Here is a 71,940-nt window from a genome sequence, read left to right as displayed (position 1 = left end):
AATCGAAAAATATTTTTAATTTTCAAAATGGAAAACTATATTACTTCCTCCGTCTCATTGTATATGTCTGATTCGGTTAACGAGACTTGATTGTAGTTATTTTTCATCCAATTTTTCATAATATTAAGTTTATATATATTTAGAAACTTTACAAAAAGTACTATTAAACACAACAAATCGAATTTAAAAATAAGTATAATAATATTAAAGAAAATAAATCATGAAAAAATAGTTGATTTGGCCAATGAATAATGAGTATGACAGATAAAATGAAATAAAGAGAGTAGTAAATATATTTTTTATTTTTTATTATTTAATTCTCTAAAAAAATGAAGAAATTCTCTCGTTAATAAACGTTTCCTAAGCATTTTAAAGAGATAAAAATTCAATAAATAAAATAGGAGAGAGAGGGAGGGGGAATGAAAATGATATGAATGCCATTGGTTAAAGTGGAATTTAATAATCCTGAGGGTGGGGGCCCAGAAGTACGTGGCGCATGTGCACGCGTCAAGTTGGAAGAGCATTATGGTGAGTGCGGCCCCAGGAGAGGAGATTCGTGTCACTGTAAGCGGGACCCGCAACGCACCAATCGGACGAGAGTTGCATTGTATAAGGGCGATAGGCGTGCAATTCCATGAATCCTTGGGCCCCACGTGTCCATTTATTCAATCCAAAATCCAATGACAAGAGATTTATAATTGTCGGTAGCGTACGAGCGTGTCACCTGATTCCCGCACGTCACCCTTTTTTTTTTCTTAATAATCAATTTTTTTTTCCATTTTTACAATCATTCTTTCAAATTCAATTCCATTTTGAGTACAATTCTTTCAAATTCTTCTTTCTTCTCCCAATTCTTTCAAATTCTTCTCCCACCTTATAGATAGACCGTGCTAGGTAAATAGTTGTTAGCTATCAGCTAGTAGCTGATTAGATTAATGAGTTTATTTAGTTGATAGCATTAGCTAATTGTAAAAAGTTGTTTGGTAAATTAGTTGTTAGCTGATAGCTGATTACATGCAAAATATTATGAATTTTTAACATTACACATATTTTTTTAAAGGAATTTTTTAATGCAATAAAAGAAATTGAATTAAAAAAGAAACGCCCACGAATTTACAAAAAATACAGCCTACTAGATAAGAATTGAGTGTCAGAATGCTTCTTTTTATCTTACATAGCTTGTAGACGTGATGGCGACACGTGAGTTAAGGACATCATTTTCATATTTTTATACTTTTCCCCCCATTCTTTGCTCATTCTCCTCATAACAGCCCCCACAGAGTTTCTACTTATCAATACCACACTTCTCTCTCTCTCTCTCGTCTATATATATGTGTGTGTATCCGTCCATAATGTATGAATTCCAGCTATACTTATAAGTTACAATATTCATAGTTTAACATTATAGCGTGCTAATTCATTTTCTTAGTAAAAACGTTTAAATTATTCACTACATTACACGTAAAAGTGTAATTACGTTATTTAACTCAAAAAATAATACAATTAGGCACTTCAATTTTCTAAAATTATATAATTCAACCATATTTGACATATTTCTCATGTCATTGCTGATGTGGCGGTCATCCCATTAAAAATTATTATTTTTATTTAGTTTAATAATTTTAAATAAAATAAATAAAGACCTTACACCCTCATCTCTGACAGGGAGACAGACAGAGAGGGTTTTTTTTTTCTTTTTTTGTGGTTTTTTAATTTTATTTTATTTACAATTATTAAGATAAATTTAAAAGAATAATTTTTTAATAGGATGATTGTTACATCAACGATGACCTAAGAAAGATGTTATATTTGGTTGAATTGCATAATTTTAAACAATTGAGAGACCTAATTACATTTTTTAAAAGTTGGATTACTCAGTTAAACTTTTATGTAGGGATGTAGTTAAATAGTTAATGTCCACCTACTTATTACCAATTGGTTTTAAGTAATATATAACAACCAGGCAACCAAAAATCTCTATAGTTAAGCGAGCTTAACTTACAACAATCATAGGATGAGTGACCCACTAAGACGTAAGCATAGTGCAGCGATGTTAACCAACAATTGGTATTAGAGCCGAGGTCACAGCGCTGAGGATCAACAATGAAGCCATTGATTTCGCCCCTCATAAAATGGGAGAGGAGGGGTGGCCAAGGCACCCTTCGTCCAATCTAAGGCAAGGGGCGACCATCATCAGATATGAGGTAAAGGGTGGCCAAATTGCCCCTCATCATATGAGAGAGGAGGGGTATCTATGGCTACCCCTCATCTCAAATCAATCGAGGGGCATCACCGGCTCTGTCCTGCCAGACGAAAACTAGTAGTCTCTGTTAGGCAGTTTTTTATTTTTAAAAAACTTTTTAAAATTTTATTTCAATTTCTATTTTTTAAAAAAATTACTAATATTTTTTTAAATGTCAAGTTACCGCCACATTAGATGTCAAGTAATCGCCACATTAGAATAATAGCACACATGTAATTCTAGTTAGAAGAAAATTAGCTTTAACATGTTCAACATGTAAAATTAGCGCTCAATTGCATTTTTTTGACCGATTTAGGGGTATCAATGGAGCTTTTTTTTTTCTTTTTTTTTTTTTAGGCCAATGGCTCAATATCATCACCTGGATAAAATAAAAATATATTTGATGTAGGTGTGCGTTGGCTGCACCTGCCGCGCCCAACAAGCATGTGTACTGCACGCACCCGCTAGGCGGGTAAAACCCTTTATTTTTTAAAAAAGAAAATCATATTCTTTGGTTTTTTTTTTCCTTTTTTCTTCCCTTCATCTATGCTACATGGCTTCTTAAATTTGTGAAAAAATCATGACAAATGGAGATGCTCTAACAATGATCATTTAGCATATATGACGATGGGAAGTAGTAGCAAGCCATCCAATAAATTAAACGCACAAAGGGTATGATAACTCTCATTTATAATATTAGAAATAACTTAGATAAAGGTATTTGACTTTAGAATTTTTTTTTAAAAAAAAATATTATTCCTATCACAATAGTGAAATGATCTTAAACAGTCAAGGTAAGTGGACTTTTTTTTTTGTTTGTTTTTAATTTTGTTTTGTTTTTTTGTTTTTTTTTTGAAAACAATGTAAGTGGATCACTTAGTAAACTTTCTTTTTGAAGGGTCCTTGCAAGAAAGAATCATCACCATAATGCTAGAATTATTATCACTTGTGTTGAGTCTTGTGAATATTTAATACTCTATGTAATAATTTGAGTATTAGTCCATGCTATGTAATATTAATTTATATAATTTGCCTTCATAAATCATTATTATATGTGACAGATTTCTGAATAATAAATTTTATCATAAAAGATATAAATCTTGCATGGTGAGCTTTCAAATCTTTGAGTTTTAATGACTATCAAATGTATTCTTTTGTATTTGATGCTGACTAGAAACACAAGCACAAGTGATGACAATTCTAATGATGAAGCCAAAGGCCATCCTTTTTTCCCTAATAATAATAATGATAATAATAATAATAATAATAATAATAATAATAATAATAAGTTTAGTCAAGCCAATATACTATGAACAATTACATAGGTGAAAGGTCACAAAATAATATTTTATTAAATAAATCGAAAGTAACTGTGTATGGTTTGTTGTATTATTTGATTTGCTTAAGTTTTCAGATCTCTAAATATAATTATTTGTAATAAAAATATTATAATATATAATTAGATATGAATAATATTATTTGAGCAGTTTTTAGATAGATTAATATAGAAAATTACATTAAAAAGGTAAATAATATAATTAAGGATAATTAAATTGAAATTAGTAGCAAAAAGTTATAAAATTAATCAAAAATTAGTTTTTTTTCTAAGAAGATTTTCATTATTAGAATTTAGAAAGTATACAATACAAAGCTAGAAAATTGGATCTGTGTATAATATTTGGAAATAGTATTTAAGTGTTATTTCGCAATTTTAAAAGTTTGCATACATAATCATGTGATAGATTAATGATATTAATTAAGATGACACCTTGCTTATTGTGTTGCAACAAGAGCTTAAGTGTAAATGCAATAATCAGCATTCACACATATTAGAAGTATGTACCGGTTTAATGGATTTTTAGATCTTGAGCCGCCTCATTAGACTTGTCAATATTTATTGAATTGAGCTTGTTATGCGCAAATAAATAATAATAATAATAATAATAATTATTATTATTATTATTATTATTATTATTATTATTATTGGGGATGTAAAGCAAAGGTGTTGGTTACGCGCAGATACAAGAGTGTGGGAATTGTATAGTAAACTCATAATATAATGTTTTTAATAATATTTTGCGTGCACCAATAATTAATAATGTGAAAGTGTCAAAATGTGAGAGATACATGTGTGATCTTTCCAACGAGAAAACTGAGGTGAGAGTCGGGTTAGTTTCCACTGAACTACTCATAGTTAATGGAATCTTGCAAAAGTAGTTGAAAGTTGTAGCTAAAGTCATCATTTTGGACCCAATCAATTGCTCATAACATATATGTTTCCTATATTATATTTATGTTTCTCCATGGGGCCTCAAAACACTGTTTCAGTCTCTGCTTGGGTGGTCAGTTGGATTAGAGAAAATATCATATTTAGTCCCTCAACTATATTACATGTATCAATTTTGGTCCTTAACTATTAAAATTTTCAAATTAGGTCCATGACTATTCAATTTGTATCACTTTTGGTCCTTGACTATTAACATTTTCAAATTAGGTGCATGACTATTCATTTTGTATCACATTTGGTGCTGCCGTTAAATTTTCCGACCAAATTTCCGGCGAAGTCATCGGGGGTGACTTGCGTTTTCTATTTTTTTTATTATCATTTTTTATTTTTACGTTTTTTTTATTTAAAAGTTACGGAGTATTAAAATAATTTTTAAAATAAAAATTAAATAAATTAGTCGGTCACCGGTGACTTCGCCGGAAATTTGGCCGAAAAATTTAGCGGCATGACCAAATGTGATACAAATTGAATAGTCATGCACCTAATTTGAAATTTTTAATAGTCAAGGACCAAAATTGATACATATATTATAGTTGAGGGATTAAAAATGATATTTGCTCGTTGGATTATTTCGCAGTAACAATTTATGTTTTTTTTTAAAAAAAATTTTTGTTATTTTTCTTCTATCTTTACGTTAATTACAAAATATATTGCATCTATTATGTTATGAAATGGTATTTAAATTCTCTTTCAATTAATATGTCCCTCTCTAGATTGAAAGCATTGAAAGCTGTTTAGAACGTGTTGAGCTCTCCTATTTGATTTAAGTATTATTATTATTGTTGTTGTTGTTATTATTATTAATTCATGGGAAAATGATAAAATAAACTTATGAAATGCTAATATAATGTTTGGTGGATGAAAAAGGGAGTACATCATTAGATGCAAATCACACCATAAGCAAATGCACATACATATGTACTACAGTGCACATGCGCCAAGTTTACAATGCACACACAGAGCACATAAAAACAAAGTGTGTTGGTCCTAAGGTAATGAAAAAGTCTAGAAATGAGAGGGTTGAATAGAGACTTTTTTCAATTTAAAAAATTTTAGTTCTAAGTGAACTTGAGTTTAGAAAAAAAAATGAATAAAACGTTTGTTAAGAAAGTTTCAATCAAGTGCGCTGCAGAAGACTTTAAAACTGCCTAATGGTAGTGGTTTGCCTTTAAAAAGTAATCACGAATGTGTATGTGCGTGTGTGTGTGTTAAACTCATGAAATAGATAAGAACATTAAAGTAAAAGTAAGGAATGACTAGAGAAATTGGACAAAGAATTTATAGTGGTTTAGGAAATCCCCTACTCTACTCTTCTCCTCAACACAGATAGTATTTCACTAGTATTTCTCCCAAATATAAGTGATCACATCACAAAGGCAATAAGAAAGGCTTCGACACAAAGCTGCTCGTTTTTCATTGCAACACCTCATTCTTCAACGGTATACCAATTACCAAAAAGTCGCATTGATTGAAAATGATGAAGTTTCAACAGAGTGACTAGTCAAGAAGATTAATTTCTTTGGACAAAATTTCAATAATTCTTGTAGTGTTTTTGCACTTGAATGGCTTGAGAATTTGAATTGCTCGTTCACAACTCGTATATTCATAACTTCGTAACTTCTTCATGTTTCAGGAATCAGGAGAGGCTATATTTATAGAGTTGAAGTCTTGAGAGTGAAATATTTGAAAATGCTTCCGTTGGCGCCTTCTATATTGGTAAGTGTCCAAAAACCTATAATTTTCTCATTTTTAGGCGGCACGTTTTTTACCTATGGGTAATACTTTTTCTTTTATGAGCACAACATTACCCACTACTTTTCATAGACCAAAAAGCATGTTTGTCTCTTGTCAGCGATTGTCTTGAAGTGTCCGCATGGACAGCTCAACTGGTCACAATGGCACAGTTTTGAAAAAGAGACTAAGGATCGAGTCTCATCAACGATAGTGTGGGCAACTAAAGGGCTCGACAAAGCATATGCAACAATGGTCTTTCCTCGTACTAGTTCATTGTTGAAGATGTGATCTACCATTTGACTTTTTAAGCATCTAAGGTCAATCTGATAAGGTCTGCCGGAATTGAAATGATCACAACCAGCTTCCCTTTGAGACCTTCAACTACAATTTGAGCTTAAACACAAAACCTAAACATATATTCATATCTAATTATATTTATGGTTCAAATGTATTTATAACAATTTATATTTCAATTTTAAAATGTGCGTAATGTTGCCATATAGGATGACGATTTCTATTTCGAAAGTTATATGGTGGTTGCATTATTATTGAATAATTATTCTCCACCTAGACCTCATTTAATACTAAAGAAAAATGTTGATGGCCAGTCTATTTAATATAATTGAGTCAAATAATTCAAGATTTCAATGTTAGTTAATTAATTTATAAATAATCTCACTCTTCACGCTTGTCAGCTTGCTCGTGACTTGATCTAATACCAATTATATATCACAATGAAAGTGTTAACTACTACACCAAAACTATAGTTAATAATAAATGCACAACTATATTCACTTATATTTATGTAACAGTTAGCACCACATTTTAAATCCACCTTGAGTGGATAGGGTGCTGGATTTAGTCTTCAAGGCCCCCACGCAACATCATATAATTAATAAAATTTTTGTTTTTTTTTATAAATATATTGGAGGGAAACTCCAATCAAATTTGTATAGTTTATTTTCTAACCACAAGGTTCCAAGTTTAACTCCTGGTTAGAGCTAGTTGTGCTACCAAGGTTGGTTTACTTCTTTGAGGATTTTCCCATAAATCAAACAATATAATTTTCTCTTGGGGTGAATAGGATGGCTTTGTAATATATATATATATATAGTCTCACACTACATGTATTGAAAAGACTTGGACCAATTCATATGTATCTAGTACAAATTAAGCCTTTGAATATTAATGATGGATTGTTGAGAAGGTGAGAGCAGTCAAAGATTTTATTCTGCGCCTGTCATGGGTATGATATTAAACTAAGTGTAAAATGCAAATAGATTTTGATTCATCACTACCGTACACCAGGGCAACACCTTTAATTATAGGCAGAAAATGTTGGATAAATTTAAGATTTTGACATCATATCCAGCATCCTTAAGGTTCACCATTGGCATGTGTATGTGAGAATGAAGCATATTGAAAGAATGACTATGAAAAGTCGTTTTCATGTACTCCTCATAATACAAATGCAATTGATGATGAAGAGAAAAGACAAAGTGTGGTTAGTAGTGCCCTTTATTAGATTGTAAATTTTTAAATTGCAAAAATTAGTTCTACCATGATGTCTCATCATCTTGGTTACTAGACATTCTAATTCTGATGACAAGCTTACTTCTTTTTTTTTTTTTATTGAAAGTAATTTCTTATTAATATATATGTTGGGTGGCCGACTCGGAGAGCTGAGTCCAATATCCTACCATTGAAACATGGCGTTGACTAGTACATAAATAAAAGAAAATAAAGTTGCATTTTCGCTACTAGCTATAACTTTTGACATAGTGGTAAGCAATTGATATGGCAATTAATATCAGAGCTGAGAGGGGATTTTATTGTTGGGAGGCGGTTGACGTCAACTGCTACGCAAATTATAACTTTTAGTGTAGTGGTAAGCGTTTGATCTGACAATATATTTTGATTATCGAAACAAATAAGATTTCTTTAAAAAGTTGTCCCCAACTCTTAGGCCAATGGGACATAATTGGAATATCATATATATATATATATATATATATATATCATCCTTATTATCCCCAAAAGCAAAGTAATAAGTGTGTACAACAACAACACAACACAACACAAATACGGAGTAATAAATAAAACTCAACTCTCAACTTTGTTTCGCAAAATAGTACATACTATAACCCTAACACATATTTTTATTGTATTCAAAATATAAAATAATGTATTGTGTACCTCTTGTCATTGCTTAACACGATGCTTTCCACAAATTTTTAAAGTTTTGTGTTTTCCTTTTATGATTTAAATGGTGTGTATACAAGTCAAGAAAGTAGTGAATTAAAAGAACCTTAATCACCTATTGATAGATGAGAACCATGAGGTAATCGCGAGATGTACTCTAACTGTTTATTGATTTTTCAAAATACTTGTATATTATTAGTGTCCCACAACATAGTCAATTTCATACATCTCCCATGGTAAAAATTAACAAACCCCACATCCAGCAACTATCATAAAACAAAGAGTGTGTAATTAACTCTTTTTAAATTGATCAATCAATCGAGCTACACTTTACTAAAACGGATAAGAATGGAGTTGATGATGGGATGTAAAACATGTCATATGTTTTACCCATCCAAGGATAAAATCCTTGAAAAAGTTTAATGTGTTGTAGCAATAGAATGGTCCCCTCTAACAAAACGTGCGTACACGTAACTTCAAGAACACTATAACGTTGTCAACACTACCCTGCTCCCCATGGACCCCGACCCTTCCCTAGCTCTTCTTTTGCTTTTCTAAACTCCTTCAATCATTGACATTGTTTTTTTATGAACATGTGATGAGACCATTAATCGATTGGATTGTTTCCCAGCCACATTGGGTGAACCCGTACACTCTATCTTTCTGCATATATATCTCATTTCTTTCAGATCAGATCCTCACAACATTATTGTACATTGTACGCTGTGCTTCTTACCTTACCTTAGCTTCATCATCATCACAATTTCATGCAATAATACTATTTTTCTTGCATGTATATCTAAGCTAGCTAGGTTGCCTGTACTTTTAGACTTCTGTTAGCCAGACGCCAAGGTTTTGTTGGATTGTCACTTGTTTTTGTTCTCAGCTCATATAGATTTTACATGGATACGCCATGGGATAAATGCAATATTGCTTTTGGATATGATGATGACCATATTTTACATGGATACCCCATGAGATGAATGCAATATTGCTTTTGGATATGATGACCAATAATTGATGGATAAGATCATGATGGTAATATTGACCATAGCTTGAAATTATTGGTCTTTAGAACTCATGACCTGTCTAAAGATGTGTTTCATCTCAACTGTTGTGGATTTGGAGGGTAATTGCTCATCAACATGCTTCTAGTTGGGGAATTGTCTAGATGTGTAATGTGTAATGTAGCCCCTATTGCTAACCGTAACTACACTGGGTTCGAACTTGTGACCTATGTTCTAGTGCTAGGCCCTTACTGCTAAGCCCAATGTTCTGGTGCTAGACCCTACTACTAACCCCATTGGGTTCGAACATGTGGCCTTCCATTTGGGATATGGGAAATCAAGTAAAAAATGAGCGAGGTCATTTTAATGTTCGAACCTGTGACCTTTGTTCTAATGCTAGCCCCTACTTCTAACCCCAGCCCCTACTGCTAACCCCAGTGTTTGAACATGTGACCTTCCATTTGGGAGAGTCATAGCTATGTCGCTTAACCACAATGTCTTTGGCACCGGAATCTGAGATTGTGTGCATGCATTTATATACAATCTACAATTCTCATGGGGGGAGGGGTTCTCATTAGAACATCACCCTATATGTGTGTGTATTTATTGAGGAATTCAAAGAATCATTAGTCATTTATACAGAAGAAAATAAAGTTATGCACAAATTGCCTACTTGTTATATCTATTGTTGTAATAGTAAATGTTTGAATTACAATTGGTATCAAAAGCAAAATATATGATAGTTGAGGGTAATTAAAGATTAATTGTCTATACATAATAATGTAGCATGGCCATATATATATAAATGGACGGAACATACTATAATGTTGTCTGTTAGGGTCATAAATGTCTGAGAAAGTAGAGGAAAACCATATTTAGGGGGTGTATTCAATCATGACTTTTGTAGATTTTTAAAAACTTTTAAAATGATAGATTTTAATAAACTTTTATTGACTTTCATAGAGTCGTTCAAAACTTTTTAAAACTTTGTAAGAGTATATAAAAGTCTGTTTAAAAAACTTGCATAAACTTTTATCAACTTTTTTATTTTAAAAAGTCTACAAAAATCATTAAAATTCTAAATTGAATACATCCTTACAAACTTTCATAAGCAATTCATAACAATTTAAACACTAAAATTTATAGTTATAGAATTGTTCAAATAAAATATTTGAAAATATAATTACTTTTTCTTGAGAAATTAATATTTAAAAAAATATAATTACTAGTTACATAAAATAAAATAAAAAAATTAATAATATATATAAAAATTATATTTGATATACTGCTAGGTATCAAGCAAAGAGCTATTATTTGCAATAACAATATGGGACTGCTAACAACAACAAGGTGCTTCTCTTTGTAGCCTCAAATTGCTATTGCGAACAATAGTTCACTATTTGTAATAGCATGTTGTTAAAAAGAAAAAAAGAAAAAATATATTACGAATAAACATATCAATATTATGAAACATATAGTAAAAGTTGATGGTGATAGATAAAAAAATTTACTCTGTTCATGTATTTAGGAGAAAAATTTTATTAGTTAGGGATAAAAAATTCATAGAAAAAAAAATCAAAATATACAAGCAACAATGAAATAAAAATAATATTATTTTGAATTTTTAGAGGAAGATTGTAAAGTTTAGGAGAGAGAAAAAAATTGGTAGAGTTTAGGTATGTAGAAAATATAGGATAATGAAGAAAAAATAATTTATTGAATTTATGTATAAGGTTTATAAAGTTTAAAATTTTAAATAAGGAGAAAAGAATAGAGTTTAAATAGAGAGAGAGAGAAGGAAAAAAAAATTTCAGTGTTGGTAGAAAGAAAATTTTGAAATCTTGGGGTTGGGGGTTGGATTTCAACTATTTATATTTGAGAAGGAAAAGTATATAAAAGTCTACAGAAGTTCTAAAATTAAAAAGTCGTTACAAATTCATAACTTTTTGAATACCACATGACTTTCGAAGATTCTTTAAAAGTTTTAATTGAATACTACATGACTTTTAAAAACTCTTTAAAAATCTTGATCGAATACCGCATGACTTTTAAATACTCTCTAAAAGTTTGAATTGAATACCTCCAAACTTTTAAAGTTTATAAAAGTCTTTAAAATTTTATGAAAGTCATGATTGAATACACCCCGTAGTCCCAGCAATTCAATCACAGCACTAGTTAGTGATGGAGTACATACATCCTAATCAATCACACTAGCTAGCTTTAATCAGATCAGCTCAGCTGTAAGCTGAACAACAATATAATATAATTAATACACAAAATCTCATCTTTTACGTGTCATCACCAGATTGCCTTTTTTGCATGTAAATTTATGTAACGTCCATTGACAAGCTGACAACCAATTCAAAGTGCCTTTCCTTAATTATATTCATCGCCACTCCACACCTCAACTTTAATCATTCATCATCTCAATGGAACTAGTTTGAGCCATTATTAATGGTAAGCCCCTCCCTAGCTTTTTGTTTGCTTGTTTTTTTGGTGTGCTCATTGTTTTCACCATCATATAGGGATATAATGACTGATCTCCTCAGCTGACCTGAAAATTAAAAATTACTCCATGTCCAAAATTAAAAATCGAACCCTTAAGGATGGATAAGTCTCTTCCACTCAATCATACTCTCAGCAGGTTAAGCCCCTCCCTAGCTATTTTAGTGAAAACTAGCCTCCCCTAGGGTTTCACATGCACTTTTGTTGTGACTCAATATGATTGGATCATACATCTTTCTTTCATTTTAATCTTGGTAGAGTAGGACCTAACTAGCTTTAATTTCTTTAAACATCATTGCTGCCAAAATAACATCATATATTGTATTGAAAATTTTTGGATAGATGTACTGAAACCTATAACTTGTTGGGTGGGGTACCAAATCTAGTATTTTGGTATCCTCGGATACACCTACAAGTATATATAAAATGTAAAAATTGGGTCTTTACTATCAATTATAAGCATTGGCCAAAGAAGTGTCACATCCAATATCTTATTATTGAAACATAACATTGATTGTTATACAAATATAAAGAATTAAAATTACGTATTTATTGCGTGCTAATTATAACTTTTAACTTAATGATAAAGACTTGATCATGACAATAAGTTTCAAAGTAATAGTAAGTTTTTAGTCTTGAAAATTTATATGTTAGGCGGCTAAAGGTTGGCATGTGTGGGGATTATTGGGCAGAGATCTGAGGGCCAAGTTATAACATTTTGCAACATGGAAACATAATGCTAGCTAATAGGTGCCCGCATGGATAGCTCAACTAGTCACAAAAGTAAAATATGTCACAAGAGATCAAGGATCAAGTCTTACCACCCCTCAAATGAAGGGCTCTTTGTGCGCAGTGAGTAAAAGTTTAGCAAATGTAGTCTTTAATTAATTAATAAACAGTATAATGTGTCATTATGTCATAATCCCATCATACTTACAGTTGATGATTAGATTAGGCATGGTAGTTGGTTCTCCCATAATGTAATTTCAATGTTATAAATACTGTTAGCATACAGAAAATAAATCCTGATAGGATGCAGGATTAGATCATAAAGTCGATTCCTCTATTCCCTTTTTGTCAATTAAGTTGGATTCCCTGTGCAACTAGCTAGCAGCCTCCAATTTCATTTTTCATTTTTTTTTAAGTGTTATGATGGCGCCATTGTTACTTTTTTATAAGGAAAAGTTTTAAGTTTGAATTTTATATTAATTAGGATTGACATAATTCTTCAACAAATATTATTAGTAGGTAAGGTTGCAGAAGGCATTAGGTGTTAGTTGGGTGTCTAGAGGCGCTTAGCGACTAGGCGACTGAGTAATGATAATAATAGTAGGCTCCAATCGCTTTACACAATTTACAAGCCCTGAGCGTCATCGAGTGGTTGTTGCCCATCGTCAAACCTTCTAGCCGTCCAGTCATCACAATTATCACACTCCACATCATCGTCGTCTAGCGTGAAGTTTTACGACTTGACCTAGTTGGGCGCCTAGTCGATCGGTCGACTAAAAGGCGCCTAGAGGTGAAATCCTCTTGACCTAGTGGTGCCGAGACTGATTTTTACAATACCGTCCGTTAGTAGGTTAGAGTGTATTAAAAAACAAAAACAAAAACCCTTTAAAAAAAAACTGATTTTTTGACAAGATCAAGACAGAAGTTTTTGTTTGATTAGCCCACTAAGAAATGTATTCTATGGAGCACAGTCCAATGGGCTTATAAAATTGTATGTGAAGCCAAATTTGGAGTTTGATTGCAGACATGGTTTGTTGAAATCTTAATGATGGCCCAAAACATAGAAATAAGGAAGCCCACTGCAATTGATATTTCTTTGAATTTTTTTCTAGACCCAAGAGATTGATATGGTCGAATTTGGGCAAAGGATACAAGCATTCCCTTTTGTATACAAATAACGGTCTTTCTTGTATTTTAAACAAGCAATTTTTCTTGAGAATAGCAAAATATTGACAAAATATTCACTTGGGTTTTGCAAACACTTTGAAGCTTTGTGCCGCACTATGAATAAAAAATGCATGGGAGCTAGGCTTTACATCACAACGGTTATAAACACTACTTTTTACCCTTATTCTTAAGCACATCTTGAACTATTAGCACTCATTTATAGGCATCATGCATGGATCAATACTCCAACAATATCTTAATTTAAATTTTATATTACCTCATCTTATATAACAAATATTATATAGCGTAGACGTTGTGAGGTATTTTTCAGTTAAAAATCATATTACTCTCATTCTTAACTGCAATTTAATCTTAAGATTTTGTAATATAATTGGTTAGGAGAACGTGGATAGTACTAACTTAAATGGTAACGGGTTAATTACTAATTTTAGTTTTTTTTTTTTTGAAAGGACTAATTTTAGTTATTTAATTCTTTTAAAATTCTAATAATATGAGTTTGTGTAGTTGATATTTGTGTCAAAATAGACAAAATAATACTCACCATCAATTTAGTATGTATTTATTAGGTACCTTGGCTTGTGAATATAGTTCAAATTGAGAATGACTTAATGGTCTATACCTTATCCATTGCCATCCCTAAGTACAGTTATGACTACATAATTAATTTATTATTATTTTCGCATAAGCAACCTTTTAGTCCGTCCTCACCTTACTGTGTGCACAAGGTCCACAACAAGTCCAACCCAACTCCAGAATCTGGGAAGTCCAACTCCAATGATATTTGAGGTGGTTCGTCCAACTCTAATGATATTTGAGGTGGGATTCAAACCTCCACGTACCCTGCCGCCTCCGACGGTAACTTATGGCCAGGTGATCAATCACTGTGCTAGTCCAGGACAAGTTAAAATTATATTAGTTAGGGAGCTTATGGTCAGGTGATCAATCACTGTGCTAGTCCAAGATAAGTTAAAATTATATTAATTAGGGAGTAGTATAGATGAAAGGGACAATGACAACAGAAGTTGAGAAGAGATAGAAGATGAGCCATTGGCTGACAGTACAGTCTGGGAATGAATCGAATGATCTTATCAGCCTGAAATCTAGTTGGGATTTGGGATAATAAACTCCAAAACGGCCGTTGGCCCACTAAGGTTTCCATCACCAAGGGGACAATTCCAAATAATTAGAGCACCAATAATCTTCATGCACCACATTAAACACAACAACCCTAAGTTGTATAGCTATAAACCACAAGAATGCAGATCAGCAAGGACCCAATACTGTACTGTTCTGCAGTTTGGATATGATATATATGCTCTCAAAGGCCTTAATAAAACCCCAGGCCAACAAATTTTGGATGGATAAACACACACACATAATAATACTATACACTGCATGAATTATTATTATTAATTATTATATATAGCATCAGCTGTATGTGTGAAATTAAGTTTGCAAAAGTCAAATTTGTCTTGTCCCCTTGTGTTGTGTGGCCAAATCATTTCACTTTCTTTTTTGGTGCATTCACTCTTTAGCTTTCATTTAGTCTTTTGCCTTATCCCACCAACTTATATATTGGCCTCATCATCCCATCTTTCACATTTTTCTCATGTTCTCATCTTAATTGCCCCAACAACCAATGAATGCCCTCATCCAACTTGAATCATTATTAAATTTCCTCTGATCTGTTTTTTCTTCGTTACCTATAAATTAAATAATTCTGAAATCATATACATATACACGTATAAAAATGTATATGTTTTATCAAAGCTAAGTTTAGACGGCTAATTTAAATAACATGTATAGGAGTAGAGTCTAATTATGGCATGACATATATATAGTGAAAGGGGAGGGGAGAGACATATTGTATGATTGTGGATTTGTGGTGAGCTCTCCATATGTATGTTATATATATATATATCCTCTTACATATATACTCATGTAGTATGATGAATGATGATGTGAATAAGCGGCAGTGGATTGTAACTGGACTGATTTGGTCCGATCGAGGCGTGCCATTGGCATGCCCTACCACAATTGCTGCTGACAAATCTTCATCATGTGTATCCTTGATTTTGTTCCCCTTTCTTTGTTTGGGATAATCCAATTTAAGGAATACAACCTTAATTATCATTAAACCATCAATAATTACCTATAAATAAACTTCAATTTAAAAAAAAAAATAATAAACTTCAATGTTTAACCGTTAGGAGATTGTAAATATTATTATATATACTTATAAGTTTGAATCTCTCCCTCACTACTTCTGCCCTAGAGATGGATGAAGGAGATAAGATAAATTGGGATATATGTTTTGATTGCCCTAAAATAAGTGTATACTAATGCCACAATAAAATCAAATTCGTACCTTTTCTTATTCTCGGTAGGATTCGAACCATACACGCCCTGCAACTACTAGCAAAATAACATTTTTTAACTTATGAAAAATGGCTAAATAAGCTCCTAAATTTTATATACTATTATATTATATACCTACGTGATGTATACAATACACTCGTATTAAATTTAGTTTAGTTATTTCTCCTAATAATAATGATTTTAGAATATTGTACTTAATGGCTAAAGGTTACGTTGAGGTAAATCGAAATTAGCATGCCGTAACAAATAAAGCAAGAAGTTAGTACAATCAAATCATATAGAAATGACAATGGAGTGAGGTGAAGCATGACAAGAATAATTAATACATTTGTACTGTACTTGATTCCATACCACATACTCGGACAATTAGACTATATATAAAAATATAGGAAAAAATTATATTTTTCGTCCCAACGTTATATGATAATTGCAAAATTCGTTCCTGAGTTATTGGTCAGACTCACTTTTCGTCCCTAAATTATTATTGGCGTTGCATTTTTCGGTCTTTCGTGCTCACTTTTCATCCCTGAATTATATTAAAATTGCAAATTTCGTCACTAATGTTTTATTAATAAAGAGGCGGAGAGTGTAATGTCAAATTGTCAATGATAGCTTAGGGACGAAAGATAAGTATGACCAACACTTATCCTAAATAGCATACTTGTCTGTTTAACATAAATATATTTTAATATCATATTTATAAAAATCAAAAATCAAAAATAAAAAATCAATACACTATATACAAGCTAAGATTCATGAAAAAGATTTATAAATATGAATATATATATATATATATATATATATATATATATATATATATATATATATATATATATATATATATTTTGATAAGATTATCAGAAGCCCAATGCATATTAATTAATTAATATTATCATTTTTGTAAGTCAAATGTTTTCATAAGATGTGTTTGGAACTATAATTACTTGCTGAATTCTATGTTAAGCTAATTAATGGTGATTAGCAGCAAGAGATAATGAATTATTATTTTGCATGTATCCATACATACATAAGAATGTCTTAAGAACAAAGATATCCTGGGCATCTTTATTAACAGATCAATTATTATTGACACATGTAATCCCAACAGCAAACATCTTTGTAGAAAAAGTGAAATAATTTGATTAAAAAAAGAAAAGAAAAGAAGAAAGAAACCCTCTTTCTGATCCAAAAGTTGATGGCTATTGTCAACGCTGCAGATCTCAGTGTCTGGGCTCATAATAATCATGGAGATTATTATGAGTTTTCTCAAAGACTTAACACTTCATTAAAGGACCCGAACTTGAATTCCTAGTACTGATGCCCCGTCAACTCATCCAAACCTATCCTCTCTGTCATCAATTAATTAATTAATTAACAACCTAAGATTCACGTAAGTTTACTGTTGTTTTGTACGTGTCACACATGTTTATGTTCATACATGCATATGTAATCCTGGTTTTTCACGTTTTAAGTGATATGCATGTTATTAGAGCAGTATTACAAGATAGGCATTGATGACTTAAATAGGTTCAGGTATACTCTACAAATTAATATGTATGTTGCTTGTAACTTTGTAAGTAGCGTATTTTGAGGGTAATAAATCAAGAATTTTGATATTATTAATTATAATCAGTGTTACACAATCACTCAATCAATCAAAGTTAGATCCCTCAAGCAAGTTAAGAAAGACAGACTTGAGATAGAATAGGACACAAGTCAGAGACCATCTCACAATAAGACTGTATATGTCATGGCCAACATGCAGACCTAATTTTAGGGCATGCAAGATAGGTACAGCACAGGGCCCCTAGTCCAGCCAGCCCTGGCCTAATAGTTAGTATATGTATTTGTGATTATATTGGCCCAAAATTAGGTTTTTTGCATCTTTCTCTTTACAATTTTTCTTCAATTCGCAGTTTATTTATACTTTGATGGAGTCTCACTTATTTACCAGCACAGGGCCACGCAAATCAAAAAATTGGCCCTGCCGGCAACATGCACAGGGATTCAGGCCAAGTCGATCTTAACACGTGTAAGATAGTGATGTAACTTCTAAAACATGATGACGAAGATGACTTCTGCATAGGAGGGAACCAATCCCGGAAGTCGAACAAGTCCAAAAAGAGATCAATCAGCTCGTTCATATCGTATACAACCCGCTTTCCTTGGGAAATGCGCGGGGAAGCGCATGTGCAAACATTTTGAAAGGCGAGTTGAGGGATGACATGAAATATATAACTATGGTGGCAGGAATTAAAGGGCAAGAGGGAGGGGAGAGACAAGAAATTGAAGGAAGATTGGAAATATGGATGGGATTGGAATAGTGGATAGTAATGTAATAGAAATGAGATCTGTGGTGCCAAAACAGTCAAGATTCTCAGGCTTCTTTGTCCCTCTCACTCCAAAATTTCAGGTTTAAGCTTATCACCACAGTAGACTACTGGCCGCCCTTTATTTTCGTACTTGCCTTTCCGTCATATCTTTAATTTGCTTATATGAACAGATATCTTAATGGTGGCGCACTTCATTTTCCCCCACTACCTGTCCCATTCTCATCTTCAATCCTCTAATAGATTCAGTTTTTGGATTCATCGCCAAAACTATTACACACCATCACCATCTATTCAAATCAAAGTTACTTTGTTGCTACTTTTGATTTTACGAGTTTAGTGATCGATTGATATTCTTACAATTAATGTATAGCTGTGAATATTGTCATTATACGTGAACAACTTCAGTTCTTTTTCACTTTCAGTCCCTCCGGTGACATATTTAATGAAATTTTCACAAGATTTTGTCACATAATGAGTCAATAACCAAGTTTATGAGTAAAAATATCATCAAGTGATGAATGGACATTTTTCTCATAAATAAACTTTGATCAATTACAAGTTAAATGAAAAATTCTGGTGAGATCAGATTTCACTAGATTTCTCATTGAAATGGCTAAAAATGGGGCAAACAAAAACAACAATTATGCGCTAAGAATAGTAATTTCCATAGTCATGCACTAATAGTTAAAATGTTATCAAATTTGTGGAATTAAAAGTGACAATAACTCGTTCAAATTGAATAGTATAACTAAGATAGTCTTAATCAAGTTTGGAGTTTGAATATTCATAATGCATCTTAATTACCAATCAGAAGATGTTGTGATAGGTTAATGTCTCATCCCATCCAGCCTATAGGTCTAGTGGTATTCTTTATCACATAGGCTTTCAAGAATGACCATATTCATATAGAAACTTCTCTCTTTTAATATGTATCACTATGAAAAAGGGTGTCCATATGTTGTTAATGTAAAGTTTGTCTAAATAGATTTTAAAAAAAATGTTTGAAATTTTCTTTCTTAAAGTTTAGCATGTTCATAGAGACATATAAATAAGTCAATTTTTATAAATACTGTGTGGAAAATTTATATATACAATTTAATTAGTGGGAAATTATCAAATATTTAAAAGTTTCTTCCTTGCTCATTAGATTTGATGAGATTATATTAGTCAATATGTAAAATTGATTCATAATTTTTAAAATTAAGTGGACAACATTATTCATCACCCCTATATATACCTTTCAACCTAGGTTGGGCTAAGTAGCACTGTGTAGTCATACCTTGTGGTTAGAAATTCTGTTGGAATTCATGTTAATTATTACGATTGTTGTTTTGTTTTCTTTTGCTGTTTTAAGGAAAATTTATAATCGATTGACTAATACACAATAACAGATCATTTAATAGTGGTCCTTACAAACAATTCCACTCCAATCTATTACCCTCACAGTGATAGATGGTGATAACCCCTTTGACTCGTAGTATCATTATTTACAACCATTTCCGATCCACTATTGATTGGTGGATAATAATTTTATGTTTTTTAGTTGAGCCTGTTGGCGTCATTATCTAAGCTCGCTGATGTTTTTTTAAGTGTTCCCTAATTTTTTTATCATAATATTTTTACCAAATGCACACCATTAAATAGTTATAGTAAAAATGTGACTTCATTTCTAAAATAGTTCTCCGACTATGGTCTTTTCTTAAATTGGTCAATTGATTTTTAATTACACCCAAAGTGGCCCTCCAACTTTTGAATTTTAAGCCAAAATGGTTCTTCGTTAGCTTTGGCGTTAAATAGGTGTTAAAATGAATGGTAAAACTGGAAATTTAGGTTTTGCACTTCAATTTAAAGTAATATGTGACTCCTTTTAGTAGCCTATGCACACATTTCTTCAAATTAGATTTTTGCTCTGCTAAATATGCAATCAAAATGTGAGATATATAATCAACTAGAAGGATAGAAATCTAGAAATCCTAGCATTGAAAAGTTTTTGGATGAAGTTGAAGATGAACTTTTTTGGCCTTCTAGTTTGACATAAGTTAGATTATCTATTTGACCATAATCTCTTATTATAAATCTATCACCATAAATAATGAAAATACCACAGTATTTTTTAGATTTTAAAAACATGTCTAAAATTGTAATTATATAATAATAATAATAATAATAATAATAATAATAATAATAATTTTAAAAGGTTATTTATTGAAAATAAAATAAGAACTTCTTGTGTTACTATTTTTATAAACTAAGTCTAATTACGTACAACACATATATAACTTAATGATAATAAAATACTTATAAAGGAATTTTCTATGGTATTGATCGTAGTAAAATTAGATATTTTTGATTACGAATCAATAAACTCTTGATAGCTCCAATGAGATGATAATGAAGTTAACAAGGTCATATTCTCTAAAACTTTGCTTTCCAAATGGAGACAAAAAATACATATATATTATACTAAAGGGTTCTCTTTTATAAAAGTAAGGCACAATAATGCTATCAAGTAACTTAGAATTCTCCCATATATGCACAGTACACACCCCCATATAATAAAAGTAGTAAAAAAAATGAAAAGTAAATTTAGAACCCCAAATTGACACAGTGGTGTACGTATTCATCCAAACATTTGTGTAGGAATCTTTTGCCCATTTCCCCACAAAAATGACTATACAACACTTTGGGGTTAAAGTAAAAAATAAAAATAAAAATTACAAAAGGTAACACTAACCTCATGTGCCTCCAACTAGCATTCCATCTTTTGATGCCTCTACGCCCCCCAAAGAATATATCCAAATTGTTTATTTTCTTTTGTCCCCTCTGTAATTTTCACAAACAAGTGGGGTCAAAATTCGAATTTCAAGAAATCAATAAAGCTTTTCGTGCACCCATGCTTTCTTCACCATTGATCCCACCCTTACATTTCTAGATCCGACGGCCACCTACACCCCTCACCCTTCAACCATGTGGGGTTGGAATATTTTTTAATCCCAGGTAATAATTTTTAATTATTGAAGATTGGGAATAACAGAATAGAAGCATCAGAGCCTCACAACCACCCAAAACAACAATTTTTATTTTATTTTTACTTATAAATATTATATTGTATATATAATTAAAAAAAATATTATTTTTAACTGAAATAATGTTATTTTAATGTATTAAATTCAAACATTTTTTTAGTACAAGTTCAAACATTTGATGTCGAGACTTATATAGTTATCAACTTTCTATAAGTCGATGAGAACTAATCTGATGCATTAAAAGATAGATCTGTATATATAATTGTAAATTAAATGTAGAAAAGGTGATATTGTAAGCTAAGACAGACAATAACTGCGTTGTCAGCAAACCTTAGTCATACATTAATAATTTAAAAAAAGGTTGGGGAAGTTAGCAACAAAAGAATAAAAACTGAAGGACGGTATTAATTAACATTATCATTAGAGGAATAGTCATCAAGAAAAAAAGGATTACATATTGTTTATTTGTTTTGAACCAAAACGACAATCATAAGACCCAACAGTGAATTTTAAAATTATTAATTATAGCAACCTCAGATCTACCATCAACTCTTCCTAGTTATAAAGGAATTTGGATAATTAAGAAAATGAGGGAAAATAATTTATTAAATTTTCTATGACATTTTAAAAGTATTTTGAGAGGTTGGTTTTTAATAAAACTAGTGCTTTTGTGCTTTTATAGGTAATTTGTTTAATATAGTATAAATATATTCTTTTGGGGAGGAATTACAATTTCATTCTTGCAAGCAAATTTCATCGTTTGGTTGGAGGTCAGGGAATTGCAATTCCGGGAAAATTTAAATTTCCTCATTTTCATGGAATTGGAATCTCATGCATCTCCGGTATACATGGGATTTGAAAGGGAATAACTAAATATGTAGTAAAAAGTCCAAAATGTCCATATTGACTGACGTTCTATGTCAAGAAAAAGAACATTTGTGGAAGATACCTAACATGCATGGAGAAGTATTATTCCAATTTTACCAATTTAGTATGAGTTTTGGGTTAAGTTTCTTGTGTGCATAAAGGTACAATTTAGTGTAAGGCTCAAAATTAGACATACTCGATTTATTTCTTCATAAATTTAAGATGTCTGGTTCATAAAGTTCAGAATATAATCTGGTAAAGTTGAGAAACATTGGTTATAAAAAAAATATTATTTAATGATGAGGAGAACTATAGTCCAGTAATGTACAATATAATGTGCAGTCCTACATACAATAAAGTTTAGGGCATAGCTAGGGTATAAAAAAAATAAAAACTATGAAAATAGCAGAATGTTACCCAAAAGGCATAATGAAAGAGCCTAGAAATGGGAAATCATAATGCCTCAAAAGAGAATTGGGACAATGGACCACAGAACCAATGGGAATAAAGGTGCTCAACTTCCTACTATACCCTCATAGCTTGGGGAACCAGCCATTTACCCCAATCAGTTTTAGGGTTTGGGGGCTCAAAGCAATTTTGCCTCTCCCTAGAAAGTATTCAAATAATATATCAAAATTAAAAAAGCAAACAATTTTGGTGTAATTATTTGGAATCTGGGCCAACCAAGTGAAGTTGTGAAGTCTCCAGTTTTGTTGGTAACTGTAAAAACCTTTTGGACCACCAATAGGCATGTATATTATTACTGAATGTGATGGATATCATTTGGGTTGGGAAAGAATAAAACAAAATCATCAAATTACTTTGACAGTGAAACTAAAATTATTTCTTTCTATTTTTTGCATATTAAAGGGTTGCATGATATCAGATTTGGCCAGCTTCAATTAGGGCAATGTTACCCTTTGGGTAGTTCAGAATGTTTTTAAGTACAACAACAATAATGTAGCTTATTTGGGAAACTTTTTCAACACTATAATTATAACCCTAATATTCTATTTAATCACGAGTAATTGGTAAACACATTATTCTTAAATTACACAAAAAAAAAATTTGCATTAGGCTTAGAACTATACAATAGAGGTAGTGGATTATGGTAGTTAATAACTTATAAGCATGTTGTGTTATAAAATTTAACAAGTCTGTAGTATTCTTTGTAAATGATGCTTGGTAGTTAGTTGTTTACTATTATTGATAAAAAAAAATACGTAAAATGACTTATAAAGATATGAATATTTTAATTCATTTACGTTACTTTTGTAACTCATGTCTCTTAGTTTCACCAAACTATATTCTAGACCATCCCATGCCTATGAAACGGTAAATTAAGTCCATCTAATTTCGAGGCTCATGCTAAATTGTATACTTCTGCACACAATGGAGTTCAATCCAAACTCAAACCCAAATCTCTTGAGCATATATTGGTCTAGTGAATGAGAAGTCTCACTTAAAACTTGCTTCCAACGGCAAAATGTAGGTTACTTAACTATTGTTAAAATAATTTTTTAGATACAAGTTTCAAAATAATTTAATTTCTAAAATAATAATTTTATATTAACGTTTTTGTTGTTCCATTAAAAGTTCATCTTAGGTACAAAATAAAAGCATATTCTCCTGTGAGATACAGGGTCTCAATTCGTGAGACAGGTTAGGTCATGAGAATTCAGGTCTTATGAGCTTAGTAATATTATTTTATGCAAACTGTTTATTAAAATTTTGTTATAGTATTATATAAGGCTTAATTAAATATTGATTATATATGCAATTCTACTATATAATGACACTTTATTTCCTATAGAGTACTATATTTATGCTATAATATTATATGTAAGGCTTAAAATATTGATAATATATATCTGCAATTTGTTATTTATTACTTTATTCATTGCAAAATATGTATTACATTTATGTTATAAAGTATTATATATAATGCTTAAACCCACAAAATTAAAAAAAAAAATTAAAATTCCCTAATTCATTCCTTACAACCAAACGCCTGTAAGTTAATTCGTTGTTTACCAAAGCTTACTTACAAGATTTGATTTAACTAAATTGTTAAAATTAGTCAAATCTATCTAAAAATAGAATATGTTGTGCATGCATGTTGGAATGCAACTAGTGAACTACCAAATATGATCAAACTAAAGTCCAAATAGGTAGAATTATAAATAAAAAGTATCAGCAAGTAGATTGTTTCCACTATACATGTTGGTGGTTAGGTAACTATATATTACGGGGTATTTGGTGAGAAAATACGGAGTATATATATACGTAAGAGTGAGAAAAAGAAATACAAACTGCTGCATACATAATCAGATTTAAAATACGTATAAAACTATTAACTTTTCCTACCTACGACATAGTATATTATCATTGTTGAACAAGCACGCTTATTCTGGTCAATATGCCTCAATTATTTATTTATTAAATCAATATAAGCACTTTCAAATCCACCAAACCAACATTTTAATAAGTAATTAACATATAATATACAGATAGTGTAATCCAATTATCTACTTAAACTTTTAGTTGATATAAAACACATACTTCAATTAAGCTCTTATCTCCGATATCTTGAACTTAGAGTATAATTTGATTGTAAATTACATACAAGTTTTAAATGTAGGCTAGTTTGAAAATTTGCACCCCTTCTCATCTTTATTAAATGTACTATAAAAATAAAAGAAAAGAAAAATCGTGCCAACAAAATTTAATAGAGGCGTACAATAACATCCACAATTAAAAAATATTTTTTTTTGAACCAAATCAATAGCATGACTGATCTATTGATCTTTAACTGGGTCAATTTTTTTATCCACACTTTTAATGTATAGAGAATAATCAATCAATGTAGCCCTCGAGACTTAGTGTAGTGGTTCGTTGTCTGGCTTGATGTCACGACTGAAGGCAGCATTGTGGGGTTCGAATTCAATTAGAGACATGAATGAAAAAAAGTCGGGGTAATGGAATTGAAGGTGTAGATTGGATTGCGTGTGCACGCATGAAGATTGAAAACTAGGGTATGATGGGTGAGCTGATTGCGCAACTCACAATTTAACTCTATGACGGGGTCCTGTGAACTTATGATTAATTTGGTGAAGTTGGGATCACTTAAGTGTGTGTGTGTGTGTATATATATATATATGTGAAATATTTTTTTCAAAATTCTCTTTCAATAAAAAATAAAAATACTAATATCTATTCCTTGTACATTTAATATACATACAAAAATGTCTCATATAGGCATACTCTTAAATTTATAGACATTTATAATAGCCAAAAAAAAAGAGAAATATATTACTTAGTCAATGTATTAAATATTGTTTAGACAGATTGAGTAATATAACTAATAAATGCTCATTACAATGATTTAATGTAAGATTTGATGAAAATAATATATATTATATGCTAATAATTAAGGGCGTCCCACCACTTCAGTCATTCAGTTATGAAAATTGGTGGGGTAAATTATTTGATATGACTAATCCTTATATGCCATAACAATATCAAATATATATCTTTTTCCTTCAATGAATTTGAACAAAAACACTGACTATTAAACTTATAAACTTATTTTATGTTAATTACTCAATTGAGATACATCCCGAGACAAATGATCGGATTATATTGATGAGACCCCGTAGAGATTAACTCAATGATTCAAAGGTCACTCTCGAAATCTTACTCCAACGACACAGTGATTCGTGATTTACCTTATCCAACGATAAAAAAAAAAATATTATATTGATGAGAGTAGTGGGCAATGTATAATTATGGTAAAAGTAGAGGGGCAAATAATGAGAGATGAAGAAGGAAAGCGACCTCCACTATCGGCGGCAACCAATCCTGACTACACTGTCTGAGTAACCCCTCCGACCTTCCCTGCCCATCAAAAAAGAAGGGTGGAAAATGAGAGACTACAAACCCTAGAGGTCCCATAATTTTTATATATCCAACCACATCAAAAGCTCATTGCTTCACAATTACACTATCTCCTATTCTCCTATATTTTATATCAATCCATATATTTTACTTACTATTGTATTGTACTAATACTCTTCTCCGGACGAACACGGGTAGGGCAATGTCTCGGAGAATCACCTAGGCAAGACGAGTGCTCCGGTTGCAGATGCACTAAAAAAAATACTTCATAGATTTTAATTTGATACACTTCTTATTAAAATTTTAGACTTTTATTTGAAAACATGAAATTTCTTTTCTATGTTGATGATTAACGAACGAATTAATAATCAGGTTCGAGGTTGTAATTTAGTAATAAATATATTAAGTAGGAAAATTTTATAATGACGTGTATTTTACAAAGTTATATCTTATATCCCTTGTAAGCTGTACTTTCTTTCTATGTATCTTTTAGAAAGCATAAGATATAATTTTACAAAACACACATTATTGTGATTATTCGTTCTTCTTAATTATAAAAATAGACACCATTTCTTTTCCACATTGTAGAATTTTAGGATTCGTTGTATTATTTGTGCTTTCATCGAGTATCATATTTTTCTCTCTCGTTTTGTACTTTTATCTATCAATGCAGATTACGTGGCAAGAGTAAAAGAATATTTGTACCGAGTATTTTTTTTTAAAAAAATTAAATTATTAATTTTGAAGAACCAAAAAGGTGTAAATTCTAAGATTCTTGTGCAGTTCCAAGGCATGAACTCCTGAACTTGTAGAAAAAGACCGCAAAAGCCGACAAAACAACTTCCATAGTGGCAAAACCGCAATTCTTCCCAAACTCCCAGCCCCTTTTCTCTACTCGTCTCTTCTTTGATTAATATTGGCGCATTATAGCACGGACACACTCCACAAACGCTTGCTTTCATCTTCTCCTCCCCAAAGCAAAAAAGTGAAGCCTATCTCCGTTAAGTTCTCAGCAAAAAACCCTCACACTTGAGATATACCCTGAGATTCTTTGCTCCCATTTCTAAAGCTCTCGTCTTTTTCCCAATTCTTTGAATCTTGATACAGATACACTGGTATATACCCACTTTCTTTGCTTCTTGAAATGGAGAAAATTGTGCTTATTGTTAGCTGTGAGCTCAAGGCTTGTGGCATAGTGTAGAAAGGGTCGTCGGAGTTTCAATTTCCGGAGCTTTAAGGAAAAAAAAGCTCTTTTTTTTTTTTTTTTTCCTCTCTCTCCTTTGGGAGTTTACTTTCTCTCTTCTTTCCCGCTCTAGAATGGGTTGCAAGCGCATGATTGTTAGGAATTTGGATCCGGAGAGGAAAAGGAGCGGTGGGTTGAGAACCAAACAGGCGGGGCGCGGGTCTTGTAGAGGAAGTTAGGCCATTTGAACTGCACTTGCCGGAAAACCAGGAGAGCAATGATTCTTCGCCGGCGCTGACAACTATTCAGTTTTTCTTTTTCTATTTATCTCCGCAATAAGGGAAAAAAAGTTTTGTTCTTGAAATAAATTCATAGACTGTTACTCGCTATGGGGTACTTGCTGAAGGAAGCTTTGAAGACTCTGTGTGGAGTCAATAGATGGTCTTATGCTATTTTCTGGAAGATCGGCTGCCAAAACCCCAAGTGATTTTTCTTCATTTCTCATTTCTTTCTTTCTTTCTTGTTATTTTTGTTGTGTTTTTGTTTAATCTTCTGTCTTGCTGCTTATACTGAAAGTGTATTCTCTGTTCTTGATTTGGGGTTTATTCCAATAGATTTTTTTTTTTTGTGTGTGTGTGAGATTTTCTCACAAAATGGAGAATTATGTGAGAAGTTTGCACTTATTTGCTTTGCTTGAAACGTTCTTTTCCCCTTTTAGGCTTTTTTGCTTTATCTCCTTTTGCTTTCGTGTTTTGGTGACTGTGTCCTGATTACTGTTGTGAAAATGGAAGGCAAGTGAAAGAGAAAAAAACTGAAAAACAAAAAGTTAAGGCTGCTAATCTTTTTCTGCTGTTCAGCTCTGCAAAACCCAAAAATAAGTTTCACTGATTATATTGTGTTCAGTAGCTATCTACTCTTGTCTCCCTGTTTGACCAGAATAAAACCAGTCCTAATTTGTACTAATTTGTTTTTAAAAAAATTTAATTGATCAATGAATTGAGAGTTGTGGGTGGTTTTCTTGATTAAGATATCATTTGTCTTGTTATAGATTTTAGGGATATTGTCCAGTTATTTTTTTAAAATTATTTTTTTAATTTCCTTTAGCAGTAATCAGATCACTTTCATTTTCTACTTTTGGAATTTTGTGGTTTGTCCAGTCTGTTCATCTTAGAAAATCATATTTGGAGGTAGATTTGTTTTAATCTCATGAAGCCCTTTATTGTGATTTCCTTTACATGAACATACTTATTACTGAGTCTGCCATTCTTGTTTCATTCTATACGCTCTTATTCTCTTTTGGTATCTTGTTCTTTGTTTTAACTATTCCCCTAGTAGCTTCTAAACAGCAATTCATTGATATAATGATATGCCACTTTGGTTAATTGCGTTTGGTATTGATTATTTTTCCTGTTTTATCAGTATCCCTATCGAGTAACTTTTGATGCTCAATGGATAAGTATGTTTATTTTTTCTGTTTTTGATTTGTAGGCTTTTGATTTGGGAAGAATGTTATTATGAACCTGCACTCTACTCTGGTATCCACGGAATTCCTGGGTCTCAGAACCCAGAACTTGCTTTTCAAAATTGGAGCGCTTGTTGGACTTCACGCGATGCTTGTAATTCGCAGCTTTTGCATACAGCGGAGAGGGTGCAGTTGCTTGTGAACAAGATGATGATAGAAAATCAGTTCAATGTTGTAGGAGAAGGGTAAGAGTTTATCTTTATATCATATGTCTACACATTATTTTGCTGTCTTAAAATGCTAACCAGAAAGAGTTGCCTCGAAAATGTCTTCTTTTTTGCTTCTCAGACTAGTTGGACGAGCTGCTGTTACTGGTAACCATCAATGGATTTTGTCAGAGGGTTATTGTAGAGAAGCGTACCCAATAGAGGTGTGTACTCGCTGGTCCAAAAGAAGTTTGAAGTTCTTACTGTTCCATGTGCATTAACATCGCCTTCCTTTCTTGCAATAGTTGTATATTCTGTTCCCACAGTGTCTTATTAAGGCCGAGTGCTAGCCAGCTAATTTCAGTGATTCCATAAAATAATTCAAAATGTACTTGTCACATGGTGATCTGTAATTTTTTCGTTCCGTTAGTGATAAGATATGCTAGGTTTTAGAGCTTTTATGTACTTCAATATTTGTACTTCTCTATATACTGCACTTTTTTAACTAATAAGTGCATGGAATATACAATTCACTCGGTTGATTCCTGGATAGTAATTATAATTAGTGTCACTAAGTGTCGGTGCTTTTCATCCACTACTAACAATTTGTCCGCATTGTCTGTGTCTCTTAGGTTCTGAAAGAGCTGTCTCAACAATTTTCGGCTGGCATGCAGGTATACTATTTCTGACCTTGTTTTGTTGTACGTATTCTTCTCTGTAGCATCATTAAAGTTCTTGTCTTTACCCTATGCAGACAATTGCAGTAATTCCTGTTCTTCCTCACGGTGTTGTTCAACTTGGGTCATACAAATTGGTAAGTTCTTTCTTCGGTATTTCTTTAATTGAGTGTTAAGCATTCGTGCTTGACTGGAAGCCAGGTCAATTTGGAAATCATGATATTCATGTTGTAGCCTATCACTTAAATTTTGACATTTTAGCGTATATAGTGGGCTCCGCTTGGGTATTGTGTATTCAGCGTATTAATTTCTGTCAGTCGTTCACTCGGTCGAATCTTAATTCTGATGTGATATTTGGTGCTTCAGATAACGGAGAATGTCGGTGTTGTGAATGATGTGAAAATGTTGATTTGTCAACTAGGATGTGTTCCTGGTGTCTTGCTATCGGATGAAAATGCAATGAAAGAACCCGTTCAAAACACTGGGGTTCTGTTCCATCTCGAAAATTCAGCTTCTGTAGATTTTACCACGAGATCGGAAGTGTTGAAATCTGAGCCGACTTCTTCCTCTTTTCTTAGACAAAATCGGGAAAGACAGCCTACTGGTGCAACATTTCAAAGTTCCTCGATTTCCCAAAGCGTTGTTGAGTACCATGATGATGATCACCGTCAAGGAAATGTTGTTCCACTAATGAAACCAAACAATTCTCCGAAAAATCATCTCAGAAAAGAAGAGGTAAAAGCTGAAGTAATTCCTTCGAATCCTAATATGTGGCCAAATCAACAGTCCTCAACTTACATTCCTTGGCCTCCAAATCATGAACAGCGGATTATGTCTTCTGCTTGTCATACAAAAACTAACCCTATGCCCAATGGCTATAAAATATCACAGCCAAGAACAGATCCCGGGCCGATTCCCAATTGTCTTGAAAATTCTGTGCTTCCATCTGTTGGAGCACAACAATTATGTAACGGAGCAGAAAGACATCTGGAATCAATTCCTGATATAGATTCATTTTTGGATGCAAACCGATCTCCAAGGAAGAATCTCTCTTTCCCACATTCTGGTGCTGCAAGTGGGCTTCAAAGTTCTGAGTTTTTCTCCAACCTCGAGGCATCTTCATCTGGTAATGTGAACCATTTGCCTACAAATTATTCTGCAGATAACGGATGTGCTCAACTTCAGCTGGATAATATGGGAACAGTAGAAAATGATTTGTTCCAAGCTCTCGGCATTGTGCTGACACAAACTAACGAGAATCAGGGTTTAAGCGAGCACGTTCCTGATTTTAGTTACGATGCAAAACATGAATACAGGTTGCAGAGTGCAATGCTGGAGAATAATTGTGAAGATAAAGATCCGTGTGTCCATCAGTCAGGGGATGACTTGTTCGATATTCTGGGCGCTGATTTTAAGAATAAACTACTAAACGGAAGCTGGAACAATTTCACAAACGCAAAGGATATGGGTCATAATCCGTCTACATCTCTGATAAGTCAGGATGCCTCTTCAACTGTCAATCAAGGGAAATCTGACTCGGGTACATTTGCAGTGACTTCTTTCGACCATCTTTTAGACTTTGGACCGTCAACCCCTTCTGCCAAGCAGGGCTTGGACGATAATGTCTCTTGCCGTACCACATTGACAAATATGAGCAGCTCATCTGGCCCTAATGCATCGTGCTCCTATGGCCGGGTTGGGGCGTCTACTCAAATGCAGGGCGAGTTATTTGGTTGTCCCAAGTCTAATGCAAACACAAGGGTCTTGACGTCTTGTTCGTTTGATTCTACCAAGGAAACCCCGGCAACCTATCCTCAAACGAGTTCAATGTATGGGTCACAAGTAAGTTCGTGGATTGAACAAGGGCATGACATCAAGAAGACTACTAGTGTTTCAACTGCAAGTTCCAAAAAGCCTGATGAAACAAGCAAACCAAGTCGTAAAAGGCTTAAACCAGGAGAGAACCCTAGGCCTAGGCCAAAAGATCGCCAAATGATTCAAGATCGTGTGAAAGAATTGCGGGAAATTGTGCCTAATGGAGCCAAGGTGATGCATCGTGTTCAATTCTTTCCCTATCTGTTCCCGTTTTCTACAATATTTTTGGTACTCACATTTTTTTTTTTCCTCTCATTGCATATGTGGTTAACAGTGTAGCATTGATGCTCTCTTGGAACGCACTATCAAGCACATGCTTTTCTTGCAGAGCGTAACAAAACATGCAGACAAACTAAAACAGACCGGAGAGTCAAAGGTGCCATATGTTGTAAAACGTCTTACCCAGGCAAAATTATATTCTAGATTGTTTTTTTAATCACGTCTTATTTTCTGGAGCTGTAGCTTATTAGCAAGGAAGGAGGCTTACGTCTTAAGGATAATTTTGAAGGGGGAGCAACATGGGCATACGAAGTTGGATCGGAGTCTATGGTCTGCCCTATCATTGTTGAGGATCTGAATCAGCCTCGTCAGATGCTTGTGGAGGTTGGTGTGTTCTTCCTTAGATAGACATAAATCTGAACATGATCAGATGCTTAGTTTGTGTCTTTTGGTCTGCCACAGATGCTTTGTGAACAACGGGGCTTCTTCTTGGAAATTGCTGACATTATTCGAGGATTAGGACTGACTATCTTGAAGGGGGTCATGGAAATGAAGAATGAGAAAATATGGGCACGATTTGCTGTTGAGGTAAATACCTCCTTTACCTGAATTTGTTGCCCTAATTGCCTTTTGGTGTGCCCTAACAAGAGATGCTTACATTATATGCTACAGGCTAACAGAGACATAACGAGGATGGAGATATTTATATCCCTCGTTCATCTCTTGGAGCAAACAACAAAAAACGGAGTGGAAACGCCCAATGGTACTGACAACGAAGCAATGAAGGCTCACCAGTTCCACCAAGCAGCGTCAGTCCCAGCAGCCAGTAGTTTGCACTGATGATCCACCATGGCACGAACGGCCTGTGTCTGGATATACGTTAAGAGCGAGCTGAGCGACCGACCATCGTGCTTGCCATGACTAACTTCACTCCAGGTAGATCCTTTTGGTGGTCCAAATGTTAACTCTTCGTGCTCTTGTATCTAAACCCAAGCTCTGGGCTATAGGAAGATTTCGTTTGAGATGACCTGAGTGAGTATTGTATTTCCAGAATGTATGTATTGCTGAGCCCGACTCTTAGCGCAACGATCGAGGCTCTAGAACATATGTATCCCTAGCTAGCTAGGATGAGTGTTGATTGCATAAAGTAGTTTATTTGATTCATCTCCTTGAAGCAGTAGTTTGTTTGTGTAGGTGAAGAAACTATTTTCTTTTAAATGGAGTGTTGATTCAGATCTGATAGGTCCTGTACAGAGAGATGGGAGATGATAGGAAGGGATTTGTTCAGCAAATTAGCACTATTTTTCTTTAGCATTCATGTTTGTGGTGTGGTGTATATGCATGCATGCATATATTTACAATTACTCTCGACTTTTTTTAAACCATAAAGATGGTCAAAGTTCACAAGAATGAAGTTGGTAGTTTGAATCTCTAGAATGTAGATATTAGTGCAATCCACAAGAGCTTGCGTCCACTCTGACTTTTATATTGCTTTTCATTTTTTTTTAAATTGTCAGAATTTGCTTTTGATTTCTTTTTTCTTTTTCTTTTTTTTTTCCTCTCATATTCTCTTTCATAAGCACACTTACAAAAATTCCTAAAAAATCATGAAATAACTCCACTGATAAGGATGCTTTAAGAGAATCCTCATTAGCTTTCTACATGTCACGATTTTTGTAATGCAAAAAAAAAAAAAAAAAAAGCGATGGGCCAGTGGGGCGTGCAATACACGTGCCTGCTTAGGCGTTGAATGTGTGCCCAACGAGCACAAAAATAGTAACTTTCTACTATTTCTCTCATTTAGGACCCATAAAAAAAATGTTCTTGCAGAAGAAAATCACCTCAAAAACTATTGTCCACATCAACAAAAAATCATATTTGAATTTTTTTTTCTGACAAAAACTATCAATAAACCATATTTTTAAAATTGTCATAATCAAATTCAAGAAAATAGTTTATATCTCAAAAGACTAGTCTATAGATGTGAGGATCAGTGTAGGATTGTATCAGGACCTATTCCTTAATAAAGTTATGTTTGTGATAGCTTATACAAACTTCTCTCAACATGTAACTTTCACACCATACACTTTTTTTTAGGAGGGAAACTTTCAAGTTATTAAGTACAACATCACAATTTTTTAGTGAACTAAGTTTTATGTTACTCTATAATTTCTTAAAAGGACAATATGGGATCATATTTAAGTAGTACTTGATTATCATGAGTAGTACATTCGCGACAGATAATTGATAATTTCACATAATGTTGTTTGATTGATTGTGTTTTTTTTTTTTTTTTTTTGAAACTTGTAGATTTATTTTTGGATAACAAGAAAAATTAAACATGTTGTCATTACATGAATGTATATATTGAATAAATTTAACTCTTATATAATAATTTGTAAGTCACAAAAGATGTAAATCGTTCCAAAAGACAATATATCTGGATAGATTTTTCGTGAATATAGAAAGAGGGAAGGATACACAAAAATGAGCAAGTATAGTTACTCCAACAGCTTGGACTTGGTCAGCATATAGTGGATTCTTTGTAATGAGCTGAAACATGTGTTTTCCTTGAATTGGAGTGGGTTTGTTTAAGGAGGAAATTTTGGACTGGGGCGAGTGCTTTGATTTGATGTGTGCTTTGGTCCCCCTATACATATAAATATTACACTTCATTTTAATCTTACACATTTTACGGATAAAGATTTGTGAGACGGACTCACACAATTGTGAATGAGACACTGACCCATTAAATTTTGAAAATTGGTATTTACATAATCACATATTAATATATTTATAAATAATAATAATAATAATAATAATAATAATAATAATAATAATAAAGTTTCTAATTGAAAGGTAAGTCTTGTTATAATTATATTGTTTATTTTTGTATTTAATTATTATTTGAACCAAGGTATTTTCAAACAGTATTCCAGTAATATTTTACACTGTTCTTATTATTATTAAATCTTAGTATATGACATTTATTATAATTAATTTATTACGTTTAAAATTAATAGTCATGTTCGATAATATAATGAGTACATATACTATAAATTCTATCTATATTGCGTTAATGATGGGTAGTTAAAAAGTTAATACTGTCAATGGTGCTCCAAGTATTATATGTTAGAACCATTGCACTTAGATTTTTATAATGTTGATATCGTGTTAAAACTTTAGATACTTTCCATTTTATCTTCTGTCTATGTCAAAATTTAGGATTTATTTGTATTTCAGCTTGAAGTAAACCTGGCACTAACCCTCATATAGATTGTCATGGAGCAACAGAGTCAAAATTATGTTGAACATGAACACTTACTCCACTAGAATCGATGCCACTGTTAAACTCATTCAACCTTGAAATCGATTCTTTGATGTCGAAGTTACCAACTGCATCTAATTGGCCAGCATTTGTTGTGACTTCATCAATCTTGTGGAGTATTGAAGCAAACGTAGGAGACGCGAGGAAGTGTCGGGCTTTTAAGTGTTGTTTTTGTTAGGTGAATTAGATTGGAGTCACTGTGCATCACTTGACTACCTTGAACAATAGGTATGTGCCAAATGTGGGCATTTCATGTGTTATTAATCATGGAGAATTTCATTGAATGAAAAAACATTTTAAATGATTTTTTATTGAGGTAGAATGTTGTAGAACATTATGAGCACTTTTAAAATATATTGCAAAATCAAATCTGTTACTTTATATCAAGCAAATCCTGCCTATATATATCAAGGCTACAAAAATTAAATTTATTAACAAAAAAAATCATAAGTCAATCAATAAAATTAATATCCATTTAATTTGTAAATAAATTAATCATTTTTTTATTTTAGTAGTAAATTAAAATAAATATATTATAAATTTTAATTCTCAGGATTATACGCTTTATCATTACGCTAAAAACTCTAACTAGTAATAATAACATAATTTTATTTTATTATACTTATGTATCTTTATTGTCAGGCTTAAATGGTCACTATTAAACCAAAAACTATAACTAATAACTAAAACATAATTTTATTTTCTTATACTTTTTTGTAATATAATCAATGCCACATTTTAATAGCAAGATACTAGACTGTCTCTCTTAACCTAAATTATTTATTGAATATGTTAGCAATCACATATTGCATTATTTCACCTAACTACAATAACGTTGGAGGAGTGTCGGCAAGGAGCAGCAGAAAATGACATTTTACCTACTAATCAAAACATGCAGACAAAGAGGTTGACATACATTGAATTACATATTAAAAGGGAAAATATATTGTAACAACTTCTATATTATTTTATTTACATCTGGTCAAATTATTTTTAAATATTGAATCAATTAATCACAATTATATTTTTATTTTATATAATAACATCAATATTTAGATGATAATAGAATATATTTTTTAAATATTATCAGGAATATAGATAATATGTATTAATTAAGATGCATGAAATCAGTGTGAATAGAGATTAAATTGTTAGGAGTCAAATGGGTCCACCTTAGTACGTTACACAAAATATTCAATGCTCTTCTCACACATGTCATTATCATTTTCACACAATTATGTAGATTACGGTCCAAAACGATATCGTTGAATTTTATGAGTTAAAATAATGTACATTATGTGTTAAAATAATGTATTTTATGTATTAGAATAATGTATATTATGTGTTAGAATAATAAAATTTATGGGGTAAGATAATATATTTTATGAATTAAAATAATGTACATTATATTTTAGAATAATGTACATTATAAGTTATAAAAATGTATATTGCAGCGAGACGCGGAGAAAAAATGACGTCATTTTTGAACCGTAGTCTACCCAACTGTGTGGACCACCACGGTACATCCAATAACCGTTGCATTTACACTTGTAAGGCTAACCATTCATGTTTTAAAATCCATCAAAATTCAATATAAGGAAAAAAATCTATGAAACTACAGTAAACATTAAAGAACTACTCCGTATGTACTAATTCTTTCTATATTTTACTATTAAAAATAAAGAAAAAGAATTTGTTGGAAAAAAATGAAACAGAAAAAGAAAAAGAAAAAAGAAAAAAGAAAATAAGCCCATTAAAAAGAGGAAACACCATAGAAGTAGAAGAGAAACAGAGAGAGAGAGGGACACAGAGCACAGCGAGAGGGGGAGGGTGGGAAATTTTGCAGTCCATTTTAGGGTTTGATCCGACATGCAAAGAAGGATTAAAAACCCTAATGGATATGGTGAAATTTTAACTCAATTCAACATCTAGACAACCCACATTTCTCAACTACGGGCTCCATCATCGTGGCTTTCCAATAGAGGTTTGTTCCATTTCTCCCTGTTTCCTGTTTCTCGATTTCTAGGACAGACTTTCTCTTTATGGGTTTTTTCTCTTTTTTATTGTTCAGGAAAAAAAGGGAGGAACTTGGTACGGATATATGCATAGTAATGTCGAATGATCATGATGAAGATGCATGATTATGGATGTGGATCACAGAGTTTTCTGTGTGTATGTATATAGCTGTGTGGTGTTTGTTTGGTTGTGGGCGAATGTGGTTTGGAGCGCGACAAATGCGAATGATTTCAGGATTCTTAAGGAATTGAGAAATGGATTGGAAAATCCTGAGCTCCTAAAATGGCCTGTCAAGGGGAATGACCCTTGTGGCCCTCCTGCATGGCCTTATGTGTTCTGCTCTGGGGGGAGAGTGACACAAATTCAAGCCAAGGGTTTGGGTCTGAAAGGCACTTTGCCTCAGGACTTTAACCAGCTAGATAAGCTGCAGAATCTTGGGCTTCAGAAGAACAATTTGTATGGGAAATTGCCTAGTTTTAGTGGGTTGTCTAATTTGAAGTTTGCCTACTTAGATGGGAACGAATTCGATACTATCCCCGCGGATTTCTTCCATGGGCTTAGTAATGTTCGTGTTTTGGCTTTGGATAAGAACCCGTTTAACAAAACTGCAGGGTGGTCTATTCCCAGTGAGCTGCAGGAATCAACTCGGCTCACTAATTTTTCGTGCTCCTCTTGCAATATTGCTGGGCCATTGCCGGGTTTTTTTGGGAAGATGCCATCTCTCACTGCCTTGAAGCTGTCATATAACAGGATTGAAGGTGAGATACCAGACACTTTTCGTGATTCGCTGCTGCAGGTTCTGTGGTTGAATAATCAGGAAGGTGGTTCGATGACTGGTCCAATCGACGTAATAGGATCCATGGTTGGGCTTACATCAGTTTGGCTTCACGGGAATGCATTTACTGGGCAAATTCCTGATAACATTGAGGATTTGACTTCTTTGAAGGACCTCAACCTTAATGGAAATGAACTTGTTGGTCTGATTCCCAAAGGTTTGGCTGATCTTAATCTGCACTCACTGGATTTGAACAATAATCAGTTAATGGGCGCTATCCCAAAGTTTAAAGCTGCTGATGTCACCTATTCGTCAAATTCTTTCTGTCAATCGAGCCCTGGCGAACCTTGTGCTCCTGAAGTTGATGCGCTGTTGGAGTTTCTTAAAGATTTGAATTATCCACATCATCTGGCGAATGAATGGACTGGTAATGATCCGTGCAAAGGGCCATGGTTTGGTATCACTTGCACTCCAAGTGGGCATGTTTCCATTATTAACCTGCAGAAGCTTAATCTTAATGGTACTCTAAGCCCTTCACTTGCAGCCTTGGATTCGCTGATGGAAATTCACTTAGCAGGAAATAATTTACATGGTCGAGTGCCAACGGATTTAACAAAATTGAGGAATTTGAGATTGTTGGACATAAGTGGCAACAATTTTGATCAGCCATTACCAAAGTTTCGTAATGGGGTGAGGATTCTTACCAATGGTAATCCCGGTCTTGATGATAGTAAAGCCAAGTCGCCTCATCGTCCAACTATACACTCACCACCAACACCGAAAGGAAGCAATCCAGTACCAAGTCCAGGTAATCAGCCACCATCATTCAGTAGTCCACCTTCCCCAGGTTCCCGTTCTGATTTGGCCTCAAAGTCTCCAAGTTTGGCCCAGGATCGGAAGAAACGGCAAAGTTCTTTGAAGTCTGTCGTAATTATCACTGTGGCTATTAGTGCTACTTCTGCAATTCTGTTTCTTGGAATAGCTTTGTTTTGTTGCCTCAGGAAGAGAAAAAAGTCGAAGAAGATTTCTGGTGGAACCGTGGTCCATCCCAAAGGCCCATCCAACCAAGAGTTCAAGACTAAAACATCTGAAAATCCCAGTCTTGGTATACTGGGGAGTCATGCTGCAAGTGAAAATAGTGGCGGGTTGGAAGCTGCTCATATGGTGAAGGGTGGATACCTAATCATTCCAGTCGAGGTCCTTCGTGCAGTAACTAATAATTTTGCACCACAGAACGAAATTGGCCGTGGTGGTTTTGGAGTGGTTTACAAAGGAGTGCTGCAAGATAGTACTCCACTAGCAGTGAAGAGAATGGAAGCCGGGATGATCAATAACAAAGTGTTAGATGAATTTCACGCCGAAATCACAGTTCTTTCAAAAGTCCGGCATCGCCACCTGGTATCACTTTTGGGCTACTCTGTTGAGGGAAATGAGAAACTTTTGGTGTATGAATATATGCCTCAGGGAGCTTTAAGTAGGCACCTTTTCATGTGGAAGAAACTGAACCTAGACCCTCTATCGTGGACACAGAGGTTGAGCATTGCATTAGACGTTGCTAGAGGAATGGAGTATCTTCACAGTCTTGCACACCAGAGCTTTATACACCGAGATCTCAAATCTTCCAATATTCTATTGGGCGATGATTTTCGAGCTAAAGTTTCAGATTTTGGCTTAGTCAAACTTGCTCCTGACAGAGAGATGTCTGTTGCAACTCGGCTTGCAGGGACATTTGGATACCTTGCTCCTGAATATGCAGGTAACAAATTATAATCTTTTACCAGTTCATGTTAGGCTATGTCTTTTTTACCATTAATTACCACTATTCTCCCCAGCTCTTTTTCTCAACACACTATAGCAGGTTGCATCTTCTGGTTTTAGACATGCAAGTTTTAGAACGAAATATATTATACAAGGAGGCATATATTAGTATCGTTGTAAATGTCACTATAAAGGAACCTGCACGGGTAGCTCGGTTGGTTCCTGGGTGGTAGATTGTGGGCAAAGACGCAGGATTAAGCCCTGCCCGTGTGGGAGTTACATCCAATGTGATGGGCTCCTTGTGGGCACCAAACACTGGTCCTCCCACCTAATGGGCTGTTGGGTCACCGTGATTTACTATCTCCACAAATTCTGTCAGGCCAGGGTGTGGGGCCCTTGGAGCGAGGGAAGGGCTAGATAATGTACAAGGAAAATAAGCATATTAAGAACCAAACAGATTAATGATGCTACCATTATATTCTTCAGTTACCAACTTTGGCTGATATATATGATGTACAAAAAGAGATGTGCTGTTCATTAATGCATTCCATATAGTGTGTGGATTCTTTAATTTTACTTCGTACTTATTATGTCTCTCTCTAAGCACACTCAAAGCATTATCTACAGCTTCTCCTTTTCAGCCAAGCATTTGAAATTGCATAGTACAACTTTTTTTTTTTTTTGGAAACATATCCTACATAGGTCACTATTTGATGAGCACAATTTAGCGTTAAGAAACTTCTGTTTCTGAATTTCTTGAAACATAGCGTACAAAGGTGCATATAAAGCTGTTTGCCTTAATCTACGTATTATTTTCAGTGACGGGGAAAGTTACAACAAAAGTTGATGTCTTCAGCTTCGGGGTGGTGTTGATGGAACTTTTGACTGGATTAACAGCACTCGATGAACACCGTTCTGAGGAAAGCCGGGTTTTATTCGAGTGGTTTTGGGCGATGAAATTCAACAAAGAGAATATCATTGCCACTATTGACCCATCCATGAATGCAAAAGAAGATATCTATGATAGTATTTGCACTGTGAGTGAATTAGCCAGGCATTGCACTGCAAGGGATCCTAATCACCGCCCCGATATGGGACACGTTGTAAACGTGCTATCCCAGCTGGTTCACAAGTGGAAACCCGTAGAAGAAGAAGAGCAACAACAAACACAGGTGTTGGCCGATATTGATTACACCGTACCTCTTCCACAAATGCTGATGGCTTGGCAAAACGAAAAAACTGGAGATTTTAGTGGCATCAGTCAAGACAGCAAAGGAAGCACTCATTCAAAGGCTTCGGTATTGGCAAATGCATCTGTGGATCCTCGATAGCTGGGGAAAAGACGATTTTGAGCTACAAATTATATGCCCATCTGCCAAAAAACTGGAGATTTCAGTGGCATGCATCAGGCAAGACAGCATATTTGAAGCATTCTTCATTCTCCTCTGCAGATGCTCGAGAGCTCTGGGAAAAGACGATTTTGGGTACAGAATAAATGTCCATCTGTTTATTCGTGCTAGTATTTTGTGCATTTTTACTTGGTATCCCTAAAAGAGCAGATATAACAGGACCATAAAGTTACAGCAACCTGTTCTTGGAGCTACATACCAAATTGCTTTCTTGTGTAGATACATATATATAACATTTTACACAAGAGAACAGATGGTGGTACAAGTAACATACATGTATGATAGCTTTTTGAGTGTAATTAAGACAAGTTTTAGTGGCTATCTACATCACAAAATAACATGTAAAGCAATATGAGGAAGAATAAAATGGTAACTTCTGCTTTTATATCTACTTTTTTTTTTTGGGCAAGTGAACATTTAGTTGAATTCTTTTAATTATAAATATTAACTCAATGAAAAATATCCAAATGTAAACATTATAATTAGTATATTTAAAACAAACAATCTTTAAAAATCAACCTGAAATGCCAATTTCATTTGAAGTGTTAATTTAAGGTTAAAGTTACAAGTATGATGCACATTGTTGGGGATAATAGTATAATACCCCTTATGAGTTATGACCTATCAAGGATAGTTCACTCTCAGTGCCCAAATGATTTGCTGATAAAAGGATATAAGACAAAACAAAGGTGACTTGTACCTACCTCTCTTCATACACCCATGTTAAAATGTTGTTGAATGACCACTTCTGGAGGTAGTTTATGGGTAATTACACCCACTTAAAGTGGTGGGGAGTGAGTGGTTTAAGTTGCTTCTCAATTTTTATTTTTTATTTTTTATTTTTTATTTTGGATATATTAGATTTCCCGACTCAGTTCAATATTTTTTTTTTGTTGGCTTTGGATCTCCACTGGCCTCCTCATGTTTTCAAGACTTTCAGGGTGACCTTTGAACGATTGAGTTAAGCCGCGCAAGGCTGCTTCTCAATTTTTATCTATGCATGTGATGAAATTACGAGCTCAACTTTTTTGGTTGGGATCAAGCCCAATAAGTAAGGATGGTAGGCCCAGGTAGAGTGGTGCAAGCCAGCTGGATGATCAGTGCATGCAAGGAGCAACGAGAGCACCATAAACCACCACCGCTCCAGAGGGGGCGCCGTGGGGGGCGATCGCCGCCCAAGGCCACGGCGTGCCAATCTCGCCTCTCGCGTAAGGGTGGTGGTAGGGCGTGCCGCTGCCCTGGGTACCTGGGCGTGCATCATGCACAGTCGTGTCCTCCACGCCCTCTTCCTCGGGGTTTGACCGAAGACTCTGGGTACAGGGATGGCGGGGACTGTCGTGACGGGAAGACGTGAGACGCGTGTTTGGTGGGGAGTTGGCGCCATCTTGATACCGTACACGTGGAGAGCGCCAGGGAGCCCATCAACTGTATAAAAGTGGGGTATGGTCCAAGCAAATCATCCCTCAAATCACGATCCACTCCTTAGCTTAGTGGTAAAGTCTTCCTTCCTCCTATTGGTGTGCCTGAGTTCAGGTCTTAACTTCGTGGTAACATAGTTGGGTTAATATTCTTTATTTATTTATTAATCTTTGAATTCCTTATTTATTCTCTATTCTTCTATTATTTGTTTATTTATTATTTGGGTTGCCGTTTCTTGGGCCGGTACCCTTGAACTTTGTACACACTCTATTGGGCCTCACGCCCCTAGTTTAGAAAAAACAATAACTATACAAGTCTTTAGCATATTTCTTTAAAATGAACATAATCTTTTCTTTTTTTTTTTGAGAATATAATTTTTTTAAAAAAAAGAAAAAAAAAAAAGATAAGGTTCCCAAGTCAAAATGTCTCATTAGAACCAATAAAAACATGGTATAATTCTGAGGTTGCCTGGTAAGTAGTAGCATCAGTAGTATTTAATACACAACAAATACTGCATATAATGCCTATAGGACTGGTAGTTTCTGTTATGTTTAGATCAACTGAAAAGTGATACCTCTCCCATACCCACTGTCTCTGTCCACTTTTCTGAGATTTCATTTCTGCCATTTTCCAGCTGCATAGCATATTGCATGCATCAAAGATGCTTCCGACCTGACGCCACTTACTGCTCTCTACTTCTGTACTATTCTAGGAAACCAAATCTTCCAAATATTCTATTCTATTGCATCCTATCAAAATTAAAAAAAAGAATAAAAAAAATTGAACCCTCAAATTGGAGCTTTGTGATATCGTCATGGACGCACATGGTCAAAACCGACCCTAGATTTATCCAACCACTTGAACTAGATTCAGGAATATTTTTGACTTTTTTATAACAACTGTGTAGTTGAATGTTACATCCCTATCTTACACATGGATGAATGAATGATTGCGATTCCGGGACTTATATTATCCAACCACTTGAACTAGATTCAGGGATATTTTTGACTTTTTTTATAACAATGTGTAGTTGAACGTTACATCCCTATCTTACACATGGATGAATGAATGATTGCGATTCCGGGACTTATATATATTAGTTAAAAGGATCCACCTATCTAAGTCTAGAGAGGATCATTGCTTGTGAGAATTGAACTCGAGTTCTCTTGAAATTCTTCCCCACAAAAAAAAACTTATTTGTCACTTGAGCTACCCTATTGGGTTTAAAATTTGTGGTTCTATTACCAATAAAAAGGAGGATTTTGAGGTTAATGACGTCATTTTTAATGTTATTTAAACATATTTGTTGACAATGGACCAAAAATGATCATGCCATAAAAATGTTAGGACCAACAAGGATGTTTTGAAAAAAAAGAAGACTAAAACTTGAATGACACATATAAATATAGGACTACAAAAAAAGGACTTAACATTTAGAATTTAATAGACAAAAGGCCCTTGTATTTAACTTTATTTAAATGGTTTTGTTGACGGAAAACAAAAATGGTCGTGACACAATAATACTAGGACCAAAAGGAAATTTTTTTTAAAGGAAAAGACTAAAAGTGAACTATCACTTATAAATCTAGGATCCAAAATGGAATTGACTCTATCAAATTTATAGATTCTATTTATTAAAAATAAAATTGAACTTTGAGAATATTTTTAAAGGCATAAAAATTTAAATAAAGTCATGCCCACGATATCAACAAAAAAAAAAGTCCCCTCAAGTCCTCTAAAATATAATATTCTCACAAATATTTAGACCATGATATGCTACCATCCCCTCTACAACAATATTAATTTTTTTTTATGAATATGTTTTATGTTTTTTGATATACATAATTTTTTCCCCATAATTTTAAGTGATTTTGCATGGAAAAGGACAACACACCTAGGGGGAGGTGACATATATAAACTCAAAAATTGGAGGACCTGATTGAGAGATACAGTGGGTAACGAAAGTACGTACTTATATGGAATTGGAAAGACCAGCAGCGATGGCTGATTGATTTAGTGTCAATTTTTTCAGACATCCCATTACTGAAAGGTGGCTCCGCTGGCTAGCTGTTCAAACACCACACACAATTGTTCAAATACATTTGAATTTTGTGTGGTGTTTGATAATCAATAAATCATTTTACTTCAAGAAAAAAAGATACTTATAGAGTTAATATATTGGAGAATAAAGATTAATTCATTTGTGTGATTAAAAAAAAAAAAAAACCAACCCTCATAAGATTGATGTTTCTTAATTAATTCATAACATACTTTTGGACATGTTTAATGATGAGTTAAATTTTCCTACAAAACCTCCCATAAATTAAACTAGGATAAGACGAATAATTCAGCCATGATTGTGAGGATTATGCTCAAAGTGGCAGATCCCTTGTGTGCAATAACATTTAGTCATGTTTGCTAATAAGTCATTAAGCTACTGTGATTTGCATCATCCCAAATACTCGGTTAGACCAGTGTGGATTACTCTTTGGTTATGAATTAAACTTCTGGGGGAAGGATTACATAATTTGCACATATATTAAGGGAACGTTATATATTACAACTTAGAGTCAAGGAGCTAGGTAGCTACAACTACGTACATAACGCATGCATTCTTGTACATGCATGCATGCAAAGCAGCATAAAGCATACCAAAACAACACTAGTGATGAGTGGCTACCCAAAACCTAACTAGGCACAAAACCGATCATATCCTAAGTGGCGGATCATCGTCCAGACAGACAGAGTGGTCAGGCTAATTAAGGTTGATTCCTGGTGCGGGTGATGGGGCTACCGCCATGGTGGTGCAGAGGATCTGGACCCATAGGTGCCTCCCTCAACTCCCACTCCACCATCTTCTCCTTATCATCATTTCCACTACTCCCCCATTGTACCTTTCTGCTCTTTATTTCCCCTGCCACCATCTTCCCATCTGCATTATCATATCATCCCATGCAAAATATAAAAGTAAAGTAAGAGAATAAATACAAAAAATAAATAAATAAATAAATAAATAAATAAAAAAGATCGAGAGAGAGAGACCAAGGGATTGTGATTCCATTGCAAGGAGGAAGAAGCAAATGGCTGCCATGAAAGTTAAACTCAGAAGCTTCATTGTGTATGCCATCTCGATCAGTACAGTGGTGCGTATGAGAAAATTAAATTATATTATATTGTAGCTTGGCATGCAAAAGCAAGTGCATGAGCACCCAATTTATAGAGGTGGATTTCCATTATTTTAATTTAAATAAAAAAAAATGATGAGGGAAATAAAAATAATTGCATATATATTTATAGGGCGGCAGCAGCCCTTTCAGGGAGCTACGAAGATACGATGAAAGGCCTGACAGCCAGCTAGCTACCTCCATCTCTACATACATATAGGAATGGAAGATCCATCCGATACGCATTCATTAACCGATTCCAAATTTTAAATGCTCTAATCATTTACGAGTATCAAATTACATCTAATTTCTTTTTTCTTTTGTTAATTGAAGGTCAAGCTTTCTGGGATTATGCCATTTATGGAGGCGGATTGACCCTCTCCCATAGATTTGACGTTTAATAATTATTACTAGTTTGTCCAGATTAGATAAATTTATGATGGAGAGATTCGTTTCGTGTCCATATGACGCCATTAAGCTAACGGAAAGCTGCTCCCATTTCACTTCACTTCTCGCCACCATCACAATCACATCATCATGCAGACATGCAGTCCAGGCTGCAAGATCATCATATTGATCGAATTGAAGATCCTTTGCAGATTTGTAATGTGATAGTGGTCGACTTGATGGCTGGCTAGCTAGCTAATGCCAGGCCAGGGCTGCACTAATTAACGTTTTCTACTTTGCTTTCTCCCCTTTCCAAAAAATTCTACGCTACAATGTGCTCTGCATATATATGTACTCACTACTCAGTACTCTATTTTTAAAAGTTTATAAGGAGGATTTTATGTTTATTTTGACTTCATTCCAAATATGGAAACATCCTTAGGTCCATAACTTGGCTAACACTCTTTTTCAATCTATCTTTTACTTCCAAATCCTTAAGATGTGTCAAACTTCGGTTAAAATTGAACTAACTCATTGAATCAAACAAGTTTAGTTAATTCATCAATAATCCAACTTTTTCAATTCAATAAATGGTTTTATATTTTTAAAAACTTTGGTTATTAGGGCATCCTCAATAGTGTGAGGTTTTAAGGCTCAAACCTGCCCCCTCCAACATGAGGTGCAACCAAATGCCACTATCGGATGCCACTAAACCACAAAGTCATTGGCGTGATTGAGAGGATTTGGTTGGTGAGAAATGAGAGTTTATTATAGAGAATTGAGATTAATAGATTATTCAAAGCTCAAACATATCAAGAAGATAAGTAAATTATATTGTAAATCAGGGTCATCTATTACTTTTATCTCTTGTTTTTTTTTTTTTTAAAGAAAATTAAAATGAAAGTAAATCCATTTTTAAAAGTAGAATGGAATTATATGAATGCAAAATGAATAATGGTTAAGTGCAAATATAATTACATGATAGTTTTGTTTACATATTTTTGAAATTGTGTGGATATTAATTATATGAACGATTGTTATCTATTGGATCTATTTCCATTTCTAATTCAATGTTCTCAGCTGATACTATGAAGGTAACATGTAAAATTCAAATTTTATACTTCTTTTATTTTGTCTTAACATGACAGATTCATTTATTTTGTTACCACTTATACACGAAGTTGAAGGCTTTGATTGAAGACAGGGAGGCTACAAAAATACAATGTGGATCAATAATTAAGCCCCAACAGCTTCCTAGTTTCACCAACATATAAATCCTTGCACTTTATCAACCCCGGAAGAACTCCAATGGCTGTTCCAAATGCCATTTCAGTCACAGCTTCTTCCCGTCCCAGCGAAACAGTCACCGTTGGGGATGATCGACGATTATATGCTGCCAGTTTTCCATCCCTTTGCCCACTACTCATCATCATCTCCAAGTTTTTCGCTGCAATCAGAGCGTGTTTTAGAGCCGACGACCCTTGCTTAATCTCCTGTTTACACAACATGGAAACAGTTAAGATCAAACGCTTAATTACCACTACGCCAAAAGCTATAGCTCACAGTGAACGTGCAACTTTATTTCTTTATATACTGCCACCACATTTTCGAGAGACAGGGTGCTGGACTTGATCCTGTCCTGGCCTCGGTCCAACAGAAACTTCAGTTCATAATCTAGGAAATTTCATCAAAACCAGCATTGGATTTCTCACCTTAACATCTGTGATGTCTCCAATGGCAAAGATGTTCCCATGACCCTTCACTCTGAGCCCCTCATCAACCTTCAATCTTCCTAGATTATCCATGCTGTCTCTCAACATTGTCTCCTTCAACCAAGCTGAGCCTGCTGGTTTTCCAGTGCACAAGAACACACAATCTGCTTGGATAATTTCACCGCGAGAACTAACATATGTTTTGCTTCCATCCGAGATGCTGTTTGGATCAACCGATTGCCTCAGCTTAACTTCAACGTTCTTCGATCTCAGCCAACCTAGAGCCTTGCTTGCAGCATTTCTCCCAATGAACTTCAATAACCTGGATCCATCATGCACCAGAGTGACCTTCTTTGCAGGAAATTCAATGGCGATTTCTGCAGCTAGTTCTACTCCGGTTGGCCCTCCCCCGATGATCAAAATGGAACCCGCAGCCCTTATCTTTTCATATTCTAGCATAGTTGCACCAGAGAGATGTATAAACAATTAAACATCACTTACTAAATTCCGTTCCAGAATTATATATAATCAACTGTTACATATAACATACCAGCTTGATACTCTGCTAATCTTTGAGTTCGAGTTCTGGGAATTGGATTATCATGGCCAGTAGCAATAACCAGATAATCAAAAGCAACCGAACGGCCATCCTCAGTCAGGACTTCAGACCTGGTGACATTAATGGCTTTAGAAACAACGAGGCAGCCGTGGGGGAGATAGTCTTTGTGGTGGATTACTGATCTCTCAGAAATCGCAGGCTCTATCATTCCTCTCGAGCTTGCGAATGGTATCTCGAAATAATCCTTCCTGTTTACAGAATGGAATCAAAACATTTATGGAAGAAATTAAACCTTACAAGTGGGAAGAGAACAAGGGAGCTTACAGGTCAATAAGTGTGACATCTGCCCGCAATTGCAGAGACTTGGCGACGAGGGAGCCACTCACTCCTCCGCCTATCACCACCACTCTCCTCCCCGCAACTCCTCCCTGTCGTGGTGGATTCCCAATCCCCGATTCTTCCTTCAACTCCATGTTATGTCCCTTTAGGACATTCTCAAATCAGGATTTATACACTAGAATAGCTTAGAATGACTTAACCATTAAGGTAAACCACAGTATTAGAATTCCAGGTCTAGATGGAAATAGTTTTGGTGAAGCCACATTTGACCATTCATCTAAAACAAATCAAAGTTGCATAGACTAAGAAACCAAAGAAGGGATTAATGGCAATCAATGGGGGAAAATGTATTAAATTCATATATTACAGCTCATACATTGCGTGTTATACACAATAAATGAACATTGGTCCACTAACACATAAAATAAGCAATACAAAGGCAAAACTCCAGCAGAAATTGACTTTGTACTTCTTCATTCATCCTAGGAATGAAGAGCACGAGGGTCAAGGCCTATTTTCTTCCGGGTTTTGCTTACAAATAAATCTTTGGATTTGATCAATCCAGGAATGAGCCCGATGACTGTTGTGTAGGGAAATTGAGCCACTGCATCGTGCCTCCCCAGCGAAACAATGGCCACGGGCGAATGAGGCTTGTAGGCTGCAAGCTTCCTTTCGTTTCCTCCATTCATTAATAACTTCAAGTTATTTGCAGCAATTTTAGCGTGTTTCTGAGCAAAATACCCTTGCTTTATTTCCTGTGATAAGGTTTTGGAACATGTTAATTGAAAATTAAGGTTTATGATGAAAACCAATTAAACTTAACTTAATGAAGCAGGAATTGCATCAATTCGTCTCTTACCTTAATATCAGTGATGTCTCCAATGGCAAAGATGTTTTTGTGCCCCTTGACCCTAAGATTCTCATCAACCTTCAACCTTCCGAGATTATCCATGCTATCTTTCATCAGAGTTCCCTTTAACCAATCTGATCCCATCGGTTTTCCCATACACTGAAAGATGCAATCTGCTTTGATAGTTTCTCCAGATGAAGTAATATAAGTATCCCTTCGACCCGAGTTAACGCTCACTTCAACCGATTGCATCAACTTCACCTCAACATTCTTCGATCTCAACCAGTCTAAAGTCTTGTCAGCAGCTTTCGGTCCAATAAACTCGAGTAATCTGGGACCTCTATGCACCAAAGTCACCTTTTTATCAGGAAAATCAACGGCGATTTCTGCAGCTAGCTCAACCCCAGTAGGGCCACCACCAACAATCAAAATGGAATTGGCATCTTTTATCTTCTCATTTTCTGTAACCATAAGGATATTTGAAAGTGAACCCGAAGAGTCTACTTATCTACAATGATATTTTCAAATAGGATTTCCAAGTTAATCGCGATTCATACCTGCTTGATACTCTGCTAGTCTCTCCTTTCTAGTTTTTGGAGCAGAATCAATGTGGCCAGTGGCAAGAACTAGATAATCGTAGCATAACGAACGACCCTCTTCAGTCAAGACTTCAGAGTTGGTGATGTTAACAGCTTTAGACACAACCAGACGACCATTGGTGAGGTAGTCTTTGTGGTGGATTAGAGTTCTCTCTACAAATGAAGGCTCCATCATTCCTCTTAAGCTAGCATATGGTATCTCAAAATATTCCTTCCTATTTTCAAATGTCTACTTTCTCAGCCAATTTGATGGAAATAAAAATAATAGTAAGGGAAGAAAAAGACTCAGCCAAAATAAGTTAATTTGATAAGACTTGTATGATTTACAAATAATGAATGTAAGATACCAGACAACATTGATCAGAATCAGTTGAAAGTGCAGTAATGTTGCTATTAAGTTCTGAACTTCTAATTGTCAACATTTTGAACCAATCAAAAATCCAATCTTTCATAATCTCAACATAAATGCCTAATTGGAGGCAACTCAACTAACTTGGTCAGACTATTAACTTGGTAACTACAAGATTATAAGTTCGAATCCCAACAGGAGCGGCCTATTAGCTTTCTTGAGTTTGAACAAGTCAGCTACGAGCAGCCTATGCTGGTTTGCTGACTAGGGTCACAAGGCAGAATTTACTCTCTTGCAGGTTTCCCAACCCTTGTAACCTAACATAAATGCCTAATTGATGAGCCCTAGAATCAACATATGACCTTTAACTATGAATCCATTGTAGAAAACATGTAATAGGAAGGTAGTTGAAGAAAGCAGTCAAGCAGACATACATAAAAGAGCTCTGAAATGCTTAGAATTGGAGGTAACTTACGGATCAATGAGGGTGAGATCTCCATGGAACTGAAGAGACTTGGCAATGAAGGAGCCGGCTACTCCTCCGCCTATCACCACCACCCTCTTTCCCCATCCTCCTCCCAACTCCGGTGGCCTTTCCATCTCCAAAATTCTATCTTTCTGACATGTATGGTTTATACATATAAATATATGTAAAGACAGGGAGAATTGAAGGCAGTGAGGGACAAATGCAGGTTCCTTACGTACGTGTAAATTGCATTGCAGTTATGACTAATGGGGCGGAGATGGGGATGGAACAAGTGAACAACGCTTGACTAAGTCCCTATACTGAATTCACAGCGTATTAGTATTTGGAATATTCTTACAGCGTGTAACAAGGTCTAAGGAGTGAGAAAAGGACTTTTGAAGTAACACAAACAAGTTAGTCATACAGTTGACTGAGTAACCACAAGATTTTAAGTTTGATTCTCGGTAGAAATTGTTTATTGACATTTTTTGTTTGAGTCAATCAGATATGAACAATACAACTCTACTATGTATCATACTCTATTCAGATTCTATCTTTTTATATTTTCATCTAACCTTAGCTTTAAATTACGTTTTAACAATTTTTTTTAAACAATCAGATCCCCAAACTATTGTTCACCATTGTCAAAAGTTCACCGTAAAGTTCTTAAAATCTTTAGCTCGAAACAATACTTAGCTTGTAATTATATGTTAAGAATACATATATTGTACATCATACTATTATATTATATTTTAATTAATTTAATACTCGTTTATACATGATGATTACAATAGTTAATTATAAACTTATGTATATAATTTATTGCATGTTGGCTTATGATTGGTTATGTATATTGCTTTTACAGTTTTACTATTAAAACGCGGAAATGGAAGGAAGTAGAATAGCTTTGAATGATTAAGCTAAATAAGGTCAACGATACACAATAATTGATTGCTCTCTTTTATTTATTTTATTTTATTTTACTTTTTACAATAAAATTATTGGTTGACTATTGATCCGACATGGTCTAAATGTAATTAACCAGGTCTAATGTATTAGGCCTTATCATCTTAGTACGGGTGGTGTTTGAAAATTGAAATATGAGAGTTATTTGGATGATTTAATTAGTTTTAATTTCTTCCACTGCCTTGCGTTAATTAATATTAGTTTTAAAACTTCGTAATTACCCAACATTAGTCGTGTCTTTTCGTCATCCAAAAAAAAATTTCTTGATATATTATTGAAGTTTATATGTTAAAATTATTAATTTTGATGTGTAGTGAAATATAGGGTACTATAACATTTGGCGTGCAATCAAGTAAAAATAAACACTAAATTAAAGTAGTTCAAAGACACTCTCTTACTCCATGAACAAATTTACAATTGAAGTTGATGGAAATATTGGGAACAATCCAAGAATGAGGACTCGGGACCCAAGATAGGCGACCTAGCCCAAGAAGGCAATTCAGACCAAAATAGGCCACCCGAATCAAGAAGGTGATCTGTACCAAAATAGGCAGTTCAGACCAAAATAGGCCACCCGAATCAAGAAGGTGATCTGTACCAAAATAGGCAGTCCAGACCAAGAAGGCGACCCGATGTCGGCCTCTAGAGCCAACTTGGGGCAGCTGGCCATTTCCATCCAGCATCCTGCTTTCGAGTTCGAGATGATGGGCTTTGATTAATTAAGTCGTATGGCCGATCCGTGAGTCTTGACCCATTCTTGCGGCTCACTGCATATTTAAGGGATTTGTTGGGTCTCATCATTGTATAAATATTATTATGTCTTATCTTAGACAATCATGTCTTATTCTCCTACAAACATTACTTAAAATATTTCAGCATTAATCCACCAAATATTATCACTAACATTTTTCTTTTACTATTTTACCTTTTATTCTATTGCAAATTTATTGATTCATACATACCTAAACCAAATTGTTATGAAAGTGAAATGGTAGCTCTATGAGTTAATTCTTTAATGTTGCTTGAATCACCTCGATTAATATACTATATACAAAAGTATATTCAAAATATTGCACTATGATCAAATCTACGGGAATGAATATTTTGATAGACTTTTCCATCCTTTTCAATACCTACACTCCTTTCCAAACGATGAAGACCAAATAATATTATATTCTCTAAGATCTTCTTCTAGCAAGGATAAGAAAATTGAAAGATCTTCTCTTATACTAGTTGAAAGTTGAAAGAAATTGATAACCCAACAAGTACAAACTATGGCGGAATTGATACACTACACCTACTCTTCATACTATTCTATTCGATCATTAATATGGTAAATATTTGTGTTTAATTTAAAATTAATGAATGTAACAATGATAATCATATGTTGATTGTAAATTAGTTAGGATCATAAACCAATACGTTAAATCATTATACTATAGATAATGGTTCACATTGTAAGATGGACCACTGACATAAGAGCATCTATACCAATGATTTTTTAGGGGGTTTTTGGAATAGTAACATGTGATGTGGAGGAAAGAGAAGAGATTTGATTCATCTACAAAGTTGGGTTCTTGGAACAGTAATGGATTGACACCAAAGCCAAGGAAAAATAAATGATGTGCGCGTTTCGCGCATAGCAGGCGCCCAGTGGGTGCGTGCACTGCACGCGTGTCAGGCGCGCCTTATATATACTTTTTATTTATTTTTTAAAATCATATTTGTTTTTTTTTCATCTCCTCCCATTTTCTCTTTCCTAATCACATTTACAAAAACTCCTCAAAAACTGGAAAAAAAAAAAAAAAAAAAACCTCCATTGTTAAGGATGCTCTAAGATACATTTTTAATATAATAAATATTCATTTTTTGAAGTATTAAGTACGGAAGATCCGATATTTGGTATACTATAAATAATGAACCATTAATACATAAATAATGTACTTTCAATATATTAAAAATGAACATTGATAAATGGTTCAAAAATAATGTCCAATCTATGGGCAAATTATTATGTGGATCATGGTCCACACAGTGTTGCGTGGACCATTAAAAAAATATATTTTTAATATACAAAAAATATACTTTCAGTTTTAGTACTCACATAATATTTCGTATATATACACAAATAATGTATGTACTTTTTATTTATTCATGATCTCATGGTCCACACAATAATTATCCCTAATCCGCGTATGTAGGCCATGAGTAGATGGAGCTTAATTAGCAATCCTTATTTATTGCAAAGGCCCACAATTCATTCTTCCCCTATAGGCTTTAGGCTTTAGCTCACCTGTGGCCCGTATCATTCACAGCTTTGAAGCAACGTACACCATTGGAGACTTGCATGTACTGTACATTAAGCAATTACCCACTCCTTAGTCCTTACCAACAATGTTGATGTTTGGGTGATCAAACTATTTTAACATTCAAGTTTTACTGCTCACCATTTATGCCAAGTTATTATTCATATGTTATTGGACCTAATATGATAAGATTAGATATAAAAAGTCATTTAAACATTTACTCATAAGATTAATCAATTTTCAGTTATTTAGTCTCCTGAATATCTCAGCTCCTGACTGCGATCATTAAAAGACAAAATATACAGTAATTACTGATTTGATGCATTTCTACTACTTTGGACCGTAAAGATCATCAACCAATTTCTTTTTAATAATCCAAATACACATATATTATCAACCCTAACTCAATCTTATCCTTCTTCTTAATAAAATATAAATAAAATTTTGAATTACATTACAATCAACTATAGAGTATGAGATTTATACCATTAAATTAAACCTTGGACACCTTGGTAAAAAGGTAATACAAACGTAAGAAAAGGGAACATAGAAGATGGATAATTGCTTTGAATTAAAGAAAAGGAAATGTGATGGTCGACATGATTTTGCAACTAACCTATCTAGCTTTAATTTGCTCTTTAGTCAACCATGCCTCCAAACACCCACTACTTTACTCCTTCCATAATTAAAACGCCATTTAATTTTGACTGCCCCTAGGCATGCAGACATCATATCGTTTCCCAATCCCACAATGAATGGATAAACAAGATTAAATCTTTTTTTTTTCCCAAATTATAATAATGGCGGATATATGTGTGTGTGTAATTATTAAATATAATAAAAAATCAATTAATAATTTTTGAGAAAAAAATCATAAATATAAATTAATAAATAAAACGAGAGACACACTCGGAAAGAACCGAGATTTATTTTAGCTAAAGCATGAACTAGTTGATTAGTAGTTTTATTAAAAGAATAATAATTGGTATAGTTAGGAAAAGATAAATAACTAGTATAGTTAGGAAAAGAGGTTAATACAATCTTGCTACATAAATTTGAGATAATTCTTGTCTTTGGGTCTTTAAAAATCGATCACTGTAGAATAATTGAGGTTAATCAATCGGTTATAGTATCTGCTCATTTATATTTTAACTCTGCGGAAGCTCGATCTCATAACCCCCCATATAAGAGAGTCACTACATGTCATCTGAGTATAAAGTGTTTGGATATTTATTAACTATTCAATTCTAATTTAATCCAATTGTTTTATATTGTGACTACTAACTCAATTTACACCAACACTCGAATTCAAATTCATTTGTCTACGATAAATCACTAATACGACCTTTCACTAGGTTTAAGATGTTAATATCGCCCTACTAATATGGAAGACGAAGAAAACATTAATTTTTTTAAGACGTGATGAATCATGAATGAGCTTAACATAAGGAGTTGTTGAGGGAGGAAATTAAGGCAGAAGAAAGAATTAGAAAACACGTGGCTGCATGTGATGATCGGCCACGATATCGCTTCACTGCACCCTGCCTACTTCGATCCTATGGATATTTTTTAAAGAAAAGATCACAGTAATCATTGTGAGAAGGTTCAGTATAGATATGGTACAATTCTCTATTGCCAGCTATCACTAACTTATCCTCTCTGCCCTTTCACCATATGTACAACCAAGGTTTAGGTGCGGGTATAATTTTTTGTGCGATTACAGATCTTAAACATTAAAATAGTGCATCTTAAATATACAAATCACGCACTTTAAACTAATAACGCAAATTACACACATAAATTTTTTAAATAGTGCATCATTAGTACACAAACTACGCACCTTAAACACACAAACAAAACACTTTAAGTACATGGATCATGTACCTTAAGCTAAGAACACAGACCAAACACCTAAAGTTTTTGAATGGTACACATTCAGTACACAAACTACGCACCTTAAACACACAAACAAAGCACTTTAAAAACACAAACCATGCACCTAAAGTTTTAAAATTGACACACCTTAAGCACATAAACCACACACCTAAAACAACCGCACTAGAAAAGGCCAACAACACAGAAACCCCTATATATATATATATATATATATATATATATATATATATATATATATATATATATATATATATATATATAAAAACCTTGTTAAGGTCCATAACATAAACCTTGTTATATTAATGATTTTACAAAAGATTTAATTTCTAAATTCTAATTGTGTTATATTAGTCATGCTTGTTTGTTCTATATTTTTTCAAACTTTTTCAGTCTATAGAATCAATTTGACCACTCATTTAAAATGATAACATATGTGATATTACACTCCATATTACTTGGCACATACATTGTTATTTAATTTGTAGAAAAGATTATTTTTTGAATGAATATAGTAAATGCGACAACTCAATTCAAACTCCTCATTATTCTCTAAAGATATGTTATTTGATTCACAAAATTTAAATTTAAATAATTATTTTAGAATTCGGATTAAAAGTGGTTGATGTTAAATTTTATTTACTGCTATCTGAGAAAAAGTGGTTTGTACTCTATATTTTGTACAAGTATTTATGGAAATAAAAATTAAAAAGCAAGTGATTTTGTCGGCGAAGAGCAACTATCCAGGGGTCAGCCTCCTACGTATTCAATATTCATCATATCATATAAAAATGCAATTTTTTAGGACTTGATTTGATTAGTTGACTCAAATTTAGGCGCAGTGTTGAAGAAAGCTTGAGCAGTTGAGGAGTGAGGAGTGTGAGAAGGGTTAAACAAGAAAATTAAAGCAAGAAAACGCCAAAAAGGCCTTCAAAACCCGCCCACTCCCGGCAAAAGCACCCTGCGTTTCCTTTTCCCACAAACAGACGAATACATATGTATTTGTGTTTGTCGGTATTCTTCGACTTTGATCTGCGAATGGGTCGCGGAAACCGCAGGAGATGCAAACATTAGATTGATTCCCTCCCTTCATGGGAATGCATATGATATGATGGCGTTTAGTTGAGCCATTTCCTTTACTGTGTCTTTTTAAATTTCAGTTTTTTAAAGTATCTTATTGTGTTTTTGTACTTGAGTGTGTAAATTAAAGATAGAGTATTGGGCAAATGGGAATAGCAACGGAGTCGAGAATGGATCAGTATGATATTATGGAACAGATTGGCAGGGGGGCATTTGGTGCTGCAATTCTCGTTCATCACAGACAAGAGAAAAAGAAGTATCAATCACTCTCTTTCCTCTCTTTTACTTCTAAAGTTTGTAAATTTAGGCATTTTAAAGTTTTCCAAGATCAATTCTTTCTCTTTTGTGTCTGTTAGGTATGTGCTAAAGAAGATTCGGTTAGCACGACAAACAGAGCGCTGCAGAAGAGCTGCTTATCAAGAGGTGCTGCATTTTAACATTGATTTTTTTTTTGGGGGTTCTTCATTAATTTGATTGGTTATATACAGCCACTAATAAAATTACTTATTTGGAGAAGTTAGTAGAAAGGGTGATGTTAATTATGTGTAAATGCATTTGATATTGATCCTTTTGTGTCTTGTCTCTGCTGGAAATGATTGATTGCATAATACCCAGATATTGGAAATTTTTACAGAGATCTCACTGAAATTTCAATGTGTAGATGGCTTTAATTGCCCGAGTTCAACACCCTTATATAGTCGAATTCAAAGAAGCATGGGTGGAGAAGGTGAGAGGCATTATTTGACAGTAAATTAGTTATAGACTTATAGAAGCGTTTCATCTCAAGTCGACTTTGTTTGCTATCTTCCCAAATGGAACTGCAGGGTTGCTATGTTTGCATTGTTATTGGCTACTGTGAAGGCGGCGATATGTAAGTTTATTAAGAAATATGAGGTTCATAAGAACATTGGGTTTTGTTTAGAATTACTTGTTTCTGAGTTTTAAGTGCTCTTATAGGGCTGAATTGATGAAGAAGGCAAATGGATTATACTTTCCCGAAGAGGTGTGTGTATGAACTTCTATTAACGTTATCTCAAACTAGCAATTCTGAATGTAGTATGATAGACACAGCAACATGTGGAAAAAGATTAAGCTATTCATAGGATATGACATTTCTTTTACCTATGAAAAGGAAGAATGTTTCTCAAATGATTTGATTTCCCCTATTTTTGTCATCACAAGCAACCGTTAATCCTTATATCTTCATCTACTTTCTCGGGATTGTTTGACTGTTGAAAATAATATTTTCGATGCAGAAACTTTTGAAGTGGTTCACTCAATTACTGTTGGCAGTTGAATATCTGCATTCAAGTTTTGTTCTGCACCGTGATCTGAAAGTATGCATTTTAATTTTTTTTTAAAAACTATGTTTGGGTTTAGTTTGCTCTATTGTGTATTGAGTTACGATGCTATTCTGTGGCAGTGCTCTAACATCTTTCTGACAAAGGATCAAGATGTTCGGCTAGGTAAGTTTGGTACTTTTGTTGAATTTCATATCTTCTAAAAGCGATAAGAATGTACCCTTTAGATGATATGTTCATTGTGCAGGTGATTTTGGACTTGCTAAAACATTGAAGGAAGATGACTTGACTTCTTCAGTATGTGTTAATACAGATACTTTTTTGCTATCAATTTCTAACGTATGGATGGAAGAAAATGCCAAAGGGTTTAATTATAGCCTATAGGGACCTTTTCCTTCATTCTTTTTTTTTTTTTTTTTTTTTTTTTTTTTTTTTTAATAATTTAATCTTTTCTGAACTATGAGTAAAACCTAAATACGAAGTTAGGTCATACACCAGACTTGAGGTCTTGAGCCTAGACGAAAATCAGGAAATAGAAATGGAATGTGAGAATCTTTTAAATACTTGCACGGTAAGTCCTCTTCGGGAACTAACATTTTTGTTGTTTACGTCCTTAGGTTGTTGGAACTCCCAATTACATGTGCCCTGAACTTCTTTCAGATATTCCTTATGGTTTCAAATCGGATATTTGGTCTCTAGGTAAGCATTTTCAAATTAATCTAGGCCAACTATGATGATTTGTGAAACTGAAGTGAAGTGTTAGTAACCATCATTCTGGACCTTCTTTCCAGGATTAACAAGCCATTCTAGTGTCTTTTGATATTACTTTTTTTTTTTTTTAATAAACTTTTCCCAAATCTTTTTGTTCATGACTAGGATGCTGTATGTATGAAATGGCTGCTCATCGGCCTGCCTTCAAAGCATTTGTAAGATTCTTTGAACTTGTTTATTTCTATAGCGTCGAGAGGGGTAATCATTCTGAATGTTGTCTTAGAAAACCTGTTCATTCTCAATTAATTGAATTGCAACTACACATTTGCTCATTTCCCAAACAAATGCAGTATTCGTGGTTTTTCCCTTCTATTCGTTAATTCAAGCTAATGGTGAAATTTCATAATGTCTCAGGACATGGCAGGATTAGTAAGCAAGATTAACCGATCAGCTATTGGCCCGCTTCCTCCATGTTATTCTCCATCCATGTAAGTACCGCTTTTCTTCCTATCTTATTTGTACAAAAACCTTGTAGATGCTGCACCATATATGGTTTCCTGCAAGGCTAATTTTGCAATATTCTTTATCAGGAAGACACTGATTAAGGGCATGCTAAGAAAGAATCCTGAGAATCGACCTACTGTAAGCCCTTTCGGTAGTAACTTATTGAAAATTGTTTTTTTCTGTTAGTTTCTAATCACTTGATCTCATCCATTTCAGGCATCTGAACTCCTGAAGCACCCCTATTTGCGGCCCTATGTTGATCAATATCGCCCATCCTGCAATCCTCCTGCAAGTTCCCCCGAGAAGCCTCTTTCCGTTGTTCATAACAATCGAAAGCCTATGGTTGAAAGCTGTAGCAGTACTAGTTCTTGCAGTGATAGAGATGGTTTTGCACCGAGTGAGAGAAACATTCAAGCCGTGGCTTTCAATTGTGACGATAAGCGCACAGAAACTGACTTGGCTTTTGCTGACGATGAATGCAATTCTGGGCAACCTAATTGCAGTAACAAACAACCCGGAATCAGTACTTGCACAAAAATCGAGAATTACGAGCCAAAAATTATCTTGCATGAGGAACAGATGTGTAATTCAGATGGTAAGCAACCAATTACTGTAAATCATACAGAAATGGCGTTGAAAGAAGGAAGAACTAGAGAAAATAAGTATCTGATGAGAGAAAATCGAGCAAAGGCTGGTTTTGATTCCAGAAAGCGGAATCATGCAATGCATTCTCAAAAACATAAGGTAGTGATGCTTATTTCATTGGTTATAATTGGCATTTTTTTTTTCTGAAATTGCTAAATATGTGAGCATGCATTTGTTTTGCTACTTCTTTGCAGTTGCTTGCTTCCGATTCCTCTCCAAAAACTAAGCCTAGACACGAGAGAATCTCTTCCTCCTGGCCTGTAAAGCACGTTGCTGAAGACGGATTTCCTTCCAGGGCGAGACAAAGAACACCTAATTTAACTAGACGATCATCGATTCCTCCTGCAGTGTTGTGGCAGGCGGGAAGTGATGCTCCCGATAATGTGGACAATAATAAGAGGGTTCGGGATATGGATGACACTTTGAAGGAGCACCAACAACAAGGAGATGTTGCTCGTGAGAAATCAAATACAATTACCCTCCCATGTTCTGAAGCACTGGCTGCTTTTAACGATGATGCTTCAACTAGCAGGCCTCCGAGTAGTTCTATTCCTACATCTAGTGGCCACGATAAGCATATCGTAAAGGAATTTGTCTCTTCAACAAGAGGTGCCTCTCTCGTTCCCTTGAGTCAAAACAACGTGCTTCGATCAAACCACACTTCAGAAATGGACGGTGAAGATAACCTTACACTGAAAGAATTGTTATCCTCCCAAACAGACAATGCCCCCTTCACCCTCCCTCCTGTCTCAGATACCAAAAAGACTTCAAAGCTCGAGAATGGGACTATTTTGCAAAGTGTAGCTTTCGATAATCCATCTTCTGATGATGCCATAAACGCTATCCATCACGATAGTTACCAGGTTAGTACCGAGGAGCCAGTGATTGAAAACGTTGGGAAACTGGTAGGCATAGAAAGTGCTGAGATTGATATTCCAAAATCATCTAGTACTGCTGGTGAGTATGTCAAAACTAAGGAAATGGATTCAGGACACCTCAGCAGTCCCGCCTCCCCTGTCTTGGCTTTGGATTCTTCAGCAACAGCAAAACCCGACCCTCGAGTTGCAGAGGAAAGACCCGTGAAAGAGGCGTTAGATGTCAAGTCTTTCAGGCAGAGGGCAGAGGCGCTTGAAGGGCTATTAGAATTGTCAGCCGACTTACTGGAGCACAATCGATTAGAAGAACTTGCCGTCGTTCTGAAGCCTTTTGGAAAGGGCAAGGTTTCTCCAAGGGAGACCGCAATCTGGTTGGCCAAAAGTCTGAAAGGACTAATGCTTGAAGATTCAGCTCACAATTCATGATCATTATTCATATCATCATATGGTATATGCATTCATTGCTCAATATTTCAGCCTCTTTTTGTCTAATTTTTTTCCATTTTCAAGTTCCACTTGAATCATTGAAAGACAAATGTTACAGTTGACAATTTCTTAGTATAGTACATTGTACACATCAAGAATATAAACTGGGAACATTTTTTATCCCTCCAAATGCAGAATAAAATGTTTTTATATTACATTGTACCTTAATCTCAATATAGATGTTGTGGAAATTAAAGAAGCAAGCATCAAGCAAAAATTGAGTTTCCACCATTAATGTGGAGTATTAAAGCTGCTGTTTTCTTTATGACTTCTTTGAGAAAAAGGGGCAGGAAAAATGTTGCTGCTACGTGTGGGAAAGGCAAAGCCTTTTTTTGGGCATTGAAGGTTGAGGATTTAAAAGCTGATTCTTTCCCATTTCCTAAAGTATTCCAAACTTCCTTTTGTTCCAATAGTTATCGGCACACAGTGTGGATCATGGTCAAAAAACGACATCGTTTCGTGCAATTTTTTCACACGATTCGCTGCAATATACATTTTTATAACTAATAATATACATTATTCTAACACATAATATATATTATATTACTCTAGAAGTTTCATTATTCTAATGCATAATATACATTATTCTAACTTATAAAATTCAACAGCTTCGTTTTGGACCGTGGTCCACACAGTTGTGGGGACCGTAATTTGCCCTTTTGTTCATGTCCAGCTTCCCCATGTTATAGGCAAAATATCACGCATTTTGACATATCAAGTATGATACTCATTTACTTGGTAACCACAAGGTTATGTTTGACTCCAAGCAAGAGCGAGCTATTGGCCTTTCTAATTTGAGTCAATCAGATATAGACAGTCTAAATTGGCTTACCTCTTTGTGATCATTTGTGAATTAAGGTTACATTACAATATAATATTTATCTAATGCACATTCTCAGTAGTAACGGTATGTTTTTCTTGTCATAATAAAAGAATGGTACTCTCAATTCAAGATGCAATATCGTTTTAGAAATTGATAAGCGCACAATATAATATTACCATGTGAGATATACATAATACAAATAAAGTAAGATCTTCTCTTTATGTTAGATTGATTTCTTGTCTCCACTTTAATAGTATATTTGTGATATTGTCTTCCAGCATCTTGTTAGGGCTCTGGCTCTCTTCGGATTTAATGATTAAATGCGTGCAAACTCATTGTTTCCTTGTTATAAACAAAAGTTATATATGTCATATGATTATGATTGAAACCTTAAAAGAAAAACATTGAAAATAAAGCATGCATTATATATTTTGGTGTAGTTAGATGTGTGAGGTGGAGATGGTAGTGTTAGGTGAGGTGAAGGAAGTTGGAACAAATTAAAGTTAGTAGTGCATCTGCATGCAACTTTTAATTTGTCATCAATAAAACCACCACCCTATAATTTCATGCAACTAACATTCACCTTTCTACCCTTGCTAGCTAGCTTGATTATTTATCCCTTCCAAGCCAAGTTTCTATATTTGGGTTTATCGAGGCAAACCCCACTCCTCTTCCGAGTATGTGAGTAAACCCTCGCCCTGTGATCCTAGCCGGCAAAGGACCGCAAGGAGGTTAACCAGCCTAGGTTGCCCATAGCTGACCGGCTCAAACCCGGGTGGCAGACGGGCTCAAACCCGGCAAAGGACCGCAAGGAGGTTAACCAGCCAAGTTTCTATATTTGAAATAGAGTAATGATAGCTATCCTTCTAAAACTTTCCTCCCGATTTCTCCTCCTGATATGGCACAATTTAATTGGATTATTTAGCATTTATTAAAAATGCGTGGGGTTAGTCAATTCATGGCACCCAATAAATATAAAGAAAAAGCTATTTATCCCGACTAAGGGTGTCAACAATGGTTCTCCTTTATCTCCCTATTTTGTGGGCCTAACTTTTTTTACTTAACTGCATTTCAACAATTTTGTTGATAGAGATCCGAAAATAGTCATGTCATAATAATAGTAGGACCAAAATCAAATGTTCTAATAAAAAGGACTAAAAATAGACTATTACCTATGACAAAAAAGGAATTAACTCTTTCAATTATATATATTACTGGTGTTTTTTGTGCTAGGATTAAAGGTTTCTTAACTAGAAGGTTGGAGTATATTCTAGAATTGCCTTGAGGGCTTTCGCATGCCGCATATGCATATTCTTTCTTTTCAAATTAGAAATTCAAAGCGATTCGCAAACTTTAGTTTGCACCATATTTTAATTTTAATGCAAGTAAAAATAAAACGTTTAATACTTTTTAACTGATGTTCGATCTGACACATTAACATTATTTTACCCTCTCATTATTCCCTCATCATTCATCTCCCATGAAATTATAAATTTTTTTTATATAATTCTCTCTTTCCAACCAAATATCCTATTAGAGCGTAAAATTTAAGAGTATATTTATGTATATATTTATTTATTCCGTATTTATTTATTGTATAAAAGATTTCCTTGGCAGCACGCAGCAGGCAGCAGGACTTGTCCTAAAGAACTCTAATAACTGATGTCGTTTGCCTACCAATGCAAGCCTTTATGTCAATTGCCCCAATGAACCCATGCAAGCTAGCTCATATGTCTATGTAATTATTAACTCATTGCATGCATGCATGCATTTAATCTAAGGGTGTGTTTGGTTGGAACATAGAAATCAAAATCAGAACATGAATTCAATACTTGGTAATTGGAATGAGTTTTGATGAATGTATTTTGCATGTTCGGTAGTATGGTGAAATTGGAATAATTATCAATATTGATGTGTGGTTATGTATGACCATATAATTGAAATAAAGGTTTTAAAAATACAAAAATATAAAATCAAAGAAATTCATCTTAAGACTGACAATGAAGTGCGTATATATAGTAAGCAATGCAATGAGGAAGTCGATGAACCGAAGAAAGATATATAGATGAGTGAGGAGGCAACATTTCAAATCTTACACCTGCAGAGTAGCTAGCAAAGTAAAGTCTTTCAATTTATTTTAAATTTAACATAATGTAATATCTATATTAGTGATGGGTCGTGGTCGTTACTCATTCCAAGTCATTTCTGAGTGGTTGGAAAGATGAATTGAATGTGATCCGTGTTCTCAGTCTATTGGGGTAATAATTGTCTATTTCTTCGTCTCAGTCAATTTAGTACTATAACGTGAACTTGACGCTGGGGTGCAAGACTTTGCTGGTTCAGTCTACTACACCATCATGAGTCAAACCCCAAAACCAATGTTTTTAACCAATCTTAATAATATCATTAAACTTATTATTCCCATATAATATATACGTGTACTACATGCTTGCACTTCTTGATTATATCACTTCAACTGATCCTGAATTTAACTACCATTAAATCTTATTTAATCAAAGAGTTTTCACGACACTTATTCTTCATTCACAAGCTACCAAATTTAGATGGTGCATTTAAAAAGAAACTATTTTCATGACGAAACTATGCCCTTATCAAAATTCAAGCTAGCTTAGTTAAGAAGTATACACAAAATTTTCGTGATGAAATTAAAGCAATGATTGAACACCTATATACGGATCGGATTATTAGTTAGTCAACCTATTAAAGGATATGAAAAGACTCAAGTACACCCTTGAACTTTATATGAAAAATCAATTAGACTATTAAATTTTTAAATATTTCAATTAAGCACATCAATATGTCATTTTAGTTCATCATACTTCAAAAATCGATTAATGACATGTAATAGTATGTCATTAAGGTTCTGGCAATATTCCAACTAGCTCGAACGATAAAAATCGACGATCGACAATTGGTGAACTATTGCCGGTTGCCTTCGTGATTAAAGAAGGCCACTGACAATCACCTTACTTCTTCTCCAAAGGAGGCGATTGGTCACCCTTCTTCGTTTGAGGAAGAAGGTGACTGGTGGTTGCCTTCTTCGTCAATGAAAGAGGCTATCGGCAGTTGCCTTCTTTGGAGAAGAATGCGACTAGCAAGTGATCTAAGTCAGTACTAGAGGAGGCAATCATTGCCTTTAATGACAAAAGCACGTCAATTGCCAGTTGTCGATTTTTATTCTCGAAGCTAATATGAACATAGCCAGAACTCTAATGACTGATTATTACTGGTCAATAATTAATTTTTTCAATGCACTAAAATATAATGTTGATATAGGTAATTAAACCTTTGCCTATATAAGAAACCATTATATTCTCCCAACACGTAACGCAAGTAACCAACTAAGCACTCTCACCCTATTAACACCTATATTGGAAATTCCATTTTTCGATTCTTAGCCAAGAACTCAACTCCTCCTTCATGTCCGCCCACTACCCCTATGAGCGGCGGAAGTGTTACCGCCGCCTCTGCGCTATCCTCTCGTGGTTCATAATCCTCATCCTCATCACCATCTTCCTCATCTGGCTAATCCTCCGCCCCACCAAGCCCCACTTCATCCTCGAAGACGCCACCGTCTACACCTTCAACCTCACCACCACCTCCGCCACCCTCAACCTCCTCACCACCACCCTCCAGCTCTCCCTGGCCGCCCGAAACCCCAACAAACGCATCGGAATCTACTACGACCGCCTCGACGTCTACGCCACGTACCGCGGGCAGCAGATCACCCCTCCCACTTCCCTCCCCGCGTCCTACCAAGGCCACAAAGAAGTCACCGTTTGGTCGCCGTTCGTCAACGGGAACGCCGTCCCCGTGGCGGTATACTTGGGAATGGAGATTAGCCAAGACCAGAACGCCGGCAGGGTGTTGATCAATGTCAGAGTGGATGGACGGGTGAGATGGAAAGTTGGGACGTTCATCTCCGGGAGGTATCGTTTGAATGTAAACTGCCCGGCTTATTTGAGCTTCGGAGGAGGGGAATATAGTTCGAATAGTGTTTTGGTCGGGTCAACTGCTAAGTATCAATTGGTGCAACAATGTTACGTTGATGTTTAGTTTGACCATAAGTAGTTATTATTTTCTTTAGTTTCTAGTTATACGATTAGTCTCTTTGAGGTTTTCTATTGGGAAATTACAATGTCATATGTTGTCAAATTATAGCGTTAAATCAACACATTGTATGGTGTGAGCCTTAATACATTTTCTTTAAAATCGATTTGTTTTGTCCAAATAGTGATAGGAGTATTGAAGGATCTACTCTCCATGATACAATGGATTAATAACATAAATATTTGAGGAGCTCAAATATAAACATTCACGACAGATTAGAATAACAAGGTAAACACTTCAAAATTTTTAGAGAAGTGGTTGTATAATTTTTGAGAGACCATTCACTTTTGGTTCAATTGCATCATTTTGCATTGTTCAAGAATCCAATTGTATTTTTTTGAGTTCCATGACCTAATTGCATTTTCGTTTGTAGTTCAGTGGCTTATTTGATCCTTATTTCTATAAAATATATCCTCAACTAGGAGAATTCAAATTCACATTGACGCAATCCAAATTGAAAGTGGACTTTACACAAATTAATACTTCAAAATGGTCACTTAAAATGTTAATTTTTGCTAATTTTTTCAACCATTCCCGCCCTCACATGAACGAAAATTACTTGATGGGATTGGACAAACAACAAAATAGTGTTCAAAGGTTGATCCCATCATAGGATAAGTAGGTGTGACCATTTGAATCCTCCATTGTAAAGATATTTTTAGTTTACTAGTTGTCTAATAAAATGTGATGTCTTTAAACTATATGCCATTTGTGTAAACAATGATATATTTTACACATGAATCTCCAACCTTTATTCAATTCTCATGGTTGTGCCTTTTTTGGACATGGACCTAGCTATCACAATTTGTTTTGAGAATTTCCATGATATAGCTGCATCAGCTAACATGGACACATAACCACTTTTGGACTTAGAGTCCTAAATATCTAGCATCCAATTAGAACTGATATACCCTAGCTTCTAGTATATATAGTTGTATATCTTGTATAATGCGGTCCTAGCTAGGTCACGAGTAATCGAGTATACAAGAATCTCATCTCCTTCTAGTGGTCATCATTGGGATTACTATTATATTTACTAAGTTACAAACCACAAAGACAAGCTAGCAATATCCAATGCAACCTAGTATAATTCATTAGATACATCAAACTCTCAATAATCTTAGTATATTCTACTTGAAAAATACACTTTCCCTGATTTTTGGATAGATATCAGTTAGTATCTAAGGCATCCTAGCCAATTGATTGTCATTCTTGTTAAGTTTCTCAAGAATTTTATCAATATAATATAATGAGATTAGCTTAACACAATATCATTCGGTCTTCTAAGGATTCTAATCCTAAAAATGACTAAATCCGCTAAATGTACAAATTTAAGATATATATTTTTTATAAATTTAATAATTTGATTGTTACTACCAACGATAAATATATCGTAATATAAACCTAAAATGACATAATAATTTATCGTGTTATTAACATATACACACTTCTCACTTAGAAGCATTCTCCCATGTCCCCATGCCATGTCCTATATAAGCAGAAATTCTAAAGTCTTTAGCCTTGCGTAGAAGCATGCTCCCATAGTCCCATATTCTAAAAATATAAGGTTGATGCCCCATTCTACAAACTCACACACCAACACATTATATTCACTCCATTTACACACGCACATAACTTCCTTAATTGATACCTAGCCAACTTGACTTCTTCTTTTTCTTTTTCTTTTTTCTTTTTTTTTTTTTTCTGAAAAATTAAGAGAGATAAAATTAAAGTTTAAATTTATTATTGAAAAAGTATATAGCTTACTTCTTTAATTTGCATTAAACTATATATAAACACGTAACTCACTCAATTTAGTATACTGCTCCAAAATGTCTTTAAAAAAAAAAAAAACTATTTGCATGACCAAACTAAGCCCTTATCAAAATTCAAGATTGCTTAGTTGGGAAGTATACGTAAAATTTTCATGATGATTGAACACATGTATATAGGGAGTAGTATTAGTTAGCCATATCTCCTTTTTGTTTTTCCCAATTTTTAGTCCTTCCACAAACTATAATAAAATCTGGTTTTGACAAATCTTATCTCCCTTTAAATATTATCTACTGAATCAGTGAGTTAAATCAGAGACAGATAAATCTTTTTCTATATAAGTAAGGTAGGCACTCACACTATTAACATCTTGGGAACTCTTTCTTAGACAAGACTACAAGAGCTCCCATCCTCCCTCCGTCATGTCGGCCAAGGATTGTGCCCACCACCACCGTGAGCGGCGGAAGTTGTACCACCGCCTCTTCCTTATCCTCTCGTCCTCCATAATTCTCATCCTCTTCCTCGTCTTCCTCATCTGGCTCATCCTCCGCCCCACCAAGCCCCGCTTCATCCTCCAAGACGCCACCGTCTACAACTTCAACGCCGCCGCCGCCGCCGGCGGCGCCGCCACCGGACTCAACCTCCTGACCACCAACATTCAGGTAACCCTAGCCTCTCGAAACCCCAACGAACGCATCGGCATCTACTACGACCGCCTCGACGTCTACGCCACCTACCGGGGCCAGCAGATCACGCTCCCCACTCTCCTCCCGGTCTCCTACCAAGGCCACAAAGACGTCACCATTTGGTCGCCGTTCCTCAACGGCAACGCCGTCCCGGTGGCGCCCTACCTGGGGGTGGAGATCAGCCAGGACCAGAACGCCGGGAGGGTGTTGATCAACATCAGAGTGGATGGACGGATCAGATGGAAAGTTGGGACGTTCATCTCCGGGAGGTATCGTTTGGATGCAAACTGCCCTGCTTATTTGAGCTTCGGAGGAGAGAACTATAGTCCCAACAGTATTTTAGTTGGCTCAACTGCAAAGTATCAATTGGTGCAAAATTGTCACGTTGATGTTTGAGCAAGCTAAGGTTATTGTTTTCTTAATTTCAAATCCTCTCTTTGAGGTTCGTTTTTAATTAATTTCATTGGGAAATTACAACACCATATGTATGTTAATTAGTTGAAAAAAGTTTGATTTACGTTATTACTAGCTTTGGGCGAGACAAATCTCACCTAGTGGTGCATTTATTTGATGATTAGTTGTTGTCAAATTATCACGTAAATCAAAACACGATTTTTCTGTAAGAGATCAATAGATGTATAGTTGTATAGTAGGTATTAACTGTTTATGTTTTCATTATAAGAAAAAAATATAAAGACAACAGTTAAAAGTAATTGTTTTTGGTGGGGTCTTTAATTTAACAACACCTTTTGGTTTAAACCTAATGGTTTAAAACTGTTGTCCGTCTTTAACACATTTTTCAAACATCAGTCTAAAGACAACGATTAAACATATAAGACAACGGTTTGAAACGGTTGTCTTTTGACTAAAGTCTTTAACAACACCTTTTCAATAACATAATTTTTTCCCTTAAAAGATAACAATTTTTCACCGTTGTCTAAGTGCATTTTTCTTATAGTGATTTGCTAGAAAAATTACAACTTTAATTATTTTGAGATAGTTTTTAGTAGTGGAAAGTATATTCATTATATTTACCAACAATCTAGTAGAGGGAAGTGTACAAAGGAGGAAAAGGCTCAAGAATCCAAGAAAAGCAAAAGTATATTCAAAGATGGGTTCTTTTCTTGCTTTTGTGCTTGTGAAATTGGTAAGTTATATGATTCCATATATACTTGGAAGTATCATTATTAACTAATAATGTAACTTGTCATCTTAACCTACAAGCTATCCTATGTAATTATTATGAGATTGAGAGTTTGTGTAGAAGCAAAGAAAACAGTAGACCGACATGCTAATGATATGCTATGTGATTGTGATAAATCATTTAGTGGCTCCACCCTTGTTCCACTCGTCCACAATCTACCTAAAAATTACACCTTTTTCATGCAGGTTGCCATTACCTTTTTCCCGCTGTATTTGAATCTGTTAACTATGATCAACTTAAATCACAAAATGAGATTTATTCCATGCATATCCTTAAATAGTAATTGGGAGTATTTTCATAATTCAAAAAATAAAAAGTTATTTTAGATAAATTTCAATCAAAATAATTAAAAGGAGACGATTATATATATATGTCTTTAACTATTTTAGTATTATAAAAAAATACAAAACAAAACAAAACAAAATATGTAACTGACAATATATAGGAAATGAGCTATATTTAATTTATTTGTTAGCGTGTTGTCAATTTGCCTGGTAAATCAGTCTAGGTTGACGATAGTTATGTTTCTGGTTCAAATTAAACTACAAATGCCAACAGATTGTATAAAAGCGAGTGGATGGGAAATGACGAGGTTCCTCAGCTTTAGAATAACTTGGTTTACCTACTTTCTACCCACCATGTGGAGTCATGCACATATGGTGTCAATTGTATGAACAGTTGGAATGAATCTCAATGAAGCGAATATGGTAGGAATTAACTAAGTTGATTTTGTCGATAATAATTACTTGTGGGTTCGTATTTATCGTCTAAACAAATTTTTTTTTGAGGTTTAATGATAGATGGGTTTCTTTCTATACATAAATTTTTTAAAGCACTCATGATTCTTTACAAGTTAATATCTATTTTATACTTAATCTTTTTCAGCTCAAAGAATCAATGTTCTCACCACACCGAAATTCGATCTTATGATCATCCATGTAATGTGATGACACATCTATTATACATAAACTTTAAAATGGTTCTCCCCTAATCTAATTGACCAACAAGATTGCAACTAATAGCAAGTTGTGACAAACTGCGCATCTTTATTAATATTTTTGTTTAAATGTTTTGAACATTCAAATACAAATGCATTATGCATATAGCTAGAGTAGCAGTAATAATACAAATGACTAGAATCAGATTAGGGTACAAAATGAAGAACTATTTAGTCGACAACGACAATCGTTTGTGCGAACGAAATAAGTGTTGGGGCGTCAATCGGATTAGTTGAGATCAGTCTCTGTTCGATTCAAGGCGTGGCGCTATGACTTACTATGGAGGAATGTGGTTAAATAGTTAATGTTCATCTACTTATCACGGTTTAAGTATGACATGCCAACCATGAACTCTGTAGTTAAGTGTGTTTAACTTACTGTCATATAATAAGTGACTCACTAAGAAATAA

At 34.3% G+C, this 71,940-nt stretch overlaps 7 protein-coding genes across 8 annotated transcripts; 5 read left to right on the top strand and 2 right to left on the bottom strand.

Moving 5' to 3' along the window:
* The first annotated feature begins 27,330 nt into the window (after positions 1–27,330).
* Positions 27,331–33,334, top strand: LOC116017804 (transcription factor LHW). Its single transcript, XM_031258442.1, has 10 exons — positions 27,331–28,062; positions 29,068–29,286; positions 29,390–29,471; positions 29,880–29,921; positions 30,002–30,061; positions 30,291–31,970; positions 32,074–32,175; positions 32,262–32,402; positions 32,481–32,606; positions 32,691–33,334. Exons 1-10 carry the CDS (start codon positions 27,968–27,970, stop codon positions 32,856–32,858), a joined length of 2,715 nt encoding a protein of 904 aa, XP_031114302.1. The 5' UTR covers positions 27,331–27,967; the 3' UTR covers positions 32,859–33,334.
* Positions 33,335–37,137: 3,803 nt separating this feature from the next.
* On the top strand, positions 37,138–41,689 carry LOC116016658 (receptor protein kinase TMK1-like). The gene is made up of 3 exons (XM_031257016.1): positions 37,138–37,331; positions 37,420–39,893; positions 40,715–41,689. The coding sequence occupies exons 2-3, from the start codon at positions 37,484–37,486 to the stop codon at positions 41,224–41,226; spliced, it is 2,922 nt and encodes a 973-aa protein (XP_031112876.1). The 5' UTR covers positions 37,138–37,331; positions 37,420–37,483; the 3' UTR covers positions 41,227–41,689.
* A 5,687-nt stretch (positions 41,690–47,376) lies between these two features.
* On the bottom strand, positions 47,377–49,104 carry LOC116016275 (apoptosis-inducing factor homolog B-like). Its single transcript, XM_031256457.1, has 4 exons — positions 48,870–49,104; positions 48,537–48,793; positions 47,987–48,438; positions 47,377–47,767 (listed from the first exon to the last, which is right to left on the bottom strand). Exons 1-4 carry the CDS (start codon positions 49,016–49,018, stop codon positions 47,504–47,506), a joined length of 1,122 nt encoding a protein of 373 aa, XP_031112317.1. The 5' UTR covers positions 49,019–49,104; the 3' UTR covers positions 47,377–47,503.
* A 106-nt stretch (positions 49,105–49,210) lies between these two features.
* LOC116016276 (apoptosis-inducing factor homolog B-like) lies at positions 49,211–51,419 on the bottom strand. 2 transcript variants are annotated; one of them, XM_031256458.1, is made up of 4 exons: positions 51,158–51,419; positions 50,292–50,548; positions 49,744–50,195; positions 49,211–49,639 (listed from the first exon to the last, which is right to left on the bottom strand). In XM_031256458.1, exons 1-4 carry the CDS (start codon positions 51,280–51,282, stop codon positions 49,367–49,369), a joined length of 1,107 nt encoding a protein of 368 aa, XP_031112318.1. In that variant the 5' UTR covers positions 51,283–51,419; the 3' UTR covers positions 49,211–49,366. The 2 variants fall into 2 exon arrangements, with proteins under 2 accessions (XP_031112318.1, XP_031112319.1); XM_031256459.1 differs by having other exon boundaries at positions 50,292–50,486; positions 51,158–51,342.
* Positions 51,420–57,073: 5,654 nt separating this feature from the next.
* Positions 57,074–62,089, top strand: LOC116016274 (serine/threonine-protein kinase Nek5-like). The gene is made up of 14 exons (XM_031256456.1): positions 57,074–57,649; positions 57,750–57,816; positions 58,055–58,120; positions 58,218–58,264; positions 58,351–58,396; positions 58,650–58,730; positions 58,817–58,859; positions 58,942–58,991; positions 59,312–59,393; positions 59,571–59,620; positions 59,820–59,893; positions 59,996–60,047; positions 60,126–60,653; positions 60,749–62,089. Exons 1-14 carry the CDS (start codon positions 57,540–57,542, stop codon positions 61,853–61,855), a joined length of 2,403 nt encoding a protein of 800 aa, XP_031112316.1. The 5' UTR covers positions 57,074–57,539; the 3' UTR covers positions 61,856–62,089.
* A 4,017-nt stretch (positions 62,090–66,106) lies between these two features.
* On the top strand, positions 66,107–66,975 carry LOC116017172 (NDR1/HIN1-like protein 1). The gene has a single exon (XM_031257706.1). The coding sequence runs from the start codon at positions 66,180–66,182 to the stop codon at positions 66,813–66,815; it is 636 nt and encodes a 211-aa protein (XP_031113566.1). The 5' UTR covers positions 66,107–66,179; the 3' UTR covers positions 66,816–66,975.
* A 2,050-nt stretch (positions 66,976–69,025) lies between these two features.
* LOC116017322 (NDR1/HIN1-like protein 1) lies at positions 69,026–69,894 on the top strand. The gene has a single exon (XM_031257883.1). The coding sequence runs from the start codon at positions 69,065–69,067 to the stop codon at positions 69,722–69,724; it is 660 nt and encodes a 219-aa protein (XP_031113743.1). The 5' UTR covers positions 69,026–69,064; the 3' UTR covers positions 69,725–69,894.
* The last annotated feature ends 2,046 nt before the right edge of the window (positions 69,895–71,940 follow it).

This window comes from Ipomoea triloba, chromosome 4, assembly GCF_003576645.1.
Source record: "Ipomoea triloba cultivar NCNSP0323 chromosome 4, ASM357664v1".
Taxonomy (NCBI): Eukaryota; Viridiplantae; Streptophyta; class Magnoliopsida; order Solanales; family Convolvulaceae; genus Ipomoea; species Ipomoea triloba.
This window is presented reverse-complemented; position numbering and strand designations above follow the sequence as displayed.

What these genes read in the sequence shown, in the direction of transcription:
- LOC116016276 (XM_031256458.1), bottom strand. Translation starts at nt 51,282, where the DNA reads ATGGAAAGGCCACCGGAGTTGGGAGGAGGATGGGGAAAGAGGGTGGTG. An exon ending in ACTAGCAGAGTATCAAGCAG is followed by an intron (nt 50,196 to 50,291) that starts GTATGAATCGCG and finishes TTATGGTTACAG; the next exon opens with AAAATGAGAAGATAAAAGAT. An exon ending in GAGACATCACTGATATTAAG is followed by an intron (nt 49,640 to 49,743) that starts GTAAGAGACGAA and finishes ACCTTATCACAG; the next exon opens with GAAATAAAGCAAGGGTATTT.
- LOC116017322 (XM_031257883.1), top strand. Translation starts at nt 69,065, where the DNA reads ATGTCGGCCAAGGATTGTGCCCACCACCACCGTGAGCGGCGGAAGTTG.
- LOC116016274 (XM_031256456.1), top strand. Translation starts at nt 57,540, where the DNA reads ATGGGAATAGCAACGGAGTCGAGAATGGATCAGTATGATATTATGGAA. An exon ending in GATTATACTTTCCCGAAGAG is followed by an intron (nt 58,397 to 58,649) that starts GTGTGTGTATGA and finishes TTTTCGATGCAG; the next exon opens with AAACTTTTGAAGTGGTTCAC. An exon ending in ATCCTGAGAATCGACCTACT is followed by an intron (nt 60,048 to 60,125) that starts GTAAGCCCTTTC and finishes CATCCATTTCAG; the next exon opens with GCATCTGAACTCCTGAAGCA.
- LOC116016658 (XM_031257016.1), top strand. Translation starts at nt 37,484, where the DNA reads ATGATTATGGATGTGGATCACAGAGTTTTCTGTGTGTATGTATATAGC. An exon ending in CCTTGCTCCTGAATATGCAG is followed by an intron (nt 39,894 to 40,714) that starts GTAACAAATTAT and finishes TATTATTTTCAG; the next exon opens with TGACGGGGAAAGTTACAACA.
- LOC116017172 (XM_031257706.1), top strand. Translation starts at nt 66,180, where the DNA reads ATGTCCGCCCACTACCCCTATGAGCGGCGGAAGTGTTACCGCCGCCTC.
- LOC116016275 (XM_031256457.1), bottom strand. Translation starts at nt 49,018, where the DNA reads ATGGAGTTGAAGGAAGAATCGGGGATTGGGAATCCACCACGACAGGGA. An exon ending in ATTAGCAGAGTATCAAGCTG is followed by an intron (nt 48,439 to 48,536) that starts GTATGTTATATG and finishes CAACTATGCTAG; the next exon opens with AATATGAAAAGATAAGGGCT. An exon ending in GAGACATCACAGATGTTAAG is followed by an intron (nt 47,768 to 47,986) that starts GTGAGAAATCCA and finishes TTGTGTAAACAG; the next exon opens with GAGATTAAGCAAGGGTCGTC.
- LOC116017804 (XM_031258442.1), top strand. Translation starts at nt 27,968, where the DNA reads ATGGGGTACTTGCTGAAGGAAGCTTTGAAGACTCTGTGTGGAGTCAAT. An exon ending in GAGAAGCGTACCCAATAGAG is followed by an intron (nt 29,472 to 29,879) that starts GTGTGTACTCGC and finishes TGTGTCTCTTAG; the next exon opens with GTTCTGAAAGAGCTGTCTCA. An exon ending in CTCGTCAGATGCTTGTGGAG is followed by an intron (nt 32,403 to 32,480) that starts GTTGGTGTGTTC and finishes GGTCTGCCACAG; the next exon opens with ATGCTTTGTGAACAACGGGG.